This window comes from Castanea sativa, chromosome 2 (genome assembly GCF_040712315.1).
Source record: "Castanea sativa cultivar Marrone di Chiusa Pesio chromosome 2, ASM4071231v1".
NCBI lineage: Eukaryota > Viridiplantae > Streptophyta > Magnoliopsida > Fagales > Fagaceae > Castanea > Castanea sativa.
This window is the reverse complement of record NC_134014.1, coordinates 46,369,876-46,422,234: the sequence shown is the minus strand read 5'-3', so window position 1 is coordinate 46,422,234 and position 52,359 is coordinate 46,369,876. Positions and strand designations below refer to the sequence as shown.

General features: G+C 33.2%; 5 protein-coding genes across 7 annotated transcripts in view; 3 read left to right on the top strand and 2 right to left on the bottom strand.

Moving 5' to 3' along the window:
- Window positions 1-5,873: 5,873 nt before the first annotated feature.
- Window positions 5,874-10,496, bottom strand: LOC142624577 (uncharacterized). Of its 2 annotated transcripts, XM_075798189.1 has the most exons (7): window positions 10,122-10,496; window positions 8,818-9,074; window positions 7,392-7,592; window positions 7,131-7,221; window positions 6,649-6,916; window positions 6,197-6,566; window positions 5,923-6,119 (listed from the first exon to the last, which is right to left on the bottom strand). In XM_075798189.1, the coding sequence occupies exons 1-6, from the start codon at window positions 10,421-10,423 to the stop codon at window positions 6,234-6,236; spliced, it is 1,452 nt and encodes a 483-aa protein (XP_075654304.1). In that variant the 5' UTR covers window positions 10,424-10,496; the 3' UTR covers window positions 5,923-6,119; window positions 6,197-6,233. The 2 variants fall into 2 exon arrangements, with proteins under 2 accessions (XP_075654303.1, XP_075654304.1); XM_075798188.1 differs by having other exon boundaries at window positions 5,874-6,566.
- Window positions 10,497-13,758: 3,262 nt separating this feature from the next.
- LOC142623355 (uncharacterized) lies at window positions 13,759-14,594 on the top strand. Its single transcript, XM_075796750.1, has one exon. It carries the CDS (start codon window positions 13,833-13,835, stop codon window positions 14,346-14,348), a length of 516 nt encoding a protein of 171 aa, XP_075652865.1. The 5' UTR covers window positions 13,759-13,832; the 3' UTR covers window positions 14,349-14,594.
- A 3,614-nt stretch (window positions 14,595-18,208) lies between these two features.
- Window positions 18,209-19,705, top strand: LOC142623859 (thioredoxin-like protein HCF164, chloroplastic). The gene is made up of 4 exons (XM_075797332.1): window positions 18,209-18,504; window positions 18,585-18,836; window positions 18,925-19,028; window positions 19,242-19,705. The coding sequence occupies exons 1-4, from the start codon at window positions 18,310-18,312 to the stop codon at window positions 19,522-19,524; spliced, it is 834 nt and encodes a 277-aa protein (XP_075653447.1). The 5' UTR covers window positions 18,209-18,309; the 3' UTR covers window positions 19,525-19,705.
- An 11,029-nt stretch (window positions 19,706-30,734) lies between these two features.
- Window positions 30,735-36,587, bottom strand: LOC142624742 (wall-associated receptor kinase-like 14). Of its 2 annotated transcripts, none has more exons than XM_075798478.1 (4): window positions 36,182-36,587; window positions 35,060-35,892; window positions 32,744-32,818; window positions 30,735-32,192 (listed from the first exon to the last, which is right to left on the bottom strand). In XM_075798478.1, exons 2-4 carry the CDS (start codon window positions 35,877-35,879, stop codon window positions 30,910-30,912), a joined length of 2,178 nt encoding a protein of 725 aa, XP_075654593.1. In that variant the 5' UTR covers window positions 35,880-35,892; window positions 36,182-36,587; the 3' UTR covers window positions 30,735-30,909. The 2 variants fall into 2 exon arrangements, with proteins under 2 accessions (XP_075654593.1, XP_075654592.1); XM_075798477.1 differs by having other exon boundaries at window positions 35,060-35,900; window positions 36,182-36,586.
- A 15,065-nt stretch (window positions 36,588-51,652) lies between these two features.
- Window positions 51,653-52,359, top strand: part of LOC142623717 (uncharacterized) — a 2,373-nt gene continuing 1,666 nt past the window's right edge. Inside the window, exons 1-2 of the mRNA XM_075797168.1 lie at window positions 51,653-51,800; window positions 51,915-51,967. Of these exons, the coding sequence (XP_075653283.1) occupies window positions 51,753-51,800; window positions 51,915-51,967 (101 nt within the window). The 5' untranslated portion in view covers window positions 51,653-51,752. The remainder of the gene's footprint in view (window positions 51,801-51,914; window positions 51,968-52,359) is intronic.

Sequence of the window (52,359 nt, the reverse complement as noted above, 5' to 3'; positions counted from 1 at the left end):
TATGACGCAAAATTGGACTTCAATTAAAATCCAATTTAGAATTTAATTGAATTTGAACTTTTCAATTTTTATGCTCAATAATTCACTTGGTTCAAAAATTAAAAATTAAATAAGACACATGGCACATAATTGGACTCTAATTGAAATTCAATTTAGATTCTAATTTGATTTTCTTTGAGTTTTGGCTATATATATATATATATATATATATATATATATATATATATATATATATATATATATATATATAATTGACTTGGTACAAAAATTAAAAATTAAATGGGACACATGACGCACAATTGGACTCCAATTAAAATTCATTTTAGATTCTAATTTGATTTTTTCTGATCTTTAATTTTTATTATATAGATAAGAGAAGTGAGTATCATGTTGTCATACTTTAGTAGCAGCTAATATTTACTTTCTAATAAATATTTAACGAATGTATGATAACATTAATTAATAGTTTTTTTGGTTGCTGAGGAAAGCATCAATTACTAGATAGAATCATAGAATATGCCTTGTTTCTCAACAAAAAAGAAAAAAATAAAGATAGAATATGCCCTGTTTATGCTCTCATTTGCCCCTGGCTACTGCTGATATATCATAATATTAATGAATTTTCATAGCACTTACTTTTGGGTATAAAATATTCGTATCATATCTATTCTAAACATTTTTTTTTTAAGTAAACAATAATACTTATTAGAACACACACAAAAATAATAATATTAATGTTTTAAACAAGGTTTAACCCCAGTCTACAACTACAAAGGTTAAACCTTTTTGTCGTTGTACTCTAATTAAATAATGTATTATAAATCCAGTTTAAAACACTAATATTACTATTTTTGTTTATGTTCTAATATATATTACTGTTTACTAAAAAAATATGTTTAAACATTCATATCTAGTTAATCAAAAAGTTTCTATTTAATCCGTCAAATTTTTTTTCTATGTTACTTAACTAATTTAACATTACACTGTCCATCACATTCTTTATTTGGAATGTATTATATTAAAATAATATTTTGTATCTTATTTTTTTTGGGTCCAAATTTTAGATGGAAGGAATAGCTGAATTTTAATGTAATTGCGTACTTATGATGCCCTTTAAAGTATGCATAAAATTTTCCTTATTCTCCAATAAATGTTTACTGAATGTACGATACCATCAATTACTATGCCAAGTCATTGTTCAAACTGAACACATTAATATGAAGTGTAGTTTGAACATATTAAACTAATATGAAGTGTAATACATGTGTTCAAAATGTGTTTTTTTGAATAAGTGTAATAGTTTAATATGAAAACAACAAATAACATGTGTACGGGTTTAATGTGTTCAACAGATAGAAACTAATTTTTTTAATTTACTTTCACACATGTAAATTTAGTTTGTAATTTTTTTTAATTAAAAACATGCCAAATCATTTAGAAAAATACCAAGTCATTGTTCTGTTAGCCACATAAGTAATACCGTTAACAGCAGTTAGTAAAAGGACCAATACAACTCAGCTTTAAAACTTAAGGGACTAATTGTGCTCCCTTCAAACTTAAGGGACCAATTGCGCACATAGGGTAAACTTCAGGGATCAATAGTGTAGTTTCGCCATTTTTTTTTTTTTTTGATAAAGAAGTCTTTGTTGGAAGGAAAAGAAACTAAAAACAGGTAATAGCGGAAGCAAAACAAATTTCCTACAAAATAGCTCAGATTTGCCTATGGCTACTGGTGATATGTCATAACATTAATGAATTTTCATAACACTTACCTTAGGGCATAACATAGCATATGTATTCTAAACATTCATATTTGGTTCATCAAATTTTTTCTATTATGACCATATTTTTTCTATTTTATTTAACCAATTTAACAATATTTTCTCCATCACATTCTTTATTTTGCAATGCATTATATTAAAATAATTTTTTTTAATCTTATTTTGTTTGCTCTCTCTCTCTCTCTCTCTCTCTCTCTCTCTACCATAGCCAAAGCAAAACCTAAGCCTCTTCTCTTCACCTCTGCCGATGATCCTTACTAGCATCTCACCCCCTTCTCTCTCCCCATCCTTTCATCCTAACCTCACATCCTCTCTCTCTCTCTCTCTCTCTCTCTCATTAGACTTAAGCCTCTCATAGACAAAGCTACCTTACTCCGCCCACCACTAATCTCATCACCGTTGTGTCTTGGTGGTAATTTTTTTTTCCTTCACTTAGATTGAGTAAACCCAAACCTTAGCTCATCATTTTCATTGGTAACCATCTCAATTTTCCATTGATAACCTATCACACACCCAAACCCTCTACACAAACCTGCAATCCATCACACAACCATCAATGCAAAACCTAACAAAAAGTACAAAGGTGGGCAACATTGGTATATGCACCCAAACAGAACAACTTCTCCCTTTGATCTAAACCCTAATCATCTATGCCTAAATAACAATTGCTTCCAGTTCTTCCCAATTCCACCGCCACGTGCAATGTTCTCAACCTCCTTGTACGACACATCAATGAGAAATATGAGAAAGGGAGGTGGTTCATCAAAAAGAGAGAAAGGGAGGTGAATAAAGAAAGAGTAAAAAAATTTAGACTAGCTACAATAGTCTTGCTTTTACATAATTTTGTAGGCGAAACTACACTATTGGTTCCTAAAGTTTAACCTGTGTGCGCAATTGGTCCCTCAAGTTTGAAGCGAGCACAATTAGTCCCTTAAGTTTTAAAACTGAGTTGTACTGGTCCTTTTACTAACTACTGTTAATGGTGTTACTTACGTGGCTAACGGAACAATGACTTGGCATTTTTTAAAATGGTGTGGCATGTTTTTAATTAAAAATTAAATAAAAAAATAGTTTTCACGTTAGATGAAATTGGAAAATCATATTGACTGGATTAAAAACAAATCTGATATTTTAAATTCCTATCAACAGTCAACACCTTCTACCAAAACTCAACCACACTCAGCCACCCGAATGCCACCAAATCTGATCCAAACCACCCAAATCCGACCTATAGACCCCAAATTCGACCAAAAACCATAGCCACCTCCACCACAGTGAATCCATCCCCACCACCATCAAACCCACACACTCCACAACAAAAAATCAGCCACAAATCAAAAGCAACCACCATCGGCTACCCACAAATCAGCCACAATACCCGCAACAAAAAATCAAAGCAAAAAAGGAAACCCCAGCAACCCCACTCCACCACCGCTACACTGCACACCACCACCACTAGTAAACCCACCGCCAAAAAAAAAAAATCATAGACCCAGTAAACCAGCACCACCACAAACCACCATAGACCCACCACGCAAAATACCCATACCAAACCCACCACCATAGCACCGCCAATCTCCACGGAACAAAACCAAGCCACGAAACTCAACACCGAGGTGGCTTTGGAGTCTAAACTGAACTCATTCCTCGCAAACCGAGCTAGCAACTGCGATTTCCCAACCGCCAAGTCTCCGATCAACACCACCTTGAACACGTAGTCGATCTTCTGCTGCAAATTCGCCATCTCTCTATCACACACACTCAAAAATCTACAAAATCCGATCAAATTCAAAGAGAGAGAGAGAGATACGATCACTGATCGATCAAGATCAAAGCTAATTTAGCTTCAAAGTGCAAAAGGCTTCGTTGTATACAGAATTTTAGATATGGATTATTGGTTCGTGAAATTTACAGTGCATAAAGAGAAAGAGTTAGGGTTTGGAGGAAAAGGGCAGGAAAGAAGAAGAGAAATTGGCTTTTCGAGATGGTGGAATGGAAATACCAAATTTGTTTTTAATCCAGTTTTCAATTTCATGGAAATTATTTTTTTTAATTTTTTATTAAAAACATGCCACATCATTTAAAAAAATGCCAAGTCATTATTCTGTTAGCCACGTAAGTAACACCGTTAACAACAGTTAGTAAAAGGACCAATACAACTCAGTTTTAAAACTTAAAGGATTAATTGTGCTTGCTTCAAACTTGAGAGACCAATTGCGCACACAAGGTAAATTAGTTTCGCCTAATTTTGTACAAATTAGATAATAGATGTAGCGTGTTTTTCCCCCTCATTTATCTACAATACCTTTTATAATAACAAAAACTCTAATTTAGAGCACCGGATATGAATGCTCTAACACCACTATTATACTATAATTAATCTCTTGATTGTCAAGTAATTTGCTTGGACTAAAAAAACCCTAACAAATTTAATAGATTAATTAGATTTAGCCAATTTGTAGTTAAGATATATGTCATAAATTTGCAGTTATAATACCTGGGTAGTTGAAGTTGAACCAGAAACTTGCGATGGTTGCTGGCTAGTTGTCTCCTTGGAGGGCATGGCAACTCCAGGCCAGGAGCGGCACATGCAGTGCTTTCCCTCATCAATGCTGGCATACAGGGTTTTCAGGTGCTTCCCACAACCTCCCCAGGAGCTTTTGCCACACTGCTTGCACTCCACCTGAAAACACATACTTTCTTTGAGCTAAGTTTAAGGTGTATGGTGCTTCACCTTATTCAATTTTGAGTTATATAACATCTCTCTACCACCTTGACATCACCGCCCTCTGTATCTTTTTGTCTCTAATTCCAAAACCAAGCGCAAGCTGCGCAACAGCCAACTATTGAAGACATTGATTTGCATAGAAATACACCTACTATCTTCTCCGAAGCGCTTCATACCATTTTGTCATACTTAAACTAGATTGTTTCAATGAGACAACAATATGAATATCTCATCAAAGACGGCTTTGTAATTGTTTGCAACCTTATCTGTTGTCAAATGTCAGTAAAGGGGCTGGCACATTATCCATCGCCTACACCAATGGTTGAGTTAGTTTGATCTTCAACTCTTCAATCTTTTAGGTATGTGGGATTCACAAGGGACCCCTTTTGCCAATGGCGAACCAACTAGCCATAGGGAATCTCTTTCTCTCTCTCCCTTTGTTTATTCAATATGGAAGCCGGCCTGCCAATCACCATCATGTCATGGCAAGATCGTCGTGGCGACTGACGTCGAATCTTATCTTTAATGGGATTGGCTACACGTACTATCACCCCTTGGATATAATTGATTAGTTGTTGGGCTGTAGCTCATGAGTCATGAGTCGTGATATTGGCCTGCTTTGGATGCCATGTTTCACATCATACCTACCCCCTTCCCTATGGCATCAAGAAATCCCACATTGACAATGTGCATGCACTAAAAAAAAAAAAAAAAAAAGTCTAGTTAACATTAAGCCATCCATTTATAGTAAAATTTTCTCGAAAATTGAAAAAATTGTCAATACTTTTTCAAAAATGAATAATTATTGTGTGCCCATAGGGCACACATTAACAAAATCCCTAAAAAAATACTACTTACCATAATGCCAAGCTTTATGATAAAGGTAATTTCTGAATATGCACCACAAATTACCATATATCCTAAAGCTAAAAGTTACTAGGTAAAGAGACTCAACTAACATGGCATTACGATTTGTTAGTTCCCCACCTATAAGATCCACCCTCATGTTTTACCTATCACAATTACACAATAAAATTCTAAAACTACTAACTCAATTGAAATGAAGTGTAAATTCGGCAAAAAAAAGTATATAGCCTTTATGCTTTTTGTCTCATCTTTTGTCAAATAAGCAACAAAACTAATTTATTTGAAAATAAACTAACATATATCAGTTTGTCTCACATTTAGCAAATAATCCACCTAAAATTATGGGATGTCAAAATCAATCAAAGGATGTTGACAAGACTACTTCGGAGGCTTTCTAGTGAAGATAAGGCACGTGACTAACACCAGAATCAAAATAACCCTCTGATCACACATCATGACTCATGAGTCATAACTATGGGTGGGTTATTTAAAATGTGTTAAAACAATAATGCCAAACAGATCCTAAATTGCCCAAACTTCTAGATCATGAGAAGATTAATGTTCTTGACACCATATTACAAAGGAAGGTCAAATAGGAATCCTACCTTACAAAAAAGCATAGTACCATTATACCGCACAGCCAACCATGACCAATGCAGTTTGGGGGCTGAAAGACAACAATATTTTAACCGGCGAATGGAAACATTTTATCTAGAGTAAAAGGTTAAACAATTTGCAGTCACCTAAACATAGAACACCGAACACCAGGATGCAGATACTTCTTTTATCTAGAGTAAAAGGTTAAACAATTTGCAGTCACCTAAACATAGAACACCGAACACCAGGATGCAGATACTTCACGAGGTTTTGCCATCACCTTTATTTTCTGATGAATCCAATGCTGGTTTCTTCGTTTGACTTGATTCTGCTGAGCCTGAGCTCGTCAACACTCGCTTGACTCCTCTTCCTACCACGCCTAGATGTGTGACTCCAGAAGAACCATTTGTATGCGCAGTAGAAACAGTTGGGGAGTCAAAACCTCCATTGCTGTTTGCAGTACCCATCTGTGAGGAGCTCATCACTGCTGGCGATGCACTCTTTTCACTGACTCTTGACTTAAGAGCTGCCATCCCCAGGATTTCGGAGAGGATCGACTTCGGATTTAGGGCTACCTGTTGAAGATCTTCAAGCTGCAAAGCAAAGGATGGATGATGTACTCAGGATGAAGTTACATACACACATTTTCAAATTCTTACACAAATATAAACTTACCTTCTTCTCTAGCTCACCACAGAGGCCAATGAGTGTTTCAATCTCTGCTCCTTTTTCTGTCACAGAATTATCAGACTCAGACACGTTGGTGTTTACACCCTGATCTAGCTCAGAAGCAGTAGATGAAGTTGTTGATTCTGAAGTGCTCTTTACTTCATTTGTGAGTCGCTGCACCCTAGACTTGCAAACTGAAACAGCCTTCTGGCAATAAGGAGTGGCCTCCTCAGGTTTGGAACCAATCTCCAGACACAAACATATCCGGAAATTTCTGAAGTTCTACAGTTAAGGTTAGCACTCGATGGGAACAAAAGAAATAATTTCTGATATACATAACAATTAATGAACTCATAAACCTTACTGCTTATTAAATCAAAAGCTCACAAAATACATCCATTTATTGGAAACTTCTCTCCAAACATAACTGAGCAGTTACTGAAGATGGACATCTCAATACGTAGGTATATTCTACTTGAAAAGGATACAGTTCAGCTATCTGTCTACTGTCTGGTTCAACCAGCCGTTCTAAGATAGATAGTGCTTTCTGGTAGTCACTGAGCGAAGTTTCAATGTCCTCTACATGGAGCATAACCAAGACATAATCCACGTTTAAGACAGATAAGAGGCTTTCATAGAAATCCACCACAAAGATTATTATGGAATCAAAAAGGGAAAATAAAAAAAAAGGGTAATGATCTCCGTAAACATAAAAATAAATCCAACCAAAAAACAAAAAAAAGACATACCTCTTTCCAGAGCAACTTCTGCCAGTGCTGATAATATGTCCACTTTTTCTATTGTGTCATCTGACTGTTTTTCAACAATTGCTCTTGCAATATCTAGCATTTTCCATGCCAAATCAAGGTCAGACTCATCCTCATCAGCTTCAGCCAGATCCTCAACTTCACTATCCCCATCGTCGTCTTCTTGGTCTTTTCCACTGGAAACTGAACCAGAACAAAGAAAGAATGAGAGATGTAAGAAACTAACCTGAGGACAATCTCAAATTATGATGACAAAAATACAAGAGTATCTTAATCTTGTAGACACTAACTGAAAACGGTAAAAGGGACAAACTATGAAGATGAATGTCCTAAACTTAATGTATTAATATTCAATAATTAAACTCAGTGTCTTATCCCTACAACACTGGGGAGGCCAATATTTCATTCTCATCCACAATCAAAGTGCATTTAGATCCATATCCATTAAGAGCCAATTAAATCCCACCTAATCACTTCTCTTTAGGTAATTTTATATTTAATAACCATGCCTGTGGGTAAATAGGAATGTGAATGTGTTTGTGACACATACAGATTCCAGTGGTATTCAATATGTAATTTACACAGCCTGTTGTCCTATAAGGTTGAAGATGCACTATTTAAATTGGCTAATCTAAACCAGAATCTGGAAAAATAAAAAGCATTGAGGATGTTAAACCATCAGAGATTGTGCATGCTCGTGCATACGTACACTACATTTGAGGCATCACCATTATATCAATAGCTTACATAGGAGTCTGTCTATTTCCACATCATAGTGCCTAACTCACATATAGAACACATTCTAGCCATGCACAAATAAATTTTGTCGTAAATTGTGAAGTGCACCTGAAGTTAGATCATTGTACTCAACAAATTAGACAAAAACATAGTGTTCACAATACAAAAATGAAAGAACTGATGGCAAATGAAGATTCTCCAACAAAGATAAATATCATGTTTGTAACATACCAAACATAACATATACATAAATTTAACTTACTCAGGTTTGTGGGTGTATGTTCAAGGAACCAGTAATAATTATTATGGTGATAACTTCACAAAACGGTTCATATTGAATGACATTTCTCTTTATATATGTAGTTCAAAAGATGGGACTAGGATCTTTGCAAGCAGCTATACTAGTAACAGACAGAAATGGGCACAACGTCTTGTGTATGCCAACAATTGTCAGAAACTCTTTTTTATTGGTAACAGTTATCTGAAACTCATTGGCCATATCACGCGTTGGATATCAATACACACAAATGAATTTGCTGCCAAAAAAAATGTAAAATTTATGCACAGAAGCATTTGCATTGCTTCATTTATGAGCCAAAACAAAAGAAAATTGATAAACAGGTATTAGTTTAAACAAATTATCAATAAATGTAATGAGCAAAATACTTACCATCATCTCCTGCTCCTTCCAGATTAGTCGTACTAGCACTCTGTTCAGCGTTACTTGCAACAGAAGCTGTTGATGATTCCCCCTTTAAAGTATTCTTAACAGAGCCATCTTTAGTAGAGTTTTGTTGAGAATCACCCTCCTTTTTGGGTACAGCACCCAATGGATCAGCCTCATCTTGAGCCTTGTACAGCAATGTACATCCATATTTGTAGTATGCACGGACACATTCAGGAGCAAGTTCACCATAATGGGCAACCCTAATTTCATAAAATAAGATCAAATACAACTCTACCCATAAATCATTTGGCATAGATGCAGGGGTGGCGTTACACTTAGTTCAGGGGGTTCAAATGACCCCCCTGACTTATATATATGTGTGTGTGTGTGTGTGTGTGTTTGTGTGTCTGATTCTGATTGTGTGTGTTGTTATTATTATTTTCTGTTATAATGTTATTGGTGTGAATGTGTGTATGTATAGCATACATATAATATAATTTTATATAATTTAATAATTAGGAACACAGAGGGTTTGTTACATGAGTGTATATTGTTATCATGTTATAATAAATTTTTGTTATAAAGTTAGTGATTCAAGAAAAAAAAATAGCAAAATTAGTAATTGTTCAAGAATTTGATTGGTTAAATAGATATTTAGTGTATTATTTATGTATGGATGAGTGTGGTTGTGTGGATCAATAATTAATACAGTACAAGTGAGCTGAGTTTTGTCATTCAATTTAAAATATTTACAAAACCAATGGCAAATAGATAATAAGAATGGCATAAAAATAAAAATGTTATACAAACTTAACAAAATAAAATAGTCACATCCATGTAACGATTTCAAAACACGAAAACTGGTAGAAGGAAATTATAAAACTTCATGTGTTTGAGTGTTAACTAAATATATTTAAGTTCTATTTTTATTAAATTTTGTTTAATTGAAATTTCTTAATGACCCCCCTGAAAAAAAATTCTCTGTAGACGCCATTGCTTATAGATGAAGAATCTTATAATTCCAAACGAACTGAAGAAACAAATTCATATGAAAATCAGGGTTTTCAAGTTGTGTGAAGCTCCTTTTAACAATCTTAAGCAATATTTGGAAGAAAAAAATTCTAGCTTATGACAAACACACACCACACACACACAGACTAAACTGAGCAAAACCCTAGAAACAAAAGGCACCTAAGCAAATAAGCAATAGCTGATAAGAAATGCATTTCCACCTAAAATTCAATTTTCCTCGAGAATTTCTCAGCAACCAAACAGATTATAAGAAGCAGAGAAGTGAAAAGCGAAACCTGATTTCTAGGGCACGGCTGAAGCACTCGGCGGCCTCGTCGAAATCGTTGTCCTTGAGAGCCTTGGAGCCCCTATCCATCAAGTCGTCGGAAAACTCCAAGGACTTCTCGTCGGAGGAAGTGAGCGCCGAAGTCTCGGCTCCGTTGTTGTTGCAAGTGGACTCAGTGCCACCCTGCGCGTTGGATTCTATGGTGGCGTCGTTGGAGGCGTCGGCATTTGGGGCTAGGGTTTCGTCCCCTTTCATTGTCACTGACGCTTCGGATTCCGATGTGGGATTCTGACTGTCTTTCTCTTCCACCATTGCTTCTTTTTTTTTGAAATGGGAGGGTTTCGTTTTTTGTACTTTTTTCGGTGCTATAAAAAACTAAAACCCTTTTAGTTTTTTTGTGGCGGAAAAAGGAATATATAGAGAGGGAGTTCAAAGTAGAGAGATGAAATTCCCGTGTGTTGCTTATGCGACACGTTGCAGCCATACTTCTTGTGCCACCTGAAGCGTATATCAAAGTCATGGTACTACAGTTAAGAGCGCGAATATTGCTGTCAATCTCAAATGTCTGTATTACCCCCCAAAAATTGTTTTGCATAATAGTGTATTTGTAAGTTTTTTTTTTTTTTTTTTTTGAGAAAGTAGTGTATTTGTAAGTTAGTGTTTTTGTTTTTGTTTTTGTTTTTTTATAAAAAGAAGCCTGTAAGTTTTATTATTGTAAATTTAGGGTCTGTTTGGATAGAACTTATTCCTGAAAACTGAAAACACTGTAGCAAAATAATTTTTAAATGTGTAAAAAATTACTGTTCACTCTTTTTTTTTTGCTGTTCATATGCCTTGGTGCACTGTTCATGTCCTATGAACAGTGCACTAGGCGCAGGTCTTTAAAAACAAAACAAAAAAAACGCGGAAAGCTTACAGACGCAGACGTAAACGTGCTATCCAAACCCAGTCTTAGTCAAACTAGCTAAGATTATAGGATTGGAATATAAAGGAATATTCTTCATCAAGACCAATAAACTGCTAATATGTCTAGCATGTGTAGTAAATTCAGTTATCCCAGCTAAGATTATAGCATTGAGATGGAAAATGAATATCCTTTATCCACACCAATAAACCGCTAATATGTCTAGTAAGATTGTGAGCTATGAAATTATCTTGCTTTCAAATGTGGGATAAACTAACACCATTAAAGGAATTTATAAGAATCTTCACATCCATAATAAATGTCCAAAAGAAACAAAAACACTCTTCTTTCACCTTTCAAGGAATTCTACTTCCGAATCACCCTCAAGATTGATATATGAAAGGTTGAATTCTTGTGCAAAAATCAAAACTCTTACTGTTGCTAATTCTTCCACTTCAACAACTACAAGGGGGAGAACACACTTCTAGGTCTCAGAGGCTAAAACCATCCCCAAATTCATTCTAAATCACTCCCCCTAAATCTATAACTCCATCATTTATGAAAGTGGCCCCATCAAAATTAACTTTGAATATTGATGTTAAATGAGGTTACGATCTGACTCGAGAAGAGATGTGGGCAGCTGGTTTGGATGGGAGAGCTCGAATAAAATTGACAATAGCACACATGGCATTGGGAATGACTTGATCATTGAGAAAACTTTTGTTACTAAGGTTATATATAAATATATACCATAAAATAAATAGATAAGATTAAATTACATTAATCTTCTTTTTAGTTTTACGAAGTAACAATGTATCCCATATGTTTTAAGAAATGACACTCTCACCTTTGACATTTTTATAAATTCAATAATTAAACTCATATCATTTTCCACTGTTACTTCCTCTGCCATAATATTCTTTTTTTAAAAATCCTACGCATTTAACAAACCTCAAAAGAGTTGTGTCATCTTTTTTATAAATCACAAGGAGATGAGTGTCATTTGGCCCATAATTTAGGTAGGAATCTTTTTTTTTAGTGGAATATTATGTTATACAAATCTCAAAAGATAAAGTAATTTTTCTTGAAGGGGGAGTGTCGTTACATAAAATCTCAAATATAATTTTTCCAAAATAAAAATTTGTACCAGTATAATATATAATTTTGAGAAAATTTAAACTTATGTTCTAATTTAAAAATGAACCTAACAATGTCAATAAATTACATATCTCTTAACATTTATCTTTTAGTTATTGACAATATAAGTGTAGGGGGCTAAATTAACGACCATGCACAACTAGTGTGTGACTGGGTTAGGAGTGGAAGCCCTATACAACTAATTTGTAAAGGTGTAAAGGTAGATGGTCGAGATCAACACTTCAATCTCTTGTAACCACGTGTTGGTAATTAAAAAAAAAAGATTAGCAAAGATAACAATATAGATAAGAAAATAAGTTAGGAAAAGAGGAATTTTTATTTAAGTTCTTCCTCGAGCAGGCGAGGAGCAAGTATTCTTTAGGAATACACTTCTCTGGTTTACAATGGTCACTTACTCTCTCTACTTCCTTATTTCCCTCTCTCAACTTTTTTTGATGCTCTACTTAAGAAGGACCTTTCTTCCTACATATAGCTACTTGGATTGCATCACAGCCTTCCATGTGGAGGGCTATTGATTTCTCTTTAGATACTTGTCTCATTATTGCATTGCTGGTGGCTGTAAAGTAGACTGCAGGCTGTGGGAGCACTGTTCACGGGTCATTCTGCTATCAATGCGGCAGGCTGAGTTGATATAGTGCATTGAATGTGGAGGTGATGGATGCTTTATTTGAAAATTTCCTCTTGCTTTCACTTCATATGTCACTACAATTCTCCTCGGCCATTAACCTTATGGTCTTGGCAGCTTCTTTCCAATCTCTTAAGGAGTGTCTCTTCCTCAGGCTCCTCGGGCGGGTTTTCCTTCTCGGCTTCCTTGACCTAATTGCCCTAATTGGGTTGGGTCTGATCTGATGAATAGTTAGGCCTAGTTATACCTCGGATGGATCCCACTTGATAATTCCTTATTTTTAGGCTTCCTCCTCCCATAATAAGAATTTATTTCATGATAAATATTATAAAAGATAAATTACCTTAGTAGCTAGTAGCCTTAAAGCTCATTTGACACTTTATAGTATTTCCAACAAAGATATCTGGAGTTCAAATTCACCTTCCCTCATTTTAACTATTGAATTATTAAAAAAAAAAAACTTTATAAGAAGTATTTATAAATCCATAGACAATAATTATTTTATCTAACCAACTTTTAAAAATTGTAATCTTAACTAATTAAATAGCTTATATAGAGGCATAAGAAATTTTCGGTCTCCTCAGATGAAACTATTTCATCATGTAGCCTCATTTATTGAAGGAAAAAATGAATTAAGAATTTTTTTTTTAAAAGTTCTCAGTGGAACTCGAGTTTCAGAGAGTGGAGTTCTTCATATTGGAAATTGAGTCTAAGAAATTCGAGTTCCAAATAAGGCTAATTAGTAAAATATTTTTCATTTGAGGTTTGTGAAAATTAAATAAATAGTGAAAAAAAAAAACGTATAACCCTATTAAAAAAAACTATAACGTATAATTATCGATTGGCGCCATACTAACTACTTAATTGTTCAACCGCAGATTCTCAATTTAAAAAAAAAAAAAAAAAAAATGTTCAACCGCAAAAGGAGGGTATATTTGTAAAGTAGTTAGTGAAAAATAGCAGACCACAAAACTCACTCACTTCACTTTGAGGATCAGACTCATCTTTCAGTCCAAGAAGCAGAACAAGAAGCCATGGCTTCCACAATAATCTCACTCCAAACCCTCTCGCTACGCCGCTTGCACAATGCGCCACCTACCAGCTCTTGCAAGGCGCACGCTTCGAAGCCTGCGCCGCCACCTCGCTCAACCACGTTTCACTCAGCTGGCAGGAGACAGCTGCTGTTCCTGCTGACGGCTTCGCCGGCTTTAACTGCGAGAGGCCCCCCGTCTCTTGCGGAGGACATTCCGTTGTTTGGGCTGAGAAAGAAGCTGAAGAAGGCTGAGGAGGAAGCGGAGGAGATTGTGAAGGAGGGGTTCGAGGCTGCAGAGAAGGGAATCGAGGTGGCAGAGAAGGGAATCGTGTCGGTGGAGAAGGGAATTGTAACGGCAGAGAAGGGAATTGAAGCGGCAGAGAGAGAGATTCAAACGGAAGTGAGTTTTGGAGGGTTGGCTCAGGCGGGAGCGGTGGCCGGAGCGGAGGTTGTGGCGGTTTTGGTTGCTACTTCTATTGTGAACGGTATATTGGGTCCTGAAGCTCAAAAATCTTAAATAGTATATAGTTTTAGTGATTGTTTTTTTTTTTTTATATGTTTATTGTTGGTGTTAATTTGGTTGCATATATGATATATGGGAGGGTCTTGCTTTTGTAGAACAATGGTGATTAGCTTGTGAAGCATGTGAAGTGTGTAAACCACCCCTCTTATCTTATCTTATGAAGCTGTGTATGCACTTGAGAACAAGCAACTTGCCTATCTTGAACATTTTACCTGCTATCGATGAGAGTTTTCTGGAATATTTGCCAGAGTTAACACACGTAGCTTTGGCTACTTGCTTTATAGTACAAAGTGGCAGTAAGTAGAAAAAACAGTGGTAGTTAATGCAAAGAGACTTTCTTTTTGGAAAGAGAAGAGTAGATGAATCTCTTATACATGTAACTAAATTCTAGAATGAATACTCTTAACTATATATCATGATAGTTCAGATAGGTTAGACACATTGTATTTCATTATTTGTGAAAAAGTAGAAGATCATAAACAGTAGAAGTGGGGAAAAAATGAAGACGAAGAAGTGAAATTACTCAAAAATAATGAAAACTAACCAACTTTATGAATGGATCATGAGAACTTCACATTTCTTTATAGGTTTCCTTCATGAAAGTAGATATTGAGGCACCCCCACCCTCAGCACACTGTCTCTTAATTTCATGGTGCTCTTCATAAAAAGGTACACAACTTCCACTGTTATCTAACCCTGGTTTCAGTCACATATATACCACTAAAATCAGAGATTCTTATGCTTTTATTTCATTAGATCCAACCGAATGTGATAAAAGAGCAGACAATAGCAATAGATAAGGAGCACAATATTATTGTGATAAATCCAATTGGAGTGAAATTTAAATGGAAAATATTAAAATTTATTATACTTTTTTTTGTTGAAAAAGGAATTTAATTAAAGAACAAACTACAGTCTAGGGTACCTAACATCGATGTATTAGTCAATAATTGGCTTACAAGTTACAATACTTAGAGGGTCCAAATACAACAGAAAATTTTCTATAGTTTTTTCATGCCCTCGCCTAAAAATATGTGCAGTAGTTCTCTTCTCGATGAATATGTTAGAGGCGAACCACCTCAAAGAGCTGGAGCAATGATCTACAATTAGAGATTAAAGCATTACATAAGTGAGATATATCAGCTTAGTTAGTACTTAGTACCTAAAGTGAGGATGTCCACAGCTGCTTTGGCATCTACTTCTATGATGATTTATATGGATATTCAGGTTATTGGTTAAGGCTGTCCCCAAATCCCCAGAGTTTCACTACCATTGTGTTATCTCTAATCATACCTCCCCCACCTGCCTGACTTGGATTACATAACATTGGACCATTTCTGTTGAGCTTGAAAAAGCTGATTGGTGAGGGTTTCCACCTAATAAGTTTGCATATCTGATGAAGTATGTTCTCATCACAAGGTAACAAGAAGTAGAAATCAATTGTGAGTGTTTTGATTTTCCTCATAATGATGCTAGGGTTGAAAGCTTGTCCTTCCATTATATCTTTGTTTTGGGTCATCCAGATAATCCAAATGGCTTTAAGGAATACATCTTTTTATAGTATTTGGGGTGACAACTGATTTCAAAGGGAGAGTTGGTCATCTGTTTTATCCACTCCCCCACATTTTGACAGAAAAATTTTTGGGGCAATTTATTTTTCCATCTTCCCTTCCTAGATCACAGCAACTAGAGGGCAATCCCTCAAAATATCGAAAACTGATTCTGAGGTGTTGTTACAGAAGTAACAACTAGTATCTATGATGATTTTCCTTTTAGTCAAGAGTTCTCTTGTTGCTAGACTCTTGCGACTGGATAGCCACTGAAAAGTGGGCACCCATGATACATGTTTATTTTTACAAAAGCCATTTCCAATTGGGCTGTTTTGGGTAACGATGATCCTACATTAGAGTCTACCTGAAGCCACTTCCAATTTTTACAAACAGTCTACCTGAATTGGGAACAAGAGTTTTGGCACAACTGTTATGCTAAAACCTAACAAAAGCTGTTAATACTAAAAGTTGGACAATTTTTCCTTGATGCTTTTGCCAACATGACCAAGTCGTTCACAAAGAATAGGTGATTAAGGTCGGCCTACTCTAGGGGCGGCTACAAATGGAAGCCAGGGTGGTCACAGTACCACCCTAATCTGGAATAGAAATAATAATTATATATAAATTTTAAAAATTTTATTATTTTTATACCTTTTAAGAAAAATTTATGACCACCCTAAATATTTTTAGGCCCATCACAATTAAACTTCGGACAAAGTTTGGCAACAAATTTCGTTGTAAACCAAAGCTATAATTTTACTTAATTTTTTTTTATTATATATGAATTTCGACAAATCTACCATTAGATTACATTTTCTCCTTATATCTTTCATGCTTGCAAAATTTCAATAAAATCAAAAATCAATAGTTATGCCATAATTAATGGTTTAAATTTCAAGGTTTTGTAATCTAAAATTATACATAAAAATAAGTTTATGGTTCGAATAGTAAATAACATCCGATTGACATAAAATTTAACATGTTTTTTAAAAACATAAAAAATATGAAATTTAAAGGTTAGATTTTTAAAATACGTAGTCATATTAATTTGTTTAGTGAGAGCTGTAGCCTTAGGCTACAACTAAGTTTATTGTCCTTAAACTTTGGCCCCCTACCAATATATTAAGGGTCCGTTTGGATACAACTGAAAACTGAAACTAAAAAACGCTATAGCAAAATAATTTTTTAACGTGTAAAAAACATTGTTCACGCCTAAAATCACTGTTCATTGGCCTAAAATCACTATTCATGGCCAATGAACAGTGACCGGTGCGCTTCCAAGGAAAAAAAAAAAAAAAAAAAAAAGCCATGAAATCACAAAATGCAAGAGACGTAGACGTGGGTAGAAATAATTTCTACCTAAACGTACACTGAGCCCTTACAAAAAAACAAAAAAAAAAACACAAAAAGTCCAAATTTTTTTTTTTTTGAAGGAGATGTAACTTGCAATATTAATAATAAGACTATCATGCAACAATTTCAAACTCATAGAAGGAAATCGTAGGATTTTATGTATTTGTGTGTGTGTCTATATATGAAGTTATATTTTTTTTAGATTTTGTATAATTTAAGTTTTATATTGACCACCCTAAAAAAATTCATAAATTCTATTTTTATTAGATTTTGTATAATTTATAATGACTACTCAAAAAAAATTCCTTAAGCGGCTACTGTATTTCTAGTTTTATACCTATTCAATTGCATTTTTCATGAATTAGTCAAGCCTTCATACGATAAAATGAAGAGAGAAATCATTGTTAGACATGCGTTTAAGTTAACACAAATAAAGCGTACACACATCAATCTTGACTATTAGAGAGTAGAGTTATATTTTTTTGGAAGTATACAACATAAATATCAAACAGAAATGCAATTGTGAGAAGAAGTGACAAAAAAATCTTTTTCAAAAACTCAAAATTTAGAAAGAGAACCCAAAAAAAAAAAAAGGTTTTGGTAACTTTGGTTAAACGTTCCTTAAGAGTCGCAACTTTGAAGATCGTTAAATTATCAATTGTCTCAAAAACTTAAGCGGTTAAGAAATGATGTATTTAATTACTTAACTATAATTCTAATACTCCCCTCACTTGTGGGCTAAACTTTTCCTTAGTAAAAGGGGCTCAATAAGTGAAAATTTAACATTTTTTAAATAAATAATAGAAAGATAAGGATCAAACTCAAATCTCTTACTCTAATTCTATATTAAATTACCAATTGTACTAAGAGAGTTTAAGAAGACCAACGATTGATTGTCGTTACATATAACGGAGGAAATAACTCAAATAACAATAACGTGGAATATCTTATCCCCAAACAAACTTAAGGCATCGTACGACCAACGGATTTTGTCTGCTTATAATTACCAGTCGATTCAGTTTCACTAAACTAAATCAAAATCTCCAATCTCCATGGCTCGCTTGGTCTCAAATACCGTCGGCCTCCACAGATTCCGACCATCCTTTCATACAACCCACCAGTCTCCCCACTTCATTCACAACCAAACCCCATTTCTCAACGACAAGACCCGCAGATTCCGAAGCATAGCTTGCCAAAGCCAAACAAACCCTGACCCAACTGAAACTGAAACTGAAACCTCCTCAACGGTATGTATGTCTTAAAACTTCGCATTCTCTATCTCTGTGCCTCATTTAGAAGTTCCTTATTATGTTTTTATTTTATTCAGGAAAAGTTGGTAGTTGAGCCTGGCACACCCAATGGTAATTGTTGTGATAATAACACACCCAATGAAGCTACTACTACGACTTCAAGTTCAAGTTCAAGTTCCTTTGGTTTTCCGGAATTTCCAAACAAAGTTTTAAACAAGCAAATAGCACTGGTTTCTACTCTCGCAGCTGTGGGACTTTTCTTATCTTCACGTCTAGATTTCGGCGTTTCTTTAAAGGACCTGTCTGCTGTCGCATTACCTTATGAACAGGTTTGTGATCAAGCTCTTAACTTGATATATGTATTATATTGGTGTTGTTTTTTGATTTATACAAATAATGTTTTGGATGCCATTTTAGGCTCTTTCAAATGGGAAGCCTACTGTTGTGGAATTTTACGCTGATTGGTGCGAAGTGTGTCGGGAATTAGCTCCTGATGTCTACAAAGTTGAGCAACAATACAAGTAATGATCTTCAATATGTGGGATATTATCTAACATGTTATTTATTGTTCAATCTAAATAAGTCTTTACTACCGTAGGATTGACAAAGTGCATAATTGAATTTCAGATTTTGCTCTAAATGGATGGATTTGAAAAAAATAGAATTATACAAATTGATTTTCATTTAGTGCCTGCCAAGTGCCAATCATCACCACTTAATTATGTTTTATGCAGGGGCCGTGTGAATTTTGTTATGCTGAATGTTGACAACACAAAATGGGAACAGGAGCTTGACGAGTTTGGTGTTGAGGGTATTCCTCACTTTGCATTTCTAGACAGAAATGGGAATGAGGAAGGTAATGTGGTTGGGAGGCTTCCAAGGCAATACCTTACTGAGAATGTGGATGCGTTAGCCCGTGGGGAAGCGTCCATACCTCATGCCCGTGTTGTGGGACAGTATTCAAGTGCTGAAGCGAGGAAGGTGCATCAAATTGTCGATCCTAGAAGTCATGGGTAGGTGTTAGCTAGCTTCCCCTTCAGAGGTGACCCATCAATTTGTCACTGGTAATATATGTATGGGGTACTTTCCAACTTACTGATGTTACATACTCATCTTGTACTTATTGAGAACAAGTTTCTAATTTTATGAAAGAATTATTTTGGTGTTGAATAAGATAGAAGTATTTTGTACTGGAGAATCTTAGAAGTGAATTCATCATTCATTCATGAGTTTGCTGCATCTCGTACCTATCTAGTGCATCATGTTGATGCTGAAGCATCTAAGTGTTCACTTTCTTATGAGAGGTCTCTGTTCCATTCAGAAAATTGTCCTGATAAAATTCATGGACTGGTAAGAAATACATAATTAAGTAAGTAAATATTTGAAAGCTGCAGGTGTTCATTTTGTAGCTAACAAGGAACCATCTTTCTTTAAAGCTATTTAAATTTTTGCTTGATTTGTATCTTTAATGAAAAGCAATTGCTTGATATTGAACTGTCCAAAGGCTCCTGCTACATCAAGGCAGGCACTGTACTCGATACAGAGTGAATTCTTTATTTTCTTTTGTAGAAACAAAAAAATAATTGGACTCTATCCTGGTTATATTTACATTTGATCCAAGATTGAATCTTGAAACTCTATAAACTATAGGTTGAATGTTACATATGAAATGTGTTTTTTATTTCCTAAATCAAGTTGGCGTCCTACTTTAGGGGCTCATAGGTCATAGCTTTGTCTAAAGGTTAGGCTCTTCCTCAATTGTAAGATTCTGCCTAGAGTCCTTGTACTGTCCTTTTGATAACTTAATCACAAGATGTAGAATAGCCCGGTATGAACATAAATGACACTAAATACTGTCAAGAGCAATAAATATGTTAGTGTCAGATAATGTTTCCTGTTCAGCTTGTAGGAAGTGTTCATGTAAAACAGGATAAAAAATTATATAAAAAAAGAAGAAGATTTTATTACCTTCTGATGGTTAGGATTAAATTATGCTTGGGACCCCAATCTTCCCTTCTATACCTTGCAGTGTTAGTCTCCTTTCAAACTGTCTATTGAGAAAGTTTTTGGTAGGAAAAGATAGGATGCAGAAAACTGAAGGAAGCTTTCAGGAAAAATTGTCTTTTGTAAATCATCTGTTGTAGTTCCCTAATAACTGTGGGAGATTATATCCTGCTATACCTCAACAAAATGACATAAATTTGCTAGCCCATGAGCTACCTTGTTAGTCTTCTTTAAACATGCTTCAGCTTGTGTCCTCTGTGCTGATTTTTTAGCATCTAAATACTCATCTCCAAGTTTTCAGTCCTCCTTTGTGCTTCATATCTTCCTTCCACATACTGAATTACTGATCTGAAATCTGCCCTGATGTGAAAGGCATTTATTATGGTATCGTTTATAGCTTCTTTTAACTTTTAAGCTGTCACCAAAACTATCGTGTTTGCCCGTAGGTATTGTTTGAGAACCAGTTTGCCAACTCTCCTTTACACCCCGATTGGTTGGGGTGATTTTGGGAGGGGAAAATAGGGGGAATTTTGGTAGGGCTTGGCTGTTTTCTTCTTAGGTTCACCAAAATCCTACACCCCCAAATTGGAGAGAAAAATGGGAAGAGGAGAGGGGGTTTGATGGGAAATTACCCATCTACCCATTCTCCTCCCCCAGGTTGAAGTTTTTTTTTTTTAAACCAAATGTTTGGCTTTTCTTTAACCTCCCCAACAGTACTTGTTTTTTTCCTTATAAAATATTTTTAATAAAAAATTATGTAATAGGGGCATGAAAGTAAATTTATACAAACTATATTTTCAATTTTCTCATTTTCTTCTCAACCAAACAAAAAAGATCTCCACCCTTCCACTTTTTCACCCACAACCAAACAAAGCCTAAATATTAGAGATTTGGGATGCAATTGTTCCCTGAATAAACATTAGAATCATTGATCTTACTTTAAGTGAGAAATAATAAGGCTCCTGCTATAGGCAATGCAGGCACTGTAATGGATTGAGAGTGAATGTGATATGGGAGCTGTTCTGCATCAGACTGTTCTATTTTCTTTTGTAGAAACAAAAATATAATTGGACTCTAGCCTAGTGGTATCTACATTTGAACTATGATGGAATTTTGAACTCTATAAACTGCAGGTCGAATGTTGCATATAAAATGTGCTTTTTTAATTCCTAATGCCAATTTGCACCCTACTTTTGCGGACTCATAGCTTTGTCTGGTTGAGATCTCTTCCTCAATTGTAAGATTCTGCCTGGAGTCCTTGTATACTGTACCTTTTGATAATTTGTTTATGAGATCTAGAATATTGGGATATGAGATATAAATTGCTATGTTTCGATGTTGGCTTATTCCAATTACAAAACTAGTGTCAAAATATTTAAATAATTTTGTATTAGCATAAAAGTCTGTCTAGAGCGGTTGTTGAAAAATGAAATAACAGATTTTTTGCTCAAGCAAAACTCAGGTTGCTCGAGCAAAAACAAATCTCGCTCTAAGGAAAGCAAAACTCTCTCGAGCAAAACAATAATACAGACAGAAACTTCATCAGTATCACTCAATTGAAATCGTTAGGATTCGCAACCTGTGTTTTGCTAGAAGAGGGATTCCTGATCAACTTTTATGCTACCTTTTGCACCTATATAAATGATATGTTGCATGACTTTTTAGTAGAAGAATGGCTGCTATACTAGAGCAAAACAAATTCAACTTTGATCCTTTCTTTCTCTTGAGTCAAATTGAAATATGTTCGACTTTATCCACTCATCCTGGGATCTTAAAGAGAGTGATTATGATATTTGTTTGAAACCATAGAGATCTATTTTAGTCAGTTCATTGCAACAGATCTTTGAGAAGTTCTTTGGAGTGTCAAAGATTCTGGTTTGTGTGGACGTTTTGTTCACAAATAAGATCCATATAAAAGGATTCCAAAAGTTTACATAGAAAGTCTAGGTTACAAAAGTTTTGTATGTTTTGATTCATTGTAACTATGCCTTTATAGTGGATTTTTTAACAGTATTTGATCCCCGTTGTGGTTTTTTTATTGAGAAGGTTCGTCATTGGTTTTTCACTTCATTACCAAATTGCCATGCCTTCTCACTAATTATTGCTATTTTTGTTTAGATTTGGTAATAGTTATTGTGGTTGCATGCACAATTGAATTGATAACTGTTTGATAGGCTAAAAATGTATTAACCCATTGTGATAAATTAATTGATTAATTAGCTAAGTTAATTAATTAATCCAATTAACATGCAAAACGCATGGTAGTACAAACAAATCACCAATTAAGTTAATATGCAGCTAAAAAGAAAGTTGACACAATAATTTGTTTACAAATGGGAAAAACTTACAAGGTAAAAGCCCTACCGGGTGATTTTAAGGTCACCATTCCTAATAATTCACTATTATCACAATAAGCGGTTACAAGTAAAGGAATCCCAGTACTTTATACCAGCCTATAGTTGAACCTTTACCCGAATACACAATTAGACTTATTCTGTAGTGACAATCTCTCATTTTCAATGCATGGCTCCCAATATGTGACTAACCAATTAATACGCGGATCCTAGTATGCAACTTAATCACCAACTTGAGAAAGATGTTGGCTACAAAATTCTTCAGTTCATCAACACGATGAAGATCACGAAGCTCCTTTGTCACAAAATCTAACGGCATACAAACACAGCAGCTTCTTCAAGAGAAAGATGAACTAGGGCAAATTCTGTTTCCGATCACAATTTGCATGAACAAAACTTTACTTCACACTCGCACAACCTTTGACGGCCCTTAAAATAATCCTTATATATGTTTAGGGTTGTGAGAAAAGAAAGCCTAAACATGTACACACAAATTGGAGTGAAATCAGATCTGAAAACCTAATTGGAAGTTATTGGAAGATAAATGATTTATTACCAAAATGAAAAGATTTTTCAACAAACAAGTTTTGTTCATTTATATATAGAAACAAATCGGAAGTTATAGCATATATATAGTTTTTCATTGTATGATTTTATTGTAAGTCTTTTCTCAAAATAAAATATTCATTTTTCTAGAAATTTGGACATTGTTTTTTTCTTTATGCAATTACATTAAGTAGTTGAAAGATCAACTATGTTATCTTAAGGAAATGTTTATATCTCTAGAAAAAGATCATGGATACCTCGTTGAGAATATGTGTTCCCTCATCACTACTTGTGATTTCTCAACATACAAAAATTCTAACAATTAATGAGATCAAATGCTTGACATGTTAAAGAAAACAACATTTCATGTTCTTGATTACGACCCTTTTAGGATTGAAATTCTATAAAAATAGAATTCGTGAGTTTTAATATTCAAATGACAATTCTTAATAAAATAAACAATGATCGAGTCCTGTGTTTTCTTATACACTAAACATACAAAAACATATGATCAAGATAAAACTTTTTAGTTGATATGTTATAGTGTTTATAGGTCAATTGCCCAAATTCATCACTGACTATGAATTAAGGTTTTTTAGTTGGCAAAGAACTTGTGATTTTGATCTTTGGTATGCACATCACATCCCTTTTCCTAAATTAAATACCATGCATCTCATGTATTATAAGGTAATGTCCAAATATTCATGTTATAGTAATCCTAAATAATAATAATAAATTATTATTTAATAAATGATGTCAAACAATTGAATTTGAGGGCACAAAACCAAACATTGATTTGGTTTTTCCATTACATCATTTTTTATTCTAAAAATAAATAGTACAATTCCAATAGTAATTTCCATTTAGTTTATGAAACATGTATGTTGTTGGAATTTATTGGTTGAATATAACCTATATTTAGCACTTTCTGCTAAATATATATAAACGGGTTAGCAAGGCTTGTAACAGGTGCAAAATATTGAAGCGTTGCATAGTCCAGTAAATCTGGACCTAAACTTTGTTATGCACTCACTGTAGTCTCTCAGCAAGTAATCTGATCCAGGACTAATTACGAATTGGCCTACTTAACATTGTTTAGCATCCACCACCATGGGCTTGTTGCCTATTGTAGGAATAAAAGGCCCAAAAATGCATATTGGGCCATGGGCTTTGTCCGAGAGTGTTCAGTGATCCGAGGACAGATAAACAGTAATGAAGATGTCAGACCTAGAGGTCCACGAGCAAGTTGCGACTGAAGGAGCTAAGGGAGATAGGCCGAGGAGGGGTGTCTCCTTGGCTAAGTGTAGCAAAGGTCAGACGGTACGTCTTGTTATCTAGAATGATCTTCCAGGAGGTTCTATTGGTGAAGATATGCTTCATGGGAGCATAGAGCATAGGAATAGTTATAAAATATCTAAGAGAAAGTTGCTATCACCGCATTTAATGCTCTGTATCCAACTCTCTGGCCGCATTAATAAGGATGCGATATCTGAACAGTGATTTTCAGTCTTACAGTTACTCCCAAAGACTTTAAGAAATGGCTGATGGGACAAGGATCAAGACCAGCAAACAAATCCACACGTGGAGGGCGGAAATGGAGAAGGGATATAGTATAAAATAGAAAGAGGTCCCTAAGAAAAAGGGGGAAAGAAAATTTGTAAGGAAGGAGGATAGAAATATATATAAGAACAAATTCCCCCGGATTGAGCCGAGGAGGATTTTCTTTAGATTTAATGAGCTTATCTTCACTTATTTGTTATCTGGATCCATTTTACTTATTGTCTAACTGATTAAAGCCCAGTTTTTCAATTCATTATCTACAGATTCATTGTATTGGATTCTTTGGGCCGAAGTTCATCCATCCTTTGTACTTGAGTACCAATTTGTGTCCTTACACCTATAATCAATATTGAATATAATTTAATTAGAATATAATTCTTATAATCAAACAATCTTGTCATGGTTGATTTGTTATCACATCATCTTTGAAAAATGCAACATTTTGTTTTTCCAGTTAAGTCTTCTATCAATTCCTAATAAATTTTTAGATGTTTTTCTATTTTGTGATCTTACATTTTAATAGACCATATCTCTAGTCCCATATATTGGAAATTAGATCTCCTATGGAGTACAAAGAAAAGTAATATTATAATTATGTTGCAGTTTGTAAAAACCTTAAAATGTGTTTCAAAGAATTTGGATTGATTGTTGAGTGCATATGTTGGACATAATTTTATGAGAAAGGAAGGGGTTATCCTTTTTTAGTTCAAATTTTACAATCAACAACTTTTAAAACCCATAGACTAAAACGAAAAAAAAAAAAAAAAAACCTTTATAGTTACTATATTATAATTAATCCTTTTTTTTTAAAAAAAATTGGTTTTCAAAATTTCACAGCTTTCAATAAGATCTTTATATTTTTAATGTTTCTGTATTTTGGTCCCATTCGTTAGCCTTACTACAAAAAATGCCTACATGGCTAATCAATGGTATTGTTAATTTAAAAATAGTCTTTTCCGTAAGTGATATGATGCTTGGGATTAAAAAATAAAAAAATAGAAGTTAAAAAAAATGAAAGTATTGAAAACTTGAGGACTAAATAAAAAATAGAGACAATACATAAGTACCATATAGGTTTTTTGCCTTGATTAAAATATACCTTCAAATATTTTTTAGATGATATAGTTTTCTTATAGTGAAAATAATATAAAGGAAGAAAAGATGAGAAATCGTAATTATATACGATGGTCCTATAAAATTAAAAAGGTAAAGAGATACAATGGTTGATCTTTAAATAACAAAAAATATATAACTTAATGTAAACTAACAAGGACGAAGAGCATGAAGTTTTGAAGGTAGTGCGTACCAACAGTTAGGAAGAGAACAAGCAAACAAAGGATATAGGTAGAGAGAGTTCTCATGATTTAGGTCTTCTGTTGAATCTTCGCAATGAAAGAGAAGTGAGACAATGTGCAATTGGGTAGAGAATGACTATAAACTTAAATATATGGAGAGACATTACATTAATATATGGCAAGAATAAATTTTGTTTGATCCGATTTTTCAATTAGTGAAATGTGTCATAAAGTATTGTAAGATTGGAATCTCTCATTTATGTTTTGTCCAAATATTAAATTTAATAATTATCACAATTATTAATATAATAACATTTTTTTTTTGGTTGTTGAGAATCTTATAACATTTATTATTGTTGTGTTTGTAAATAAAATTGTCTACTCTATCTTTTAAAGAAAATATAATATGAAAATATTTTGGGTAAGATTTAAATGTTGAATAAAATTTAAACATGCACTTAATTATAAAATTCATTTTAGAATAATAATGTGGAAAGTTGTGAGACATGAAATTTTTTTGTTGTACAATATTATGAAATCAAGTAAAATTCAAAAAAAGATTATCTCTCTTCTTATTTTTTTTGAACTATGAAAATTGAACAATATAGTAGTTTTTTAATCCACATTTATTATGATTGTATTTTTATCATTATAGATTCTACAATTTTTTCAAATAAATTATTTTTATCTGGGATATAATTCTATTATAGAGTAAACTAAATGTATGCGTATGGAGCTCTCTCCTGTATAATTGATATATACTAACATTTATTATAGTTATGTTTGTATTAGTGGTGGTAAAATCAATCGAAACTCATTGCCCACCCAACCCTGCCCGCTCTAATAGAACCCAAACCTACCCAATCATTAATTGAGTCAAATGGGCATCAACCCAATTAGACCCAATGAACTTAAATATTAATTGGGCTTTAAGTAAAAACCCAATTAGACCCAATTAACCCAAAAATAATAAACCCAAAGTTCAACCCAGCCACTCTAGCCCACACAAACACACATATAATAGAATAATGATGTGTAAAATGTGCATAAAAGTTTATGCGGGACAATATTCTAACATTAGTCAACAGTCAAATATATTTAGTTTTATATACACTACTCGCAAGAGTCTCTTGGCTAAATATTACTACAATTTGATTCCTATTGGTTTCTCAGTTTTTGTGGGGGGGAGGGGGGATGGTTTCCTTTTGAAAAAGAAAAATGCAACTTCTAAGGCCTAAACCTCCTCCCTAAAAATGAGAAGTTTTAGTTTAAGAATCATCCTCACAATGACTCCACAATTTGATAATTATAATGGAAGCTGAATTATTTATTCTTAAAATGAATAAATATTTCAACAATTAAGTTTAAAAAATCAGCAATTATAATATCAGAGGATGGTGGATTCAACCTTGAACATATTAGTTGGAAATATCACAAATTGTCAATTATATATATATCAATAAAATAAATATTTAGTTTCTTCTTCTTCTAATGGAGAATTTGAATATAAAATAGATTTAAATTCATTATTTATATATATATATATATTATAAAATATTAATGTGTAAAATTGTGATAGTTCAAAAGTCGATGTGACACAATATTAGGTAATATATGATTTTTTTTCCTCTCTTTTATTCATTTTTTGTCTAAATATGAAATTTGATAATTGTCTAATTAATAGAAATTAAAATATAGAATAAATTTTCTTTAAATTTTTTTAAAATGTTTATGGAAATCATGATGTGTAAACTTGTAAGCCTCAAAATTTTACGTACAAAAGGCTATCTATTTCTAATTTAGTGCATATAGCGTGTAATTCATTCACGAATTTCATCATCTCAAAGCCTAAAATTTCCAATTTCAACAAAGGTGAAATCATAAAATCGAGTCCCATACATTTTGAAGAAACCCATTAACAATCAAGGCCCATGCTCCATTGAGCATAAACCCACTGCCCCAATCAAAATTCAAGACCTTATTAACCTCATCTTTGGCCAAGAATGCATACGAAGCGACTTCATTAACTATTTCTCTTATCATCCTTTTTTCTTTTTTTTTGGCTGAATAAAAAATGGGGTTTTTGAGAAGAGTACATGACAATGAGTAATATCACGTATACCGCACGGGCTTTGTTGGGGCTATCGCTTGAACTGCTCATCTTTGGATGCTGAGATAATGACTCCTACTATCAAGTCACACCCTGTGTTGTTCCTCTACCTCGTCCTTTTTGATTCTCTAAATTGTTACACTTGAACTGATTGCAATTGTGATGGTCCTTGGATGTATTTCTACTAATATACTTTGTATCAATATGTTTACTTATTCTTGGAATTTTGGTATGCTAACAAATTCCAAACCCATTCCTGCATCCAAGCGTTGGCTGCCTATACGCCCATTCCCTATCAGTCACAAGCCAAGAAAAATATGGTTTTGTTATATAAGAAAAGGAAAAAGGGGGGTTAATTATCTCATGCATATGAAAGATGCATCATATATCTCAATACATGTAAGTCTCATTCACATGATAAGAGAAATGAGAGATTCATAAAGTAGACGTATAAAAATTGTATCTCACTCTTTATGTTTTACTTTATACTTTTTTTTTTTTTTTTTGGTTGAGAAAATGCTAATATGATGATCCACCAATCCTTGCAATAGTAGCATATCACACGTACTTGTTTTTTCCCTTACAAAGTAATCAATGTTCAAAATGGAATTCCCACAACACAAAAGAATTCAAAATGGAAAAATAAAAATCGTACACATGACATATTGTATTGATTTTTATGGATAGTAGAAGTAATGATTAAACAATTTTCTATAAAAAGAAAGATTCATGGATTTTAGACGGTTCCTTATAAAATAACTTAAATTTTAAATGGAAAAAATGAGACACATGATATAGATTAATCGATATACTATATTTTTTATTTTTCTAAAATGATGATATATCTTTTTAATTGGTAGAATATAAAGAGAAAGGGTAAAATTTTATTTGGAGGAAAGTTCCTCTAACCCACTACGTGTCATTAAAAGATTATCTATATATATATTTAGCCACATGATCTACTTAATAATCATCATATGACTTATTTAAATAATTTAATAAATCATATGATTTGAAAGTTAAAACATGTTGATGATCTTATAAATTTTTTAAGTAATTTAATGAATCATATGATTTAAAACATGTTGATAGTTTTATAGACTGTTATGTAATGGGTTTTCAACTAGTTTGGAGAACTCTAATTAGTCCCTTTTTTTTAAGGGGGAGACTCTAATTACTCTTAGAGGAAAAGTTTTTCTAAAATGAAATACTGGGACATGATTTTCAATTTTTTTTGGGTAGCAAACAATTTGCCTTAAAGAGAAAGATTCATGGATTTTAGACAGTTGTATATGAATGAAAAATCCTCAGTCATAAAGTAACCAATTACTGCTTGATGCATTATAAATTCTCATTCATAAAGCAACCAATTTCAGCTTGATACATATCTTCTTTGTAAGGTAAACAAAGTTATAAATTAAAATAACCAAACACAAAATACACTGCAATTTTTGGAGCATGTAATGAAAAATTATGAGTGGGATAGATAATTTTTATTCTTGGTATATAAATCAGAGCTGGTTCCGACAAAATAGATGAATACGAGTAATACTTCTCTTCCTTGACATTATGGCGACAAAGAGCATTTCAGTTTGATTGGCTCTAATTTGCATTGCCTTGCTGTCCTCTATGCTTTTTGTGAATGAACGTATGTCAATTTCACTTTCATTCCTCTTAAGATTTATTTGACAATTTTCACTACACAACAACCTATAAATTTTTCCAAATTTAATCCAAGTCCAATGTGTGTGTATATATATACATATATTTGAATAAAATGGCAGTATTGAATAGTTGTGTTCATGTAACTTAGCTCTATCTTTTCGATAACACGAGCAGGCAACCAAAACAATGGCATTAGCAACAAGGGGTACGATGTGGCCGATTTGGATGCGAGAGCCAATGTAATTAGGGACAGCAAATTAGAATATTCATTATGCAAACAAATGCACTATGAAAGCAAAACTCGTTGGTGTTGCAAGAAATTGAAATTCTGCTGGCTGGACAAATTACAATGTGATCAACACTGTGGCTAAGCCAAGACCAACTGTTGAAACACCATGAAGCCCATCCTCTCCTCGGCTAGGCCTTTCCAATTGTCTTTCGTAGTGAAATGCTATTGCATATGAGAACCTAAAACTATATTCATAATGCTAAATAAAATCTTAGATTTTAGTATCATCAGGCAATTGTTGAATATTGTCAAAGAATTTTGTGAAATCGTGTAATGTGAGAATGGTTAAAAAATTCCCACGTACTTCCATATCTAAATTTTTTTTTAAGGACAATTATGTCTGCACTTGAACGATTTAACCTTTTGGGACAAAAAGTAATTTATTTATCAAGGGAAATATATGATTAAGCATAATAAAGATACCTATAAGTACCGTATAATCTAAGATTAAGCATAATGTCAGCCTACAAGCAATGTATAAGCAGTAAGGTTGGTAATTGGTAAGAGAGAGCTCTAAAATACTTGTATGGTATTCACAAGATAACATAAAGCTAGCTAATTAGCTTTCATATCACCGATTTACATTTTACCCAACAAGCTGTTTGTTGAAGGTGAGCTCTGGTCACTTAACCAAACATCATGAACAGAAACAGGGGAGCTATCCTTAACCTCCTCCAGCGAAGCCAGACAATCGTTCACCTTCTTCAAGCCAAACAATCTCTGACTCTCCACCCCTGCCTTCCCGACTACCATACCATCCAATGATTTCATACTTCCATTACGCGGTGATGAGCAAGAGGATACCACTGAATTTGCCATGCATATATTTTCCTCAAATGATGCCCACCCACTGCGCCTGATGAGTTCCAGCTCTTCTGCCACTTCCATCATGGAAGGCCTCATGTCACTATGAAAAGCAAGGCATCTAAAGGCAAGCTCAGCCACCTTGTGAATAGAATAAAGTGTCCAGGCATCCCTATGTGGTTCAAGGAAAGGATCAATTATCTCATCCAAACAACCCTTCCCAATCCTATCAATAGCAAGTGCTGCCAAATTCACTTCAGTCTGAGGTCGACCAAAATCAACCACTTTCAATGCAGTTATTATCTCTACTAAAACTACCCCGAAACTGTAAACATCACTTTTATCAGAAAGATGGAAGTTTTGATGGTATTGAGGATCAACATAGCCTGGAGTCCCTTGTGGGGCTGTTGAGATGTGTGATGTTTCTGTCAGGCCAAGTCTAGAAAGACCAAAATCAGCTACCTTTGATTTGAAGCTGTAATCCAATAATATATTGCTCGATTTGATGTCTCTGTGATAAATTGGTGGATTAATGGCAGAGTGGAGATACGCTATAGCATGAGCAGTTTCAGTAGCAATTGTGAGTCGTATTGTCCATGGGAGACCTGAGCCCCTCTCTCTTTGTATATGCTGAGATAAAGTACCATGAGGCATAAATTCATAGACAAGGATTTGTTCACCCTCCTCTATACAGCAACCTAACAAGCGGACTAGGTTTGGGTGGCTCACAGAGGAAAGGAGCTTAATCTCATTTAAGACTTGATCAATACCGTTGTTATCTCTATGTCTGATCTTTTTTATGGCAACCCACTCATTATTGTGAAGTTTTCCTGCATAAACCGTACCAAAAGCTCCAGTTCCCAGCCTTTGTTCATCAGAGAAGCTACTAGTTGCTCTTTCTATGTCTTTGTAGGTGTATAAAGGAACACTGGAATTGCCAGCAGCTTCACATACAAGGCGTCTTGTACTCATTTGGTTTTTCAAACAAGTGGAACGACGCCGAATAAAGTAAAAAAAAAGAGCCAGACCAGCCATTATAGAAGCTCCAGCAGCAAACCCTAAAAACAGAACAATGTTGATCAGTTTATTACTCAAAAATCCTTAGGCCTAGATACATACACCTCAAATAAATGAAAATTCTGTCAAATGTTATTCATGTTCACACACATTCAATTGGGGCTGAACCACATTGCAGTTCAATTGGGTTTGAGCCTCCTCTGGCTTACTACCTATTCCAAGTTAAATTTCAGATGAAAGGCTCTTAAACATTTGATAAATAGTCTTCCGAGGTTTCTTGATATAAAAAAATTATGAAAATGATTCGAATCAAAAAGCTTGAAGAAAAATCTTTAACTAAAGTTTCTTTTTGATTCTACAACTTAGCTAACATCAACATCAAGTTCTTTGAGATTTTAGTAAAAGACCCCAAATGAAACAACATTTATGTGTGTGTGTGTGTGTGTGTTGGTGTAAGAGATTGAAAGCTTAAAATAAACCATGTGGAATACATTTACATAAATCATGTGTGGGAGCAAACAAAACTATCTGGATACCATGAATTTCCAGGGCCAGTTTCCATTTTGTAACGACAAGTTGAGATTGAAATTACCTCCAAGGAGAAAACGAACTTTACTATTGCCTCCACATTTGCCAGACAGGTACCTTGTAGGATTGCAACCAGAAACTAATCACATGAAAATTAATGGAAGAAGGGATCAGTAAACAGATGAAGTTTCAATTATAATGCAATAAGTTTCAGCTTAGTTACATCAAAGGTCAGGCATTGTGTATGTGTAAACTTGAAAGTAAAAAATTCACATCCCTACTTGGCTTCTTCCCTTTTTATTTCTTTATGGGCAAAAACGAAAAATTTATTTCAAGTTCGTTTTAGATTTAGACAAAAAGTCAAATATTATGTAGCTAATTACAATGTTAAGTTTGTTCAAGAAACTAAACAGTAATTCATTAGGTTAAATTGCTTCACGGTTCTTTGTTTTTGGATAATTCGATAGTTGGGGGAGTGGGAATTTGATCCTGGATGTTTCAGTTGGAAATACCAAGAGGTGAAACAACTCAAAATGCTCTCCATCCCTTCTTTATTGGGGGAGGAGGTGCTATTTGTTAAGCTTCATTTCAATGTTCATTCTTAACATGGAAGTTCCAAAGAGAGGAGCATTGTAATTTTTATGCGTTAAAAAAAAAACAACTAATCACACATAATACATCAGCTCTGTTTGTTTGTGCAAAACAAAAACAATTGAAAATGGAAATTCGGCTGATCAAAGTCTTCTCTCCTTTTTAATTTTGTTGGTCCAAAGTCTAAGCCTATCCAGCTCAGCCATGTGCTTCCCCTAAAATCACTACGTAAACAGCTAGAAAGAATTGCCAAAAGTTTTTGACTTTGGAAGGATTATGTCTGGCTAGCACTTTTCCAAACAGAATTGGACTTGTTCAACCTTGCAGGCCTTAGCTACATTCGCGTAAACCATTATTAAATAATTTCCATATTAGGAAAACTCCCAGAAGTTGTAGTAACTTGAAAACCAATTGCTGATCCCTTAAACCCCTACCAAACTCCTTTTTAATTGAACTAAAAGCCGTAGCTAAGACGAAATTGAATCCTAATAAATCAGGTTGCAAAATAATCATGACCCAATTGGCCAAGAACAATAACCATATGTGGGACCTACTACTGTAAATGATTAACACACTAGAAGTTTCTGTTTATCTCTTAATTTGCCTATTGAGAGAAACCCTTTCGTCCTGAACCTTGATTTTCACACTTTGTCTAGTTCTAGTTAACATTAACATTGTTTTCACACACTTTCCCCATTGTCAATATTTTAGACAGCACCGCAGAACCAATTTTTTTTTACCCCACAACCAAAGCTTATGTTGCCACGGCTCCACGAAGGTAGCCATGGATTTTTTTTTATTTTTTTTTTGTGTTATTACTCTACAGTTTTATTTTATTTTATTTTTTTGCTGAATCTACAGTTTTAATTTAGGACTATACAAACAAGCGTAGACTGAGAAGATAACAAAAAAAAAAAATTACACCCAAAAAAAAAAAAAAAAGATAAAAAAATCAGCAGCATGTGACTTTTGATTTGATTGGCCAACTCATAGATATCGTGCCTGACCGTTTACCACTTTTCCTTCCTACTTACCTTCGTCAAAGGCAATTTGTTAGTCTATTATTTACGCCATCCACAAATAATAATAATAATAATAATAACAATAATAATAAATGAATAAATAGCTAAGTTCATAAAATAAAATAAAATAAAAAGTTTAGCTTTTAATTACACGTGTTAAATGTGTGAAATTGGGATTGACACTTACGATTTCCATCCATTAAACATTTTCATCATTTACTTCAATAACATTTTAGTATTTCATCCTAATTTTAGTTAATAACAATATGACTAGTGATTAAAATTTTATAAATTTAAAATTTTAAAGGTCTGTTGAATACATATGTTTAAATATATATTTTTAATTTTTAAATAATATTATATAAATTTTAACATACTTATTCACTCACACGTATTTTAAAAAAATACAAGTTACCAAACAACTCTTAATACTTTTGTTTACAAAATAGATGTATTTATTTTATAATTTTTTTAGAAGAAGTATTTATTTTATAATTTAAATAATAAATGGTAAATGGGAAATCCAACGCACATGACAAGCATTTAAAAATAAAAAAGAAACACATAAATACGTGTGATTACGAAGGTATAGCTGTTGAAGCTAAAGCCATAAATGTCTAAATAAATAAAAGGAAAAAAAAATTATAAATTGAACTTTAAATTAAATTTGCAAGATTGAATTTGTTAAATTCTCGAATTAATATAGTTTAAAAATGTAATTAGCTAAAGAGGGGAGGAAAAAAAAAATTGCAGAGGAATTGACTCACTTTTTCGGCAACCCTCGCCGCCGTTGTATCCATCACCGCGAAACCCATTTTTACAGCTGCACCGGAACCCTAGAATTGCGTTGTCGTTGCTCTGAACATCCGTACAGTTCGAATTCTTGGAGCAAATAGAAGAAGAGGTAGAGTTACAGGACCCTTTGAGCCACCACTGCAACTCGAGCGTGTGAAACTGAAGCGAGAGCGCCGAACCATTTCCATTGGACTGAACAAAGATGGATGAGAACAAGGATTTGCAGGTTGTTGCATTGACAGCGTCGAGGTCCAAAAAATTATGCTGCATCTTGTTACTATGTTGCGAAAAGCAGCTTACGTTGTTGCCACTTTTGGAGTTCGAGTCGCAGGTCTTCGATTTGAACGGGAACAAGCTGGTGGACAAAACGCAGTCGTTTGTCTGGGTTTTGTTACATTTGTTAAGGAGGAGGCTGTTCTGCGTCGTCGGCATGTAGTTGTTGTCGTTATGGAAGAGCGGGTAGATTGATTCAATCGTACGGCCGCAATCATCTGACAGATTGAGGAAGATGCTTTGCGAGGTTATGTCGGCGACTTGGAGTTGGAGATCTTTGAGTTGGATTTCGGAGTTGCTTCTGTTGCAGTTCAATAGGATCGGGCACGAACCCGAGAACCCGAATGGGTATGCAACGGTTTTACCTCCACTTGCGCATGAGGAATTGCACGCGGCTTTGCTTTGGGCTCTAGTTGGAATTGGAAACACAATTATGAAAATTGAGACAATGATTCGAAAGGGAATCATTCTGAGCTTATAAGCTGGCTGGGTTTTGCACGAAACAAACAGAGCAATCATAACCTTTCTGGTTCTGCAAAGCTAAAACAGATAAAAATCAAAAACTGAGTTTGAGACTGGAAATAATATATATAAATATATTAAAGCAAAACAAAAAATTGTTTGCTATTGAGGAGTAATTGAGGAATTAAAAGCTGAGGTTTTTTGTGCCGTTGGGAAGCCATCTATCCCAATAAATGCTCATACAAGAGAGGTCTATTTAGCATTTATAGTAATAGGAACAAAAATACAATTACATGACTGAGAATGGTATGGTCAGCTTAGCTATTACTACTATTTACTACTAGTATTTACGGACTTACTACATCTGAGCTCCTTCAATGGCTGTTACTCCTCTGCCAAATTCAAGTACAACTTTCTTTTTGATACTGATAAGAGTTTGATCTTATTCAAAACCTCTCTACTTAACCCTTACGAAGTCCAGTCTGTCTAGTACAGGTCTTTGATTCTCATTGATTAGCTGCTGATTGATGATCAAACACGAGCGGTGAAAGAAATTAAGAAAGACAAAAGAAAAGCAAAACCGTGTGGTTTTTTGATGAAGCTTCCCCCACTTTTTTCAAGGTTGTCTGCGACTCCTAAAAACAAAAACGTAGATATGGGAGAAGAGAGAGAGAGAGAATGAGATGAGATGACAAAGTTACCCCTTTCCTCCTTGTAGTTGTCGAAAACCCAATTGACCGATCAAAAAACAAAGGCTTAAAAAAAAGGCTTTTTCTTTTTTTGTGGACACAATCGTAGCACCGTTGCTATATACTATATTATATATGATTTTGAACTATGAAGATGGTGGGAAGGAGGGTCCCATAACCCATTGGATTTGTATTTTACTATTCCATTATGCTAAAATTCCGGGGATGGTGGCAGCGTTTCTTTCATATATAATTTGTGTTTTGTTGATTAATATTGAAATAAAAGAAGAACCCGATCCTTTTATTCTAAGTTCTCGGCGGCCCAGTTTAATTAACATATACTCTAAGCCGAAAGTCAACTGATTCTTCTCTTTGCTCAATCAATTTGTGGACCTTTCTCTCATAATGCTTAAATGCTTCATTGACTTCCTAAAACTTATATAGTTTTTGATAAGCACGGTTCTAGAATATATAACCGTTGTACTTGTATCAGATGGGATGGGAGCTCGTTTGGATGATCAGCCGCAGTTCAGATTTGTAATCTTATTTGAAACTTTGAAGTTTGAACGTGAATAGCTCCACCCACCATTGAATGTCTCTAAGTAGATTGTAGTACAAGGATTGATTTTAGTTGGATAGGGAGAGAATGTTATTTGATCCTATTCTGAAAGTGAAAAAAAAAATGTTACTCTCTTTAGAGTAGAAACTGGATAGAGTAAAAGAAATAATAGAAAAATAAAAATGTGAAAAATGCATTTGTTGTAACTTCGTCATATTTTTAGTTAGAAATTAGGCTGATTGAATTTTTACCAAAAGTTTATGTTTAATGGTTTTAGTATTCTCTTTATATAGAGACTCAGTCAACTGAAATTTAGGTTAGATTATGCATAATTATGTTTTTTTTTTTTTTTTTGCAGATTTATGTATACTTTGGGAGATTTTTTCTAACTATTTCTAGCAATTTTAACACTTAATTTATAATTTTTCATAAATAAGTACATATATTGTATGAACTCTCATTATTATAATAAGATTGATTTATGTAAGGTCACAATTCGCACCTAAACCCAACTGTATGAAGGGATTAGGCCCAAAAAGTCCAATACAATGAAATTTATAGAGAGTGGGCTTGAAACCTAGGTTCTATGAATGTTGGATAACAAAAATAATGGGCTAAATCCCCAATTCACATGCAACGAACTGTTTATGTAGTAGAAATTCTCCTCGGACGTATGCTGATGACGGTTTGTATTAATTTTCCTTATTTTAAAGATAGATTACAATTGAGGGTGGTGTGTACAGTGTTTCTTTTTTTTTTCTCCGATCCTCCATCCTGAATGCCTTTCTTTCCTTTTATATCATCTTCCTTCGCCCTCCATCCACCACGTATGGATTAGATCACCGATCTAGATACTTGTCTCATTCACCGCCCCCTTGAAGTCTTCCCACAATAGCTGTAAGGCTGATCACTATTGTTCAGATGTCATTTCCTCATTAATGCGGCCAAAGAAGTAGGTGCAGAGTTTTTAATGCGGTGGTTACAGCTTTTCCCAAGATATTTTTCATTTCTTTTTCCTCTCTGTGTCTTCGTGAAACACATCTTCATCCACCAAACCTCCTAGAATCTCCTTTTAAACATCATGGCGTTTCATATGATCTTTACTACATTTAACCGAGGATATGCCCCTCCTTGGACTATTTCCATCAACTTCTTTCGCAACAGCTTGCTTGTGGGCTTTTAAATTAGGTATCGTTATTGCCACCAAACCCTCCTCGGACAAGTTAATATCCTCGGATCAGACCCAAGGTCCAAAAACATGCCCTGGACTTTTTGTCCTCACAATTTCTTTGGAGAAATTAAAAAAAAAAAAAAAGAAAGAAAAAAAAGAATGTCTCTTCAAAAATGTTATTTGTAGATCAGCTATATCACAGTGACATTTGCTGAAATGGTAAGCAACTCTTTTATGGAGGAAAGCGTTGTTGCTATACAACGATTAAGATTTTCTTATTTGTTCTTTAAACTTTCATTTGTTTCTTTCCTTATTTACACTTATCATGGAAGGAGCTATAAATTGGCTAGGAGGGCAATGGCCTCCCTAATTTTTTTTTAATAAAATATTAGTATATTAATAGGTACTAATTTTAGCAATTTTGTTCAATAAAATTACACTTTACCACCTTTAACAATGCCATCAATTTTTTTTTAAAAAAAATGTTATAGCCATAAAAATTTTTAAACATTTTTACAAACTATTGAGAGAGCAAAATCTTATTAGTTCCACACTTGCATTACTTTTTACTTATCAATAACCACTTACTATATTAGCAATTTGTAAATTTTTTTGTAGTTTTAGCATTTTTCACATTTTAAAGGCCATAAAAAAATAATAGATTAAATCTAAAATAAAATATACAAACCCAAAAAATTATCGCAACAACAAAAATGATCAATAATAAAGCTAAGAAAAACTAAACCCATCAACATATTTTACCCAAAATAAACAACTTGACCCTTTTAAAAGTTTTAAACAAAAATCCTTGATGGTAAAATAGTAAAGGCAAAGGTCAGAACCGCCGCACACATCGAGTAGCAAAGCCCCCTCTTAACTCAAAGTCCAGGCATCGTCCATGGTACCTGTGATCTCCAACAAATAACATAATAGACGAAAACTATTGTTTGTATCATGATTTAAGCCGCTTAAAAGATGGAAGAGTGTTGCTAGCTAGTTCAAGTGAATCAAAGGGCTTGTGCATGTGTATAAATATGGATGAACTGTATAAAATCTTTAAGCTTTCCAAGCCAATGTTAAAAATGTTCACAAAGGGTCAGAAGTTGAAATGTACATTTCACTATAAAATAAATGGATACTATTATTCAAGGAGTCTTTTGGGTAAATATTGGTAAAAATGAAGTTTTTTGAGGTTATAGTCACTGTTCGAAGTTATTTGGAAAAATGAGGAGAGAGAGTGAATTTCGGCAACAGTGTTGCCGAAATTCGAAGAAAAGTATGAGAGAGAAAATCCAAACTGAGGAGAGAGAAATTTTGAGAATTTCGGCAACAGTGTTGCCGAAATTCTTTCTGCCCAAACCCTGCCCGCTTCATTGAGTGCCCATGCGTGTGAGTGCTAAAAGGAAAAAATAAAAAAGGTTTGTGGCAATCCCATTGCCGAAAATGGAGGGAAAAGAAAAAAAAAAAAAGAATTACAGCAATGGGATTGCCGAAATAGGGGGAAAGAAAAAGAAAAAGAAAAAAAAAAAGTGGCCATGTAGTGCCGAAATAGGAAAAAAAAAAAAGGAAAATTGGTAATGGGTTGCCGAATAGGGAAAAAAAAAAAAAAAGGAAAATTGGCAATGGGGTTGCCGAAATAGGGGGGAAAGAAGAAAAAAAAGAAAAAGAAAATTGGCAATGGGGTTGCCGAAATTGGGGGGTAAAAAAAAAAAAAAAAAAAAAAAAAGGTGGCCATGTAGTGCCACATTTGTTTTTTTTCTTTCCCCCTATTTCGGCAATCCCATTGCCACATTTCCTCTTTTTTTTTTTTTTTCTTTCCCCCCCTATTTCGGCAACCCCATTGCCAATTTTCCTTTTTTTTTTTTTTCCTATTTCGGCATGGCCACCTTTTTTTTTTTTTTTTTTTTCTTTCCCCCCCTATTTCGGCAATCCCATTGCCAATTTTCCTTTTTTTTTTTTTTTTCCTATTTCGACACTACATGGCCACCTTTTTTTTTTTTCCCCTATTTCGGCAACCCATTGCGAATTTTCCTTTTTTTTTTTTCCTATTTCGGCACTACATGGCCACTTTTTTTTTTCTTTTTTTTTTCTTTCCCCCCTATTTCGGCAATCCCATTGCTGTAATTCTTTTTTTTTTTTTTTTTCCCTCCATTTTCGACAATGGGATTGCCACAAACCTTTTTTATTTTTTCCTTTTGGCACTCACGCGCATGGGCACTTAGTGAAGCGGGCAGGGTTTGGGCAGAAGGAATTTCGGCAACACTGTTGCCGAAATTCTCAAAATTTCTCTCTCCTCAGTTTGGATTTTCTCTCTCATACTTTTCTTCGAATTTCGGCAACACTATTGCCGAAATTCACTCTCTCTCCTCATTTTCCCAAATAACTTCGAACAGTGACTATAACCCCAAAAAACTTCATTTTTACCAATATTTACCCAAAAGACTCATTATTCAAGCCTTATTAAATATTATTTTAAATAAAAGTTCCAATTCGGGGTACCAAATAACACCTCCACGATAAAACTATGGGGGTGGCGGGTGAGATAGAAGTTCAAGTTTTATTGGGCGAATCAGTCAATTTATCAAGTAAAGAAACATTATATATATTGAATGAATTTTAATCATTTTTATTCTAAATTTGTGTACAAATAAGGTCATTTTGATATAGAATCATATCAAGTTATTACACTAGGTGACTTTCTCAACAAAAAAAAAAAAAAAGAAGTTACACTCAATGTAATTTGTTATTAATGCTACATTATTCGCTAACTTCTTATAATTGGATTGAAAATTGAAAATTTTATTGTTGAATTATCTCCTTTTTCTTCACACACATATTAAATTTTATGTTAATAGACTATTATATATTATTACATTGTGTGTATTTCAAAACCAAATAATCCAAACACATATTAAAATAATAATGAAAATTATTATATATGCATTGCAACTCACAATTAAACATTGAATTGTAACTCACAATTAAACATTGAATATGAGATCAATTAGGTCCAGGGTTCAAAATTCCTAGCTAATATCTTGAGGCCACCTCCAATGAATTGGAGGTGTTTGGTAATATTGTTCTAGTAATGTTGTTTATATTTTTTGGAAATACATGTAGGTGAAAAATTTTGTGAAAATACGTGTAATGTTGTTTAAACACTAAAAATCGTTATTTCTTATAAGTACTTGAAGTGTGTGATACAAGGGAACTACACACACTTTAAAAATAGCAAATAAAGGAATTCAAATCTTCTGTCTCACTCTTCCTACTCTACTATACGCTCCACAAATAAAAACATGCCACATATCCATTTAATTTATTAAATGTTAAATTTATGCCTTCTATTATTTCAATTACCTAAATATGATGAGTTATTTATTTATTTATTTTAGGTAATTGAAATAATAGAAGACAAAAATATAGCGTTTAATAAATTAGATAAACATGTGACATGTTTTTATTTGTAGAGTATATAGTGGAGTAGGAAAAGTGAGATAGAATATTTGGACTCCAAATAAAGTCCTCGAAGAAGAAGAAGAAAAAAGTGTAATAAAGGTATGTTTGGTAGACTATAATAAACACTTTAATGTAACGGTTATTTTTATGGTTTAGCTATTTAGTAGTTTGATTATATTTTTATTACAGGAATAGTCATTCTTTATAAATAGATATTCTCTAAAATGAGGAATAATTATTTTTCTCTAAAATGGTCATAATAGCTATTCCTTAGTAGATGTATTCATTTCTAAAAAATTAATATATTTCTAAATAAAAAAACTTTCCATATATAGATAACAATTATGAAAATAAAAAATTATAAAAATAACTTGAAGGTTAAAAAATATTATTTTTTAGGAAATATAATTATATTAATAAGAAATGTCCTAAAATATATCTTAATTTTTATTCTAATGTTACACTTTAGACAATTTGATTTAAAAATTCCATTATCTTCAGGATTCTATTCTTGTGTTGTCACCAAACAAATAAATAGTTATAAGTATTACATTACAACATCTTATATTCCTTGTAATACCTATTCTTATACTTATGTAATCACCATTACAGTTAGGGATGGCAATGGGGCGGGGCGGGGCCGAAGGATGGGATCTTCGCCCCCGCCCCGTAGAGATTTTTCTTACTCCATCCCCACCCCGCCCTGCATGACGGGGAAAATTTCTTGCCCCATCTCCGCCCCTTAAGGCCCCGCGAAAACCCGCGAAGCTCCAACCTACTCCGTAAAACTTTATTTCTTGTTAATTTTTCCTATAATTATTACCATTTTTTCAAATAAAATGACATGTTTCAATATTAAAAATATACTTGAAATTATAAATAAATTTATCCTATCAAATCAAACTAATTTTTAGCAAAAACTAAATAATATTATCTAAATGTTTAACAAGACAATGTCACAACAAAAATTTCATAGTATGACACAAAACTCTCATATTATGTTAATGATGAAAAGTAAGTTGAGAAAGACATATGAATCATGAATGAAAAGACAAAAAAAAAAAGAGTTAAAATTGGTACCTTATTTTCAATTATGCTTGAGAGAAAAGAGAGGTAGAACCACATTAGGTAGAATAAAATAAGCTGATGATATTTTTGTTTAAATAGTAGGATTTTAGAGTATGAAAAAATTACAACTTAATCCTTATTAATGCGGGGCGGGGCGGGGCGGGGCGGGGCAGGGCGGGTCTAAAAAGTGAAAACCCATTCCCGTCCCACCCCGTGGTGCGGGTCTAAAATCTCGCCCCATCTCCCCCCCATCACTTTTGTGGGGCGGGAAAAACCCGCACAGGGCGAAACGGAGAGGGACGGGGAAAAATTGTCATCCCTAATTATAGTCTACCAAATGTGCCATAAGTATCCTATAGAAGGAAATAAGTCAATGTTAATTTAATATTTTATTATATTTTTTAAAATGAAGTTGAATTATATGCAAATATCAAGAAAATTTTAAAAAATAAAATTGAATTTGTATGTGTAGTTTTTTTAAAAGCATATATGACAATCAAAAATCAAATATTTACACTTTGTATATTTCAATAAAAAAATCATTTTAAAAAGATGAGCTTATTTTTGAAAACATCTTCTAAAGAACTAACTCGTTTCTCCTGTATTTGGTTATGACCTTAAAATGAGTTAGAAAATATTTTATGTTGGCTAATTCAGAAGTAAAATCATTAATATATTTTGTAGTTCTAAATAATTGTATGAGCTAAAACATTTCTCTATAAAAAGAAACCTCAGATAAGTGAGTATTTTTTATTTTTTAGGCCATATGGTAGACTAGTGGGAAATAAATTCAAAACCTACACAAAAAAATTAAATGGAAAAGCAACTTGTTGTAGGTGGAAAATTATCATTTAGAAAAATTTCAACAATCAATTAACATTGGTCAAAATTTGATTTTGTGAAAAGAAAAGGGCGTAAGGAAAAAATTTACCATTGGGATAGATTTTTGTGGTGTGGAGTTTGTTTTTTATTATAATTATTAATAAATCAATTCTTTCAACAATGGGGGAAGGAAAGTTCAAACTCTAATTCTCCTATTAAAGAAGAGCAAGTTATATTACAATGTTCTTGGCGGGGTGTAAAGTTTATTTGTAATGGTTTATTGAGTATGTAAACATTTCGAAAATGTCTTTTCACTCTATTGGTTTGTTTTCTTCCGATTATACTATATTTTCCACCCAACATTTCATAATAATAATAATAAAATCATTAAGAAACTCATAGAAGTTAGCAACAATATTCTTTCATTACTTTCAAGGAATATTTGATAGTGGGAAAGAATCTATTTAAATTCTGAATATTTTAAATTTTTTATTAAAAATACAAAAAAATACCAATTCCACCACAATACTCTTGAGATATCATATTTGTTCTTAAAACCTTTTTATAAAAATTTATTTAAAAAAAAAAAATCATGGTAGTTTGTAGCTGACGTAATTTCTCAACAAATTTACTGCCTGTGTTTTTTTTTTGTCAGTGTTTATTTATTTATGGAATCTCATTAATTACTGAAAGCTCTATTGTTGCTAAAGGGACACTATTGTCTACTCCGTACATATTTTTGACTCCTCTAGTCTCTTTCTTATAACCACCGCGTTTTCTAAGTGGTCCATTTGCCGTAAAGAACAAGGAGAGCATATTTTTTTTACAATAATACCCATTACGCGGAAAAGGTTGACCGACAGTGTTCCCACTATTTCATTTACTAGTAGTATTTGACTGCTCTCAGTGATCACCTATCTATCCACCTCACCTAGTTTTCTGCTTGGCACAAGATTTATCAAATTTCAGCACATATCATGCAAATAGTTGGAAAGGAACTGAAAGTTGATGGCCAACATTAGGAATTCCATATGACCAATATCTTAAAAAACGTACCTATATTATTTGACACTTTTTTTTTTCTATTTTTCAAAGAATGCAAAAACTACGTTAATTTGATCGTAAAAAAATCTCTCTAATCCAAGTAATATAGGGCTCGTTTGGTAGAGGAGTTTGAGTAATGTTGTTTGTAATTTTTTGAAATACATGTGGATAAAAAATGTGTAAAAATATCTGTAAGGTTGTTTAAAAACTGAAAATATGAGTTTGCACCACGCTACCAAACAGACCCATAATACTCAATATCTTAAGCATGTTTTACTAATAAATGGGTCAGTCTTTTTTTATTTATTTATTATTATTTGCAACTTAGAATATCTTATTCTATAATATATTGTGATGTAATTGGTTAGTGCAACACAATGTCCATCGAATAAGAAAGGTCAATTATCCCACAGTAACATGATGAAGTGTATTTGGTATGATCTTGTTACAAATCAATTACGTATCCAATTAGAAAGCTCCGTGTTGGTTTTGCATACTTCATAACACATAAGATTGACCTAAAACTGGATGAAGAAGAGGAAAAGCTGCTAAAGATATTTAGATGCGGTCCATACTATAACTGGAACAGGTACAACGACTTTTTTGAAACGGGAGATATATAGGTCACGTATAGTTCACTTTCTTAATCGTCTTACGAGATGTTTGTTTGGGCTATGAGTTACGTAATAAGAGGCACTTTATAATATGTCTTCATTCCCTCATTTTCACCACCCAAAAAGGCCAAAACCATGCCGTGTTAAGGGTCTTGTTATGGGTTAGGTACTCAATTTTTGAACCTTTCAAGATGATATAGGATGGCACAATTTTGGTTCGACTTAAAATACTATTGTCTTCTACTGCCTGAAATTGTTGTGATCTAGGTGAAGTTGAAGTCAAAGTTATAGCTCAACCCACCTAAGCAAGAACCTATGGGCTATGATTCTCTTATCTTCTAGAATCTAGACCCTTTAAGGCATTATTTAAGTTGGCTTCAAAGATATTTGCCCTATACCATATGAAAATATTGGTGCTCCATAGCTAACTGGAGTTGGCACAACCCATTCAAGGAAGCACCCATATTTAGAGGTGGTCAAATCTGACAAGACTTGCAAACTTGATATGACTAATTCGTTTATAAATAGATCATGGGTTGAAGCTAAATGGATGCATGTCATATGTAGGTTGACACGGCTAATCCAATTAATAAACGAGATGTGTTCGTGTTCAACATGTGAACCCGTTTAACCTGTTTAGCTTATAAAGTTATTATTTATTTTGATATTATTATTTAATTTATGGTTGTTTTTATATGTTTATTGCTATATTTATGGTTGTAATTATATTTTTATTTTAGACATATGAGAATTGATAAAAATTATATAGGTTACGTATGAACTATTAATCAAATAGATTATTAAACGGGTCATTTGTATTGACCTTTATATGACTTGTTAATTAAACGATTTAAGCATGTTGGGTCGGGTAGACCTATTTAATAAACAAGTCATGTTCGGGTTGAAGATTCCTAACATGTTTATTAAATAAGTCGAGTTTAGGTCAACTCATATAGTTGAATACTCATGGCTCGACACGACATGACACGACACGACACGAATTTGATCTACAAACACAAATTGTCACCCCTACCTACACCCCCTTTCTGTTTAGACCTAATTTAAAGCATTGATTACTCAATAGGTAGAGTAGTTTATATTTATGAATCCATCCCAAACTTGTACATGATACTTTGCAAGTTTGGATGATCTTATTTTTCAACTTCTTTGGTTATGTATTATTTTTTAAAGTGGTTTTTTTTTCAAGGTAAAATTAGTTTTTCTCAACTTAATTAAAAGAAAAAAAATATATCCAAACATACAAATCAATAATCAGTTAAACATTTAAACTTATGTATACAAGGGTGAGAGGCTTTTTTTTTTCTTCTGCATATTGGTGTTTCAACAAATAACATTGCTGAACTTTGGATTGTTAAATATGGTTTAAGTTTGGGTTGGAGACTAGGCTATAAATATATTAATGTAGAAGTCGATCGATTCTCGACTTGTTGTAAATTGACCAACCACATGCAGTGTATTGCGCACCAGATATTTTTATTTTGGTTTGTAATTGTAAAACTTTGCTAGGTCATGACTGGACTATCCATCCACGTCACATGCATGTGTCGCAAAGCGAATAGAGCTATTGATAGCTTAGCAAAAAGTGAAGAGAACAATCTTGCCGCGTGGAGAATTTGATAAATGCTCATCTTTTGTGTATAACCACTATGTATGGGACCTAATCACCTAATGCAATTGGGGATTCCTAGTGGACTGCTAGTTTTGTACTTGTGCTCTTATAAATATAGATAATACCACTTTTCTAAAAAAAAAAAAAAACTTATGTATACAAACTTCTTTTATAAACACATCACGTAAAAAAAATGATTTTCATTAGATTATGAAATTAAAGTTATTTGCGTTATACTTAACAAAATGCATAACCAAATAGGCCATCATATTTAATTAACATTGCCTTGTTCAAAAAATTAATTCAATTGATATCGTGGTTAAGAGTCTTCTATTATAGTCGACACATTTTTGTAATTTTTAAAAATACGTTCAAAGTATCTAATCATCAAATTATATATATAAAAGGAGATACTATTCATTGCACGGGAGAAATTATTCAATAACTATATATATATATATATATATATATATATATATATATATGATTTATGTTGGGAAGACTAGCCTGCCAATTTTGGCCATTGGTGATTTTTTTTTCTTTCTTTTTCTTTTTTACTATGTATTTATGAACTATGTTGTTTCCATGCAATATCTTGGTAAGAGAAAATTGTAATTGCCTGACCATAGGGGATAACGTGCGACGCAGGTTGCCGGAAAATGACAGAACGGTCCGTTTCTAGCTATGCACTCTGCCGTCAAGGTCGTTGTCTTTTTTCGGACCAAATAAAGTTTGATGAACAGTCTCTCCCTTGCCGTGCAAGTTATAGTCAAGGTCCGCAGTAAAATTATAAATTGTTTATAAGGACAAGACTAACAGATATTTGTAATCCATTGTTTGTGCCTACTGCAACATTATTAGATTCTGTCACAATTAAAGTTGGACATATATTGCAATTGCATGGAGATTTACCTAATCTTATCTGACTCAAGGTAATCTGTTCTTTTCGCATGAATCCTTTTCCATTAGGTTCTGTTCACTGTCCACTTCTCCGACAAGTAATGATACACACAACATTTTTTATTAATTTTTATTAGAGTTCATTACCAATGATATTTTATCACTTATTTTTAATAATTTGTCACCGCGTCAATTGTAAGAAAATTTTGTGTCCATAAGCTTATTACCTCTGCAACTGTGCACACATTGTTGGCTTAGATTTGCCTAGTGCCACAAACATCTTTCATCATATCATATGCTACGCAAAGTCTACGTGAAAACTGAAAAGTCCAATTACGTCTTTTGGTATAAGTAGTATTTTTCATATAAAGTCTGAAGTATACTGGAGTAGTTTAGAAATGAATAATTCCATATTCTACAAATACAACCACAATTTTCACAATAAGTGTACGTAGTTTAGAAATGAATAATTCCATGTACGTCTTTTGTGTAATTTTCTGCGTGTCTAGACTTGTTACAGTTTGGGAACTGGAATAAGTGTTCAAATTCTCTGCCACTTCCATCGTACAAATGTACAAACCTAAAGTCACCGGGAAAAGTAAAGCATCAAAATCCAGAATATATTTCATGTGGCTCTCCGAGCAGAAAAATCAGAATGCACGTGTCGAATTAATAAGTATCACTATTTCAGGCTCATTCTACGCAGCGTCTCCAAACCTAGCTAGAGCAAATGTAGCCAAAGCCAAACTCACCTATAGGCCAAGCAAAATCAACCACTTTCATGCCCATCTTTTTACGTCATAATTTTAGCCACAATTTAATGATATATGTAATTGTAATTGGTAAACAATCATTTACATGTAGAGTTATTATTTTTTATTCACCAATCATAATTGCATATATTGAAATTGTAATAGGAGTACTTGCGGCATAAAAATTGTATCTATAAATTCTTCTTTTATGCATTTTTTTTTTGTTGTAAATTTGGACTCTTCTGTTTTATATCCCAAACACATCTTGAGTTTTATTAACTTAGAGAAATTCTATCTATTCCATCCCATTTATATTTGAAAGTTCTAAACGTGTTTAGCACTTCCAAGTCTTACAAGTCTTACAAGTTAGTGGGTTCTAGTTAGCTCAATTGGTAAAGTTTCTGATGGTTGTATAAGAGATCTGGGGTTCAATCACTGCCTACACAAAAAATTGATTGGTGTCTTGGTCTGATGATAAATAGCTATCATTAGAAGCGGACATTTGAAACTCTCTCAAAAAAAAAAAAAGTATTACAAGTTGTGTTGAATTGATAAATCAACTGGGGCAAAACCTTCAATTGTCCTTTGAGCTTAGCTATGATAAAATATTAGTTAAATAATTAAATTCATAATTTTTTAATTGCTTAAACTTTTGAAACAATTAGTAATTTATATGGCATTAGAGTAGGAGATCTTAGGTTTGAACCTTTTTTTTTTAACTCTAGCTATTTCCAATTTTTTTTAAGTTAAAAATCTTATTTTTGGACTTAAGGGCAAGTTTAGAATCATGTGTGAAGGGAAAGTGTTGAACTACTGATTAAATAATTAAATTTATCATTTCACAATAAGTTAAATGTTTGAGATAATCAATAATTTATTAATTTGAACAAGATTACATACAAAACATAGTCATAGAGGGTTATGCAAAAGGTTTTTTTTTTTTTTTTGGTAATGCTCTAAAGGGTGAATATGATGATGAGCCTTGGAACATACAAAATCTCTGTTCTGATACCAAGTTCTTTAGTTATAATTTCGATAGTCGTTTCTTCTGTTAGGTCAAGGCTCAAGAGGGCAAACTAAAGTGGCTATTCTTAGGCCAAGTTTGCAGCCCATAAAAAGTTGTCACTTTGTTGTAATAAGGCTTCTCTCCCTACCTCACTAAGTGAGATTTATTTTATTTTATTTGTTGTTTAATTTTTTTCTTCTTCTTCTTAAATAAAATTCTTTATTTAGCCCCCTTAAAAAAAAGAGTTGTGTTGAACTGATCAAGTATGGTCCATTAATCCAAAATTCAACTTCTAAAATAATATTAAGTGAAAGTTATAATTTACCCTCTTTGTGCTTTGATCGTATCACAATTTAATCAATAATATTCAATTGTTACATTTACCCTTTAAAGTTCGAATCAAAATGAATTGAAAGAGTTTTGTTAAAATATATTAACATATTTCATAATTTTTGAAAAAACCTTCAATTACAACCTACTACCTTGTGGTTTAACCATGTTATATTATAATTTCACAAAATTTTTAATTGCTACGTTTTAGCCTCCAAAATTTGTATATAAAAAAAAAAAAATCAGTAACATGTTTTCCGACAAAATACTAACCATTTTATTTTTGTCCAAACATTAAGTGGTCCAATGTAATAGTTACGAGTTTTTAAATTAAATTATGACAATGTCAAATCTTAAAATAAAATTTGTATTATTAAATTATGAGAGTGCAGACTCAGCTGTCATAAGTCTCACCTAGAAATTGAAGTTAGGAAAAATATAGTTTATAGGAGGGAGTTGGATTTTAGCTTTATAAAAGTAAATAACCTTGAGAGTCAGAGAATTCCTTTAAAAGTAAGCTTGGGGCTTTACACTTGGGGTACCAAAAAAAAAAGAAAAAGAGACAGTTTATAGGATTATCTAAATTCTCCTCAAAGGAGTTTTCTTATTGAGTAGATCCATTGTTCACCAGAAAATTCTATATGTTCTAGTTTTAATCCATTGAGGTCAAATTTTGGTGGCCGAAATTGTGCTTTGAATTACGCTATATATGCTTTGCCTTTAGATCAAATATACATGGATAATAAATGAAATGAAAAATAATGCTCACAGTCACCACATGCATCACTTTATTTTCTTTTGGCCCACCAAAGCAATGCTTTTACGTTTACTCAGTCTTCTATGAAGAACAAAGCAGTAACAGAACATGTGCCACACTTGACTTCGGTTCACAACCCCATTTATACGACTAATTGTCCTTTTCAGTTTTCACATTAAGGACAAAAACTTTAGAAATTGTTGTTAACGTTGCATAAATTTCAAAATCCAAAGTCATGCTTTGGTCCCTTGACCAAGGGACCAGAGCCAAATCGTGTCCAAAATTTTTTGATTCCATAATTTCCATTCTTTTTCTTACAAATATTCCCATCCTAACAATCATCACTTTATCAATGATTCTTTTTCATCAAGAGAAAATCTATAGGAAAAAAAAATTTGCTATCATTGCTCTTTCATCAATTGTTTGTAAAATGATTTTAGTCTTTTAGGACCACAAACTATCTTTTTTCCTTTAATAGGTATTGGTCTCTATCCATTTTTCTCTCTCATTATCACTTGACAAGGTCAAAACTCTTAATAGTCTTATATCTAATTATTTTTATAAATCGCCTTCAAAAAAAATTATTTTTATAAATAAAAGACTTTTTTGAATAAAATAAAAGGCAAGATTATATTATAACTAGAATAATATGTTTTAAAAAAAATTTCACAACTTTTTTACTACAACTTTAACGTAGTAAACTGTGAGTAGTTGCTTACTATTTACATATAAATCCACAATTTTTCTTGCACCGCTCACACATTACTACATCACAGTAGTAAGAAAAAGAATTTGTTAAATAACTTGTGATCCTATATATTTTCTTGATTGTTTATGTGTTTTTATTTATTTTTAAATAGTCACCGCTGTGTCTGGACCCTTTAATTTGGGACATTCAAACCCACTAAGGATAAGGCCCTCATTTTATTTTGAGCTAAGCTTTAATCTTTAACTTTTAATGGCTCAGGTTAATCATGGCCCAGCCCAACAAGCCCAGCTACTTTCACACCCTGAACTTAGAATCTTTACAAAACAAAAACCTCGTCCTTGTTGTTGGGCAACCTTAAACCCTAGACCTCAAAATTTGTAGCAGACGAAGAAATCTGAAGCACATACATACAATATAGAAATGTCGGACAACGATTCGGACGCACCTGAGGAACTCACATACGAGCAGGTTTGTTCTAATTTGTTTCGAGAAATCAACTTCAAGCAACAGAAAACACTTTCAGGAAACAAAAAAAAATTTTATATGGGTTTGCTTTGTTTTTCTTGGTTTCCTGTTGTGTAGGGAGCACAACAAGATGAGGAGATAAGAAAAGTTCAGAAAGAAAATAAGACCAGGTTTTTGCTTTCTTCCGCTTTGTCTGTCATTTTTATTTTATTTTTTATAAACAAATAGCGCTTTTGTTTTATTTTAGGACCTGGATGGTACTATGATTATTGGTTGAGGATTACTATGTAAAACTTTCTGAAATGTATTAAATTTAGACTCTATTGGATTTTATAGGTCTATGGTTTAAGTACTTGAAATTTATTTGAGATGATTTTAGGTACTAATAAAGAAATTTAAGCTAGTGTATAAGTTACATTCATTGTTTATGAGTTTGTGTGTGTGTGTATTATATGGACTAAGTGATTATCTGGCAGTTTGCTTTGAATTTTGACACTGTTGTTCACCTTAGATGTCCAATTTCGACCTTTGTTGATTAAGATGGGGCTGAATTCTTTTCATA

Coding starts and splice junctions, on each gene's coding strand:
- LOC142624577 (XM_075798188.1), bottom strand. CDS start 10,423: ATGGTGGAAGAGAAAGACAGTCAGAATCCCACATCGGAATCCGAAGCG. Junction 7,222..7,391: donor AGAAGTTGCTCTGGAAAGAG/GTATGTCTTTTT, acceptor TGCTCCATGTAG/AGGACATTGAAACTTCGCTC. Junction 6,567..6,648: donor GTGGTGAGCTAGAGAAGAAG/GTAAGTTTATAT, acceptor TTTGCTTTGCAG/CTTGAAGATCTTCAACAGGT.
- LOC142623355 (XM_075796750.1), top strand. CDS start 13,833: ATGGCTTCCACAATAATCTCACTCCAAACCCTCTCGCTACGCCGCTTG.
- LOC142623859 (XM_075797332.1), top strand. CDS start 18,310: ATGGCTCGCTTGGTCTCAAATACCGTCGGCCTCCACAGATTCCGACCA. Junction 18,505..18,584: donor AAACTGAAACCTCCTCAACG/GTATGTATGTCT, acceptor TATTTTATTCAG/GAAAAGTTGGTAGTTGAGCC. Junction 19,029..19,241: donor AAAGTTGAGCAACAATACAA/GTAATGATCTTC, acceptor TGTTTTATGCAG/GGGCCGTGTGAATTTTGTTA.
- LOC142624742 (XM_075798478.1), bottom strand. CDS start 35,879: ATGATTGCTCTGTTTGTTTCGTGCAAAACCCAGCCAGCTTATAAGCTC. Junction 32,819..35,059: donor CGGCGAGGGTTGCCGAAAAA/GTGAGTCAATTC, acceptor TCATGTGATTAG/TTTCTGGTTGCAATCCTACA. Junction 32,193..32,743: donor AGTTCGTTTTCTCCTTGGAG/GTAATTTCAATC, acceptor TTCTGTTTTTAG/GGTTTGCTGCTGGAGCTTCT.